This window comes from Lactuca serriola, chromosome 9, assembly GCF_051521515.1.
Source record: "Lactuca serriola cultivar US96UC23 chromosome 9, Lser_US96UC23_V15, whole genome shotgun sequence".
NCBI lineage: Eukaryota > Viridiplantae > Streptophyta > Magnoliopsida > Asterales > Asteraceae > Lactuca > Lactuca serriola.
The window spans coordinates 19,444,577-19,500,291 of NC_136416.1; the positions used below are offsets into that span (position 1 = coordinate 19,444,577).

Here is a 55,715-nt window from a genome sequence, read left to right on the forward strand (position 1 = left end):
TATGGAGTACAAGGTAGTATATCTTAATGACTTAACGTAGGGGCCAAGTTCAAGAGGGGTTTGTAATTGAGTAATGGCTGGAACAACATTAGCATTTAGCAATTATATTGCAGGTTGAATTTTAGTGGGTCACTATAAGTTTTTATCTCAAACCCAAAAGTTCAATCCAACACCCAACCTTAAGCCCATTGTATAGAGGTAAATCAGTTATTCAGCAGCCCAAGCCGCCGAAAACTGATTAGCCAGCAACAAGCAACCCAAGGAAGGTAACCACAATTGAAATAAATAAATAAATAAAATAATAATACTCAGGCCCCCATCTTTTGTTTTATCCCAAACCCTTTAAGCTCTTAAATAATTATATAATTGTTGTGATTACACAGGTACATGATAATGTATATAAACAATCTATGATTATATGTTAACTGTCCGCTTAATAGGTTTCTTTGTCACTAAATTCAAATCATCATTCATATGCTTTAGTTAGTATGCATAAATCATGTAGAATTCTAGAGGTTGTTTCTATTTATAAGTTTGAAAACGTGTACATTCATATTCTCTGTTCGTAAAGTTAGCTCAAGCTCTCACATATTTTTGTTTGTCCAGTAAATTTTTAATGGTCAGTAGTTGGTTTATCTACATGGTAATGTCTAATTTATCTACTTTTTAATGACAGAATTATAAATAATAATTAAAAAAAAAAAAAAACAACAACAACAACAAAACAGGTACCCGGTACCCAGAACCGGTTATGGTTACCACATTTTTAGGAGCCACCGGTTCCGGTTCCAGACAATTAGGGAGGGTACCCGCCTCACCCCCTATTTATGACACCATACTTCCAAGTTCCATCCATAGTGAAAAAATGAGTGATTCATTGTATTTTGTTTAAGGCCATGTTTGCTGTTATTATAGGACAGCTTGTATAGCATTTTTCATGCATTGGATTTAGACCAAGTGTCTGAAACAAAATTTGCAATTTTTCTTCCACCAAAAGGGGTGGATCAAGGTGAACCATGGATGTTTTGGATTCAGTTATTTAGGTTGAAAAATCAACTAAGAACATAATCTGCATCCAAAACAACTTAACCCAATTAACTTTTGAGTTGATCTATCCAGGTCTCATTCAGATAAGGTTTCTTTTTCCTTTTTCAATACTCAAAACAAACCTTAACAAACTGTAAGGGGTAATAAATAAATATTGAGAAAACCACGAATATGTAAAAACCCGAATAACTTAAAGAATGTCTCAGGCAACCTAATACTCCGTACTCTTTTATCCATTATACCTTCTCCTTTTGTCTATCAGAACTCAAAAAGCAGCAACAGCAAAAGCAAAGGCAGGCAGGCATTTATTTGTCAAATTCCCATAAAACACCATTTCCATCCTCTGCAATAAGTAATGGACACATACTTTAGTATTATAAACTATAACAAGTAGTAGTTGAACTTGAACAGAATTGAAAGTGAGTACCTTTAACTTTCTTGTTAATCCAGATTTCAGTCAGCATCCCAGCTCCAATTCCACCAACAATGCAGGACCCATAAATTGCAATGTTAGCTAACATGGATCTACGAGGAAGGAAATAGTAGTCTGGAATGTGGCGCATCTTTTTTGGAATCCGTTTTTTCACAACAGGTCCAGCATCAGCCTCATTCTTATTACCTGAATCACCAATGCTTTTCCAGTCCAACGAATCCTTAGGGCCTTCAGTCCCCATAGTACCTCAATAATAGGCTGTCAAATTTCCACTCAATCATGTTATAGTCACCACCAATTTGGAAAGGACCAATAATAAGAACTTAACAGGCTAACTGCAAGTGAGATATTTCATTCTTTAAGATTCACTGCTCAAAGTCTCATTTACAGCATACATAATCTTAAACTTGCAACTCATTGACGCAATATCACAAACACTTGGAGTGCTCTCTATTCCTTGGTTAAGAATTTACCAAATATCCTGCGTTTTAACGCTTATTTCAAGATTGAACGAAGAGATTGAAGCAAACAATAATAAATCATTTCCAAACGGGTAACACACTGACACGAAGAATAACAATTGGATAGCATCGTCTTACAAAATTCATTCCAACCTATTTGAGGTTCTAATTTTCAACAAGATTATAATACAATTAAAATTCAGCATTTACGGATTAGGATGAGATTAACAAAACCTAAAATAGTTCATGGCTAACGCATATAAGCTGCACCAGCACGAGAAAGAAGCCGATTAAAATACAATTACCACTATTTAAAAAGTCAATTAAAACCCGTAAAAATTCGAACATACCAGTTGAGAATATCACCACCGTGTCAAGGAAGAGGAGTCGCCGGTGTAAAAGCCGATCGAGGAAGAAAAGCGATTGAAACGCTTGCCTGCGCAGTATGCACAGAGCCACAGACGGGTCAAATTGTTTTCCAAGCCGCGAATAATTGTTTGATGTTTTGGGGGTCGGACGGGTACGGGTCAAAAAAAAAGAAAGTCGTGTTCGCCTTATGCAGTAAACTATTTCCGATAGGCTAAGAGCCCTTTAGTTATTATTATTTTTATTAAATGCAATATTTGTTATGATCATAATTTAATATTTTAGCAATACTAAATAGACAAATGTACGTATTTATTGGTACACTTTACACATTTTTTTATCATTTCAACGTATTTGATGATTGCCTCGTTTCTTTTTCAGTTACTATTTTTTATTCTACCGTATTACTGAGTTAAAAACAAAACGTAACACAAACCAACCCACATTTAAGTAATCCCACCCACTTGATGAATAGAAGCCAATTACGAGTGACGTTTTTATTAATTAAGATCACTGAACACTGGAAACCAGTTTCATAATCTACACATCTATATTGTGACAGACATTAAACAAACAAATACTCAACAGGATAATACTCGAGACTCATAGCCCCCTCACCTATCCTATCACTCACAAAACCGTCACAAAACACTCTCAGAAAACAAACTCCTCTTCACTGGTTCCTCCCCCACCTTCACTTGGTGGTGCTCGATCCTTCATTCCTTGCAACGCTTCTGCTGTTGCATCATCAATGTTCAACAAATACTGTAAACGCGACAGTTTTTCGGGTGCCGGATCACTCTTGAGATATATCAGAAACAGATCCGCCAACTCTTCAGTCACCTCCCATGATAATGGTGATGCTGGCACTGCCTTGTCACATGCTAACAAGTCATTCAGAGAAGAAACCTGCATTTTGTCATTGGTACCCAAACATATTTATCAATCAAACTCAGCAATCCAAATTATCAAAGATAATGAATTTTACACTTACCACCCCTGAGCTGTTCCTCTGTCGAAGCAACGAAACAGCCTGGACCAAAGAATTTGACAACCGGGTCCGTGCAAGTTCATGAACAACACCACGGGCTTTCTCAACATTAATTCCAAGATCTTCCGGAATCTTCTCGTAAACTTCCACTTCATCAAACTCTCCTGTCCCCGAAGAAAATATATCATCTACAGTCTTCTTGAAAAGATTCTGTCTTAAATTCAACGACACCATCACATCCAACTCAATCCCCGACCCTTTCAGTTCCCGTATCTCCCGTATGCTAAGCCGCCCCTGGCCCACAGCAGTTTCAAGTGCAGCCGCCATTTTCGTGCTCGTGATATTCTTAATAATCTTCTGAGCATATTCACTAGGCAATCCCACTTGTTTCTGTAACTCGTTTAGCTGCGCGACACGCGCTTTGGTCAGCTGCCCATCTGCTAATATCACCTCTGCTTGCTGCCCGAACGCCTGCTCCGCTAAGCTTCTATGCACTTCCACAATCTCTTTATCGGTCAGCCCGAGAATCCCGCCCAACTGTTTCAAAAATACATATTCGGAATCGTCTTTTTTTGTAGTGATTTGGGCACCGAACGGGACCCGGGTCACTTCTCCGGTCAGACAATAGAGTAAATAAGTCTTGTAGAGGTCGGTTCGGTCACGGTCGGGCAGGTCGTCTTTGAGGGTTATTTCGGTTTGACCCGCTTTTCCCATGTTGACTTTGTTAGATTTGACTTTTCTGAGGGTCTGTAATGGCTCCCATTCTTCATCTTCTGTTTCATCTACGGGTTTAAATTCTGCCATAACTGTCTCTTCTTCTTCACCTTCTGTGGTGCTTTCGGGTGATTCTCCTTTGATATCTGACACAAGTTCGGTTACAACCAAATTGTTAAAAGCTATCATTTTCTTGAGTTCTCTTGCAGCCTCTGTTCGACCACCTGCTGCTCGTGATCTTTGTATGTAACTTACGAAAATTTTCCGAACCTACATTTAAAAATAATATTTTAGAAAATTGAAAAAGAAAAATAAACAAGGGCAAATCCATAAAAAAAGGTAAAAAACACTCACTGCTTTGCCAGCAATAGACATGGCCACATCCCTAGTTAACCGTAAACCATATGCAGCCTTTCTAACAGCCTGTTTCACATCAGCATCATACCCGTCAACCCCTGCAGCTATAGCCTCCTTCACAACCTGAAATACAGAATTTTTATTAATTTATAACAAATTGAAACATGGCTACATAAATTGGTAAGAAAGTGGTATATTAATTACCTTTTCAAATAAAGTGCCACATATTTCTTCGTGGATCTTTTCAACCGTTTGTTTAGGAATGCAAAGCATAACTTGCAACCTCTCGAGTGATTTAACCTCAGCATCACTAAGCTCTCCATCCTTCACAGATTGTTGAAGATTTTGACGGTATATTTCTAAGAAAAGAGACGTAAAAATAAGAACATTACAAACCATTATACTCATGTTTTGAAATAAAAAAAACTTTTAAGCAACATACGTTCATGGATCTCAATGGCTTTTTCAGTATCAAAGTGCAATTCCTCACAAAGATTTTGAAGGAATGCTGCTTTACTCTCTGCAGCTTCCAAAGCACCCCCGGTTACAGATTCCGCAAGGCGTTTACGGTATACTTTTGAGGTAACATCTATTGCAATTGATTCTGCTTCCTTTTTACCCAAACCAAATATATTCCTCAATTGCCCCAATGCAACAAGCTATACAAGTATTGAACATAACAAAACAAGAAACATTAATATAGAGCCTCATATCATCTACGCAAAAGTCAAAAGTTTGATTTTACCAATATAAATGGAATCCAAAAAGGGAAAGTTTTATTTTTGTACCTTGGTGTTTTCCATACGACCAGTTGATAGAGAATCAGCAATGTATGCTCTGTAGAGGAGTTTTAGATCGTCCATTTTTCTATCACCATCATACTCACCACCTATACAAAAAGTAATAATATTGGTATTAAATACTAGAATAAGAAAATGAAGAAAATAAATTGTGATGAGTGAGAGTGAGAGTATACAGTACCTATTAAAGAAATTGGGCCCACCCCACGAGCAAAACGGTTAGCATCAGGGTGATTCTTTAATGAGACAAGTGAGTTATTGAATGCCAAAATCTTATCAAGTTCATCAACAATGAGCTTGGCATCCCTTCTGAAAAATATAATATATTTTACAAGTCATGAAAAGTGTTTTTGTATAAAAATATGTTTGACCTATTGTTGATAAAATATAAACAAAATTATATGAAATGGTCAAAATATGATATTGATATAAAAATAATAATAATAATAATAATAATAATAATAATAATAATAAAAATAAAAAAAAAAAAAGGTATGTTCTAATAAGGCGTCAAGATCACGTACGCTGTTCTTGTCCTGGACTTGAGTACATTCACACTTGTTGTAATGTTTGCTTCAACAAGCTTTCTACTATGCTCCCTAAACATATCTTCAGCTAGCTGCAATAAATCCAAACCAATAACTAAAAAACTACAATTACTTATAGAATATTAAGTTGTTTATGCTCTTTGAAATGTGTACCTCATCTGAAAGCCGACACTGTAGTTGTGCATCTCTCAGACTAATAAGATCTTCCGCATTAACATCTGATTCATGTATCAAAAGCACATATAAAAAGTTAAAAACCAACACCAAACTGTGCTTTTCCAGTTGAAAAGAAAAATCACCCCTAGTTTTGTCCTCATTAAGTCCATTAGTATAAAAGAAACAGGTAATTACCTTGGGTAATTAATTTTAGCTTGGAAGCATACAAGCGTTGTGCATTGTCACGTATAGCAACCTCAACCTGTGATTCAGTAACTTTGAACACACGTTTCCAAGGTAAAAGAAAGCCAGAAGCTTCTCCAAATACAAGTGTTGAAACATAAATCAGCTTCTGAAATGCCTGCACTGGAGACCACAACAATGATCAAGCTCTGTATCTCATTTACTCTACTAATTTCAATTTATTTTTTTTTTAACAAAAAAGGAAAAGAAACCTACCCGACGCTGTTCTGCATCTGCTTCACGATCACCGGTTTCTAACCTTTGCCTGAAGATACGCCTACCAATCTATTCAACAAACACACACACACACACACACACACACAAAGTCAATGTAGAGAAACATGTGTGGATGTAAAGAATTTTTCACCTATTAAGGCATCAATAAATCATATTGTAATTGTAGCAATACCTCCATATGCATGCTAGCTGCATCAGGATCATCAATGCCCAAGGAATTTTTGAATTTTATAATAATATCAGCTTCATTGCCCTTTAGATCTTCACCTCCAGAAGGAAGTACAGAAGTAACATATCTGGGAATAAATAGAATGAGAGAATGTTAACAAGTTTTCATGAATAGGATAGCAGAAATTAACATGGAAAAAGTGCAAAAATAAAGACTTTTTTTTTATTTTTGGTTTGAATATGAACGAGATATGATTATTAGACAGTTGCTACCCACCGGCAATATATGTCACAAAGCTCTGCATTGAAAGCTTCATTCTGTTTGCTAACACCATATCTGAAAGAAACAATTATAAAGAAAATATAAGCATCAACAATAAAAATATTCATTAGCAGGACTTGTTATGGAACGCAAATAACTCAGTTGAGTTCATATCAATTTTGAAGCAGCCTACTGATCGCCAAAGAGCAGCTTTTTGTTTGCCCATAAATGGCAATAAATTGCCCTTCGAAATATCTATGTTAATTGAACATTTTTTGTCATAGTTTAATCGTTTGGAATATAGTTACATAGAGAGGATAAAATCATGAGTCTAGAAGAATACAGAACTTGGTATAGGTTAAATGAAATAAACCTGCTAGCAATGCTTTCAATATCTTCTTTCTTCAGTGCACCAGGATCTGAACCAGCCACGTAATTGTGCAAACTCAAGGCAGCAATCTCCGGCACTGAAGAATTCAACGCGTATACAGCACCGGCGCCGGCAGCTCCCAAAACAACAGCCCCACCCAAACTAGCATTCCGGGTCCCACCAATACGTAACCCCAGTCCATACCCAGCAGCAACGGCGCCTGCAACTACAACGACAGAGCTAGCTAACCTAACAGCCGGCGACATAGAATCCACAAGTGATTGGAATGCCGACAGCTCCTTCTTCCCTCCAAACACATCGCTTACCGGAGTGGTGGTGGATGGTTGGTCAACTGATGATGACGATGCGGAGCAACGGACAGCAGGGGCGCGGCAGCTGTATCTATGCCGACGATGATTGAAGGTAAGAAACTTTGTTGTGATTTTTAGAGGTCTATGATTAAGAAATGGAGTGAACAAGATGGTGGGGTGAGGAGAAGATGATTGTTGTGTTAGAAGAATTGAAGGGTTCATGTTGTGGATTTCAGACTACCCTTTCCCCCCTTCGGTGAAGCTCCGGCGGGTTGAGGCGACGGGAGGAGGTGAGTGAAGATGGTGGGAAAAAGGATAGGGAAGAGATAGTGTGGAGAGGGCGGAGAAGAAGATAAAAGGGGGCAGGCAGGGTTTTGTAAATTACTCCGTATTCCAGAATTACCCCCTGAAGTTTTAATTTTAACACTGGTACACCCTTGACACTAATTCTTGTATCATTGCCTAGAAATAGATTTGTTGTTAATGTTTTGCATCCTTTTTACGAAATATAGATATTTACATTTACATAGGCTTAATAAAGCTTTACCAACAGAATAGTTAGTTTTCCGTACAATGTTTGTAAAACTATTTATTATATACTGCGTATATAATTTAATTTAGAAACCCCCTTATGAAAAGTATCCGGGTTGGATCCGAATATAACCTCATTTCCTACTTTAATCCCTCCACCGCTCCACTTTACTTCCACCGCCATTCATGTTCACCTCTCCATCTGCTCTATTTCTCAGTCATCACTACTTTCGTCTTATTTTCCTCCTCGGTCTACTACTCTCTCCTACTGACAATTCTTGTTGACCACAACAGATTTGCATCACCGTGTATGAACTCTAAAAGCAATGTTTGTGGATTGATTATTGAAGAAGAAGAACGGTGAAGGTAAGAAATTGTCTGCCAAGAATCGGTTCCAAATGAAATCGACTATAAAACTCCCACTTCTATTCCCCGAATCAATTCCCTACATCATTCATTGTTGCACCAACGACAACGAATCTGATGTTGATTTGGGGTCACCGCCCCCTTCTTCCAATATTCTTTAGGCACGAAGTTGCACTCCACCAACTGCTTTGGTTTTTTTGTGAGCTCTTTCATATCTTTGTCTAGGTTTTCGTTATGCAACCAGGAACAACAACGGTCATGAATCCTACGTACAAACAACAATGGATGATGATGAATCAACATAGAGTATCGCCACCGCTGCAATAGTTCCATCAACAACAACTGGTGAAATTTTGTTTCAAACTCATGAGAATTTATAACACTTGGCGATGATGGATAGGGTATTAGGACCTTTACCAGAGCATATGGTTCAAAGAGCCAAGTAAGAACATACCTTTTTGGTGAAACTTCTTCTTTCGGGATAATTATCAAAATATGATTTTGTTCTTTCCATGGGTTATTTCAGCCTGGTGGTTGTCGAGGCCAACAAAAATAAATACCCTAAATATTACACACTAAAATAGTGTATAGTAGTAACCACATAGATTTGTTCAATTTTATAACTCTATGATAATCTTGTTGTACAAAACACTTGTAAAACTAAAATAAAACAAATTTGGGGAATTTTGATATTTTGAGATGTTTAAAAGAAAACTAGAGTTATATTAAAATTTAAAAACACAATTCAACAAAAGCAAGGGTTGATGTAAAATCAATAAGAGAAAAATGGTTGACTTTGGACCTTCATTACTTGACCATTTGGTTAAATAATCATGAGAATACCAAGGTGCAATATTTGTGTTTATAACTTAACTTGAATATAGCAATTTATAAGCATAACGTGCCTTAATTCTTCTTTCGTATTAAAACAACTAGAGAAGCTCATAGCACATTTCCTAAATCAAAGTAAAAAAAACTAATGAAACATGTAATTTTGTAAAAATCAATTAGCATTATGCTTTAAGAGTCACCAAATCTAAAGAGTAATTCATTGTTTTCATTACCACTATGGAAAAAATAGTTCCTTAGTCTAAATGAAATGAAAACAAACATTTAAACTAGTTGTTGTTTGTTAAATTGAAGACCCATTGCTTATCCAAGAATTTAACTAACAAAAATAACATTTGTATATCAATATTCATGACTAAGGATATATAAACATGAAAGAAGTTTTAATGGAAAACATAATCATATATATTAAACACAAGTTCATGGTATTCTTCAAAATAACCAAGTCATTCAAGCAATTACATCCAAGTCAACCAATATTAACTTATCCTAACATGGCTAAGCTTAAACAAAAAGGAAAGAGTTTAGAAATACCACACATTACTCCAAGAAAACAAGATGAAAAATCATAGTCTTCAAGTGTTCTTCATGTGACTTCAAAGCTCCAAAAACTCCAGAGAAAGTCGCTAAAAATATGATCTAAGAATACCCCAAAAGCTCCTACCAAACTACCCTTAAATAGCCATAAAATATGAAAATCTGAAAATGCCCATGCATGAACCACACGACCGAGTGCGTTGCGGTGTAAAAACTCATGCGGCCTCGTGAAATGTGTTGATCCATAATGGTTTTTGTTGTCCCTTTTCCTTTTTAGTCTTCTTTGTCCTTTAGCTTTGACTTCTTTAACTGATCCAAAAAAGCTTAATTGAAATACCAAGTAGCCCAAGACAAGTAAATATAAGTCCAAAGACTCCATAGCCCAAATATAATCCAAAAAATCCATCAATGTCTTAGCCCATAAATTCCATCTTTTTTTCATCAAACCCATTTGAATCCATCTTCCAAATCACCAAGTCCAAAGTTTCTCCCATTTAATATTCAAAGTAAGCTCCAATAACATTAGTCTTCAATCCAACTATCTTTGATAAGCCCCAATAATCCTGATCATTCGCTTGAACTCCGTTTATCTTTCAAATCTCTATCCACGCTCTATTCCATTCCTCTAAATAGGGCAAATGTCATATTAGTCCATCGAACTTTTCGTGTTTTTTTAAAGGTCACTAAACTTTTTTTTTTTGCACATTAAAGGAATATACTTTCATTTGACCGTTTTAATATACCCTTATGTAACCTTTTACCGGGTTGAAAGGTAATGTACATGCCATGAGGGAAAATGTCGGTGACACTTCATTTAATGAAATGGCCATGTGTGGTATGTAAAATAAATCGTTTGCTTTATACAATCCCCTCCCCCTCATTGAAGAAACCCCTCCTCATTGAGAGAACCCTCGTCCCACAACCATAGTAACTGAAGATCGATGGCTATATTCCTCTCAATCAAAGTTCATTTCTAAGGTGTGTTCATCAACAAACCTTTTTGCTATTCTAATGGTGTTCATCATGTGTTCGACAACGTCGATATTGCTGGTATGTCATATAATGAGTTTGTGGGTTTTCTTGAATGATTCATACAAGAGAAGTGTGAAAAACTTTATTATTGTCAACATGATTTACAAATTCTAGAAGGTTTAACCTTGATTTCGAATGAACTTGAATATCAAGAATTTATAGACATTGTTTATCAATATGGAGTACAAGTTCCTATTTACATGGAGCATTTTGGTACTATTGTGCACGTAAGTAATGCAAATGAAAATGAAATTGAGGATAATTGTTATGTGAAGTCAAACATGTCAATCGAAGGGGAAGAAGGTATTGACCTTATTGACTTCATGAGTCCACAAGAAAGCAACATGGAATGAGTAACATATGAAGGAGCAAGTCAGGAAAATGGAAATGAGGAGGTCACGGAAGGTGATCCAAAAGATGATGAAGATGATAATGTCCCAAATGTGAAAGGAAAACAGATGTTTAATGAAGATATACATTGGAAGAAGCAATTACCAATTATAGGTATGAGGTTCACCAACCCTCAACAATTAAAATTTATGATTTGTAATTATGCTGTAGCAAATGGGTATCAGTTGTACTTTGAAAAAAAATGACAATAAAAGGTTATTGGTTAAGTGTAGTATTGGTCAATGCACATTTATGTTGTAAGCATCATGGATGAGTGAGGAGCAGTCATTCCAAACCAATTCCCTTATCATTGACCATAATTGTGCAAGAAATTTTAAGTTAGGGTCAATTGTTAATTACAGATGGATTGGTAGTCATTTCACTAGGGAAATTATTGAGAATCATAAATTCAATGTTAGGATGTTAAAAGGAGGAAGTAAATACTAAATTTGGCATAGAGGTTAGTATGGGACAATGTAAGAGAGCTAAGCAACATGCAGTGTCTCTTTGATAGTTTGTTTTGTTTACTTCTTTTTATAGTTTATTTTAGCATATTTCATTCATAATTTAGATAATTTCCATGCATATTTTCCTTTTTGTTATTTTATGACTATTTCGGGTACTTTCAAACCTTGTGAGCATGGGTAGTGGAGATGATGCATGGAGTGAGCTTGATGGCTATTTGAAGGCTTGGAGAGAAATAAAATTTAAATTTGCAAGATGTGGGAGTTTATTCAAGCGTGCGTAGATTATTAACCGGGCGAGTTTGGAGGATTTGGAGAGGCCCAATTGGGCTTAAAATGAAGAAAAACTTGAAGAAAATGGTCTAGGAGGTGATTGGATTCGATATGGGCTAGTGGGATATGTTTTGGAGGCCCAAAAACCCAAAGAAGCCCTTGTCAGGCACCACCCGCGCAACCCACCCGCACAGCAGCACGCGGGTCGCGCAAGGCCCTGCAAGGGCATTTTCGGGAATTCATGTTTTAAGCTATATGGGGAAGGTTGGTGCACATCTTTTGCATACTCTTGGACATCCGATTTTTGGAGATTCTCTCTGGAGTTTTGAAGACTTTTGAAGGCCAAGAACATCATCTTTTTACCTCTTGATTCTTGCTTAATGTTTGGTACAATCTTCTCTAACTTTGTTTCTTTGAGTTTAGTCATTCTTGGCTAAACTAATCTTGGTTGACTTTTTGTTGAATCCTTTGAAATTTTGTTGGATGTTGAAGAATCCATGAACTTGTTCTTAAATCTTTATGGAAATGTTTTGTGTTTTATCATATTATCACTACTAGTATGTTTTTATTGATGAGTTTAAATGTGTTTGTGGTGATTAGTTGGCTAATTTCTTGATTAAGTAAAGGATCCTCAAATTATCAAGTAACAAATGATTTTTGTGTTGTTTTTGCTTCACACAATCATAAAAACATTTTCTCCAACATGGTAGTGGAAGCAATTGACTCCTCTTGGATTTGGTGACTTTTTGGTTCTTAATGCTAGTTGACTTTCACTAATTACATGCTATTTGGAATTAGTGACTTTGACTAAGGAAATTGTTATGAGCTTCTCTAGCAATTTCAACAGTTAAGAAAAGTCTAGGTAATCTCAAGCTCCTTGGATTGCTATAGCCAAATTAAGGATTTAAATCAAAGTATCACACCATTGGGTTCTAATGATATGTTCATCAAAAGTCAAAGTGAGGAAACTTTAAGTCAACCATCTCTCCCTTATTGATTTTACACCAAACCCTTATTTTTGTTGAAATTGTATATTTAAATCATAGTTAATTCTAGTTTGTTTCAAGTATTTCAACACACCAAAACCCCCCATTTTATTTTTATTGTTATTTTACAAGTATTTTTACAAAGAGATTTTTCATAGAGTTATAAATTGAACCAATCTCCGTGGATTCGACCCCTTTTGGTACTATTTTAGTGTGTAATATTTAGGGTTATTATTTTTGTTGGCCTCGACAACCACCAAATTTTTGGCGCCGTTGTCGGGGATTGGTTTTGATTTAATCAGTTTGTTTCTCTATGCCTACATCTCATTGTGCAGGTACTCGAATTTAAAACCCCGAAATTAAAAAAAAAGTATGATTTGGAAATGAACACTCCTTGCATAGAAGACCAACTTTCTGAGCTAACTCAGTTAGTTATGATGATTGAAAGTGACCAAAGTGTGCAGTCCACACCTCTTCTTTGCGATTTTTTTTGCCCAAAATGGACATCATTCTGACACGTGTCCATATTTACAAGGAGAATGGGAAGAAGTGCAAGATAAGGGAAGCTACTACCAGTCAAACCAATGGAGTTATGATTAGCCTCAACATGATCAATGGTGGGACAACAACCAAGTTTGGGAAAATAACCATTACCAAAACCCATACCAAACATGGGGAAATAACCAATACCAACCAACTCCACTGTTCCAAGAACCCTATCCTTACCCTCTTCAACAAACTGAAACGCCAAACATGTCCTTAGAGGACATTGTGAAAAGCATTTCCACTTCTACCCAAATTTTCCAGGAAACAACTGAAGCTAGCCTCAAAAGCTTAGAACAACAATTAACACAAATTGCTCAATCATTGAGTATAGTGGAAGCTCAACACAAATTACCATCTGAAGAGAGCCCATGTCATAACGCATGTTGCATTCCTTTGAAAGATGAGAAAACTTTTGATGACCCAAGAGTGTTATATGAAGAAGAGGAAGAAGAAGTAGAAGTGGAAGAAGTTGTCAAAGAGGAAGAAGAAATTAAGAATGTTGTCAATGAAACTGTAAAGGAAGTAATAGGGGTTAACGAAAGAGAGGTTGAGCCACCCACTACCATTGAGAAACTAACTCTAGTGGTAGAACAACCACAAGATTCGGAAACGATAAATCTGTCGGACCCTTTAAAGGATACATATCCCGAGAAAGGAGACACCCAACCAGTCACCCACTCAACCACCATGTCAAAGAGGGAAGAGTTGGTCACCTTGTGGAACAAGTACAAGAGAGAATATGGTTGGATGATTGCTATTATCAAAGGTCTAAGTCCGGTATGGTTCTCTCGTAAAAAGAAAGTCAAATACAAGAAAAAAGTCCCAATGGAGGTGTGGAAATTAAAAAATGCAGACATAGGGCAAATTTGCAAGGTTAATGGACATCGATTGAATCCGTTCAATGAACGTTTTGATTCAAATGTCCAAGATGTCATCCATTTGGATGCCCCAAAGTGTTAAAGTGAAGTTTGGAGGCGTCTCGCCAAAGACGTTAAAGAAGGGCATTTTTGGAAAGCATTGTGCTTTCGTGTTTTTAAATTCGAAGAAAGAAGTTTGAAGATGTTTTTGGGATCCTCAAGGAGTTGTTTTTGAAGAAACCAAGAGTTTCTAGGTGTTTGGGGCCTTCCAAAGCAAGAACGGGTGAAAAACGAAGAAAAATGAAGCAAGAATGAAGATTAGGATCAGGAGGTTGCGCGGCCTGCGTGCTGTTGCGCGGCCAGGTGTGATGAAACGACATTGGCCCAAGACTTAACTGCAAGGTCTGCGCGACCCACGTGCTACACTGCGCGACCCGCGCACTGTGCTGGGCAACTTGGGCTATTTTTGGCTATTATTTGACCAGGTGTTGACCAAAGGTTTTAATGAGTTGACCTTTTTACTTTTCTTGACCAACATTGACCGAAATTGACCCTTGTTGACCCATAGATTAAAATGTTCAGCTTCCCTTATTCTTCATTTAATCATCTTGACCTCCCACTCCATTCCTCTCATATAACCTTCCAGCACCCACCTCGCCGGAAAATTCAAGATTGTTGGAGTTCTATCGGTCGTAATTTCACGAAACCATCACCACAGACATCTCCCGTCATTCAACCCTTCGATTTAGGTCATTTCCACCCTTTCCTTAAGCATTGAGGACAATGCTTGTTCTTAAGCTTGGGGTGGGGCATTTCCCTTATCTTTTACTTTTTCATGCATTTTTAACTAGGTTGCATAACATTTTAGTTTTAAGCTAATTTTCATTCATTTTTTTCTTATTTATATAAAATTCCGAAAAGATTTTATTTTCTTCCTTTTCACCTTTTATATTTTTGCATAACATTTAGCTTAGGGCATTAACATCCATCCATTTTTGTTGTCTGTTTATTCTCACCCCCTTGGATGCCATGGAATAGGTTCATAGTTGTCACACCCCCGAACCAGACGGCGGAAACGTCCGGGGGCTGTTGTGACTCAATTGAATACCATCACAATGAACATATGTGAAACATAACATCATTCATCACCAACATTTGAATATTACAACTGATAGGGTTTACATCCATTACATTGTCTCAAAACATTACATTCACAAAAGTAGATTGTTTGATTCGTATGTCAATAAACTGCAAACCATCACTGAATATGATTTCCTTTGTATCACTGGTTCCCTGAGAATACAAGTATTTTGAAAAACGTCAACATATGAAATGTTGGTGAGTTCATAAGCGGTATTTGAAGAAAACAATGTTCGTATCGTTTGAAAACCACCAGAAAATCCGATATTTTCTGAAAAGAAAAGCTTTTGAAAATGTTTGTGAAGATCCATAGGTATGCTTGTTTGTTTCTATACTTAAAAAAAATGTTCATTAGAGTTGTATGCATTTCGTATTGGTGTGTATTGAAAAACCCTAGGAAAACCCGATGTTTTCCTAATTCCTTGAATTCCATGAAGTCACATCGAAACCATTGCATAGCGTGTAGTGTCAGTCCCAGGCGACGTTGGATTATTTTTGAGCATGATTAATTGCTACAAACACGCATTACACAAACGACCAGTTTATAGCTATACTAACGATCCCGTAGGCGTCGTCTGTACTAATCACGTTATCCAACCGCCCTGACTATGTGTAGTCCCACATCCGAAGAGAAAGAGGGCATGACGACCTCGATGACTCCATTAACCGGTTGGGGATAAAAAAATGTACGAGGGGTCCCAGACCCGCCTCGCATGAAATGTAGACTTTACTAGCAATACCAAAGGACCCTTGGGGACTAGTAGTATACAAGCCATTGAAAGTCCTTCTACGTTGTGCCAGGTCGGTAAAACCCAACACTTCGTAGGATAAAGGTCTTCGGGCCTTAAGATCAGGTCATTGGGCTAGCTAGGCCCAACAAACAAGATTTTACACTTTTGGGGCCCAAAGATGGTGCGTAGACGTCTGTGCACACTCGTATGTATATTGAATTCCCAAACGTTACTTGTATGAATCGTAGTGTCGTAGTATCGTAGTGTCGTAGTGTCATAGTATCGTAGTGTCGTAGTGTCATAGTATCGTAGTGTCGTAGTGTCGTCGTGTTAGTAGTTTCAGGTTTTTATTGGTTCGAGACCGAACCAATTCGTTTCACAACGATTTTTGGTATTATAGTATATTGTATTTCGTCGACAGTCGCGGTGCCATTATTTGATCAAATTGCGTGTATTGAATTAGCCTTGAAAGTTTTCTGTTTTCAGCCCCTCATTGTTTGTAAAATTTACCTTTTCAACCCTTTAATTGAATACTTTCCGGTTTGGTCCTTAAATCAATTTTCTTGACATTTTAACACCAAAAATTATTGAAATTAATATTTTTCAGCATATTTTTCATAGAAAACAGTTTAAGTCCCTGAAAATGCAGTTTTCTCGGTTATAACCCTTCTTTTTCGCAACTTTGACAATTTTGGCCCAAATTGTAAAATTTTTGCAACTTTGGTCCTTTTTAAATTTAAAAAGCATTTTAAACCTTTGAAAAGGACTTGGGACACTTATAGTCCACTGTTTTACAGAAAAATACAGTTTTGGCCCTCCAAAACAGAAAATCTCGCATAATGGGCCTCATTGGGCCGAAAATGTCATTTTTAGCCCATTAAGCTTGAAATTTATGTTCTTAATCCTCCAAATGAGTATATTTCCAGAAATTGTTTTATTGAAACTGTTTTGACACACCTCATCCATCAGAATTCGTGATATGTCAATTTGGGCCCTTAATTTTGTATTTTTCACATTTTAGGTCCAAAAATTTGTGTTTTTAGCCCAAAGAAATTGTTACTAAACCATTTAGCCATTTTTCTAGAAATACTTTGTATGTAGAAATATATTTGATGCTAAAATCATTTAACATAAGGTATATCTCGGTTTTGAGGGGTTTTATGGCTAGATCCAACATTATAACACACAAAAGCACACATATAAGCATGGAAATCATACAAAGCATACAAAACACATATAGATCTACACTTTCACTTGTATTCCCCCCCACAAAACTCATAAAAATAGAAAATAGGGGGTATGAAGCTCACCTTGTTTGAAGCTTTCGGTTTTTGAGGGAAAGATGGAAGAAAATGAAGTGATTTTTCGGCCTTAGCACCTTTCCTTGGTAGATCTCGAGCTTGAGGTGTTTCTAGGATGTAAGATCATGATTTTTGCATGGATTAGGAAAAGATTTTGATAACAAAAAGAATCTAAGTCATAGATCCAAGCATAATCTTACCTTAGATGATGATTAACTTGAAAGGTCCACTTGAAAGCTTCTAAATTTCGAGATTTTTGAGTGGAGAGGGAGGAGTGTTCTTGAGTGTTCTTGAGAGAGTTTGAGAGATTTTTGTGGTGTGTGTGTGTGCTTGTGGCCGAGAGTGAGAGAGAGAAGAGAAGAAGTGATCTTTGAGATGATGTATGCATGGATATATGTGATATGTTGCATGGATATCCAAGAGATAAAAATGAGGTGGCATGGTAAAGTCAACTCTCCTCTTGGGCTTGATTTGGGCCGAAAACATGGAGGAAAAAAAGAAATTTGGGCCTTTTGCTCCTAAGCCCAATATTAGAGCTAATCTTGGGTATGTTTTGAGCCTAAAAGAATGTAGTATGATTTTTCCATTTTTGTTGGACTAGTTTAGGTTATTCATGTATCAAGGCTTTTAATTCATTTCATTCTAGGCCCAACATGGCCCAAAATGTTTGAAATAAATTAATGTGGGTCCAATTAGAGCCCAATTAGGGTTCTAAGCCCATGATAGTCTAATTGGAAGCTTATTGGTCCATCTGGATCCAATAAGGGAGTCCTAGTCCAAAATGGACTTAAACAAGGACTTCTAGGGTCTCCAATTGTTTGATGACTATTTGTAGTACTTGTATGATGCATTGGATTTATGTTCTTGAAGTCGGAATCATAGGTGTTACACATGTTCTTAAGTTTTTGATTCACATTAGCTTGAATGTATAGATTACATGACACAAAATTTCCAGTTGTGACAATAGTTATTGTATCATTATTGGTCTAGGATCTTGTTGTTATCTCACCCATCGAACCGGGACCATTATCTGCAGTTTGGGATCTCATACTTGGGATCATATGCTGGTGGCTTAAAGGGGTAAGTGATCATGGACAGGTAGTTTTCATGAAGAATTATGTACAATACTAATGAATGTAGGATATACTATAGCAATGGATGTCTTAGCCTTGCGGTCACTACTGCCGAGAGGATCACACTTGATCATGTTTGAACCGTTAGGATGAAGCACTAGTGCTTGTTCCCGAGTAGAATCCATATCCGGTCTCTTTACATCACCATATCTTTTTGCGATTTTCTTAGGATTTTAGAGAAGTCTTTTAGTCCGCATGTGGACATTTTCATTATTTTTGAAAAAAAAAATCACAAATTTGAAGAGGAGCTTACATTATATCTTTATGCTCCACACATGGTCATTTTCTCGCTTAGACCATTCGGATTATATTACTACCATTTCGGTTCCACTTACACACTTTAGGAACCAAATTTTGAGTCAAAGGGTTGTTATTACATTACCTTCAAGTATGTCAAAAAAACAAAAAAAAAACAAAAAAAAAAAAACAAAAACAAAAAAGGGGGCAGGCAAATTCCCAGCTGCAGAAATCTGAGAAGGGTGACCGGTTCAATTATTGAACTAAATTTTCCAACATTTTGGTCACCCGACGTTTGATATTCCTTTATTTAGGTATGTTTTATTGTATATAGATCGAGTTGTTTTTCGCAAATTGGTGATGTTAGGGAGACTGTCGAGTCGGATACTACGGGAGGTTTGGGTGAACACCAAGTGAGCCGATTCCTACAACGGTGCCCGAGCGATTAAACCTAGTTACACATGAGAGAAACCGGAAAACGTGAGATCAGAGTGTACATTTAAAGAAGAGCTCCACCCGATCCCATCCAGCTGCTTTCTCCCTACTACAAATATTCTTCATTGTATGTATGTTCCATTGAGGCTGCGACTGCTCATCCCTCCTTACTCACCTAAAGGAGTTGTCCTGGCTGTGCTTTATGGTTCCATTGTCATCAGATGAAAAATTCGTGAGGTAATAGCAAGATCAATTCTGACCATGTTGACTAACGGTGATCAGGTTCTGCGGCTCTATCCATTCTTTTTATTTTCTCTAGGACAGTTCATCCCAAGTTCATTTTAGTCTTGTCTTACTTGAGGACAAGTAAGGTTTAAGCTTGGGGTGATTTGATAGTTTGTTTTGTTTACTTCTTTTTATAGTTTATTTTAGCATATTTCATTCATAATTTAGATAATTTCCATGCATATTTTCCTTTTTGTTATTTTATGACTATTTCGGGTACTTTCGAACCTTGTGAGCATGATTGCAGGTTTTCGGGTCTAGCGGAGCGGGAGTGTTCGGGACGTATGGAAATTGATGGGAGTTGGTAGACAACAAGGATCTTAGGCTTGATGGGTAGTGGAGATGATGCATGGAGTGAGCTTGATGGCTATTTGAAGGCTTGGAGAGAAATAAACTTTAAATTTGCAAGATGTGGGAGTTTATTCAAGCGTGCGTAGATTATTAACCGGGCGAGTTTGGAGGATTTGGAGAGGCCCAATTGGGCTTAAAATGAAGAAAAACTTGAAGAAAATGGGCTAGGAGGTGTTTGGATTCGATATGGGCTAGTGGGATATGTTTTGGAGGCCCAAAAACTCAAAGAAGCCCTTGTCAGGCACCACCCGCGCAACCCACCCGCACAGCAGCACGCGGGCCGCGCAAGGCCCTGCAGGGGCATTTTCAGGAATTCATGTTTTAAGCTATATGGGGAAGGTTGGTGCACATCTTTTGCATACTCTTGGACATCCGATTTTTGGAGATTCTCTCTGGAGTTTTGAAGACTTTTGAAGGCCAAGAACATCATCTTTTTACCTCTTGATTCTTGCTGAATGTTTGGTACAATCTTCTCTAACTTTGTTTCTTTGAGTTTAGTCATTCTTGGCTAAACTAATCTTGGTTGACTTTTTGTTGAATCCTTTGAACTTTTGTTGGATGTTGAAGAATCCATGAACTTGTTCTTAAATCTTTATGGAAATGTTTTGTGTTTTATCATATTATCACTGCTAGTATGTTTTTATTCATGAGTTTAAATGTGTTTGTGGTGATTAGTTGACTAATTTCTTGATTAAGTAAAGGATCCTCAAATTAGCAAGTAACAAATGATTTTTGTGTTGTTTTTGCTTCACACAATCATAAAAACATTTTCTCCAACATGGTAGTGGAAGCAATTGACTCCTCTTGGATTTGGTGACTTTTTGGTTCTTAATGCTAGTTGACTTTCACTAATTACATGCTATTTGGAATTAGTGACTTTGACTAAGGAAATTGTTATGAGTTTCTCTAGCCATTTCAACAATTAAGAAAAGTCTAGGTAATCTCAAGCTCCTTGGATTGCTATAGCCAAATTAAGGATTTAAATCAAAGTATTGCACCATTGGATTCTAATGATATGTTCATCAAAAGTCAAAGTGAGGAAACTTTAAGTCAACCATCTCTCCCTTATTGATTTTACACCAAACCCTTATTTTTGTTGAAATTGTCTATTTAAATCATAGTTAATTCTAGTTTGTTTCAAGTATTTCAAAACACCAGAACCCCCATTTTATTTTTATTGTTATTTTACAAGTATTTTTACAAAGAGATTTTTCATAGAGTTATAAATTGAACCAATCTCCGTGGATTCGACCCTTTTACCATTATACACTATTTTAGTGTGTAATATTTAGGGTTATTATTTTTGTTGGCCTCGACAACCACCACTCTTGTTGAAGGTACCATAGTGGAAGATTATGCAAAGTTGTGGTCCTATAGTGAAGAGATAAAAAAAAAGTCTAATCCAGGGTCAACAGTCAAGTTGTCTGTGAACTCTATGCCAGATGGGAAAACTTACTTTAACAGTTTATATATATATATATATATATGTGTGTGTGTGTGTGTGTGTGTGTGTTTTCATGCACTAAAGGAGGGTTGGAGAAGTGGTTGTATAAGGATAATAAACTTAGATGGGTGTTTTCTAAAAGGAATGTACTGGTCAGTTATTATGTGTTGTTGGTAGGGATGGTAACAATCATATATACCCAATAGCTTGGGATGTAGTTTGTGTTGAAAATAAAGACAACTGGAAATGGTTCTTAGAAAACTTGCAAGAAGATCTGCATCTTGATGGTGGGTTTGGTAATACATTGATGTCAGATCAACATAAGGTATGTTTATACTTTATAATGTCATACCCAATTTCTTTCAAATGTGATATACTTCTGAATATTATGATGATGTAAATGCAGGGGATAATTGAAGCAGTTAAAGATTTACTTCCAGAGATAGAACATAGGCAATGTGCCAGGCATGTTCTTTCCAATTTCAAGAAGAAATTCCTTGGGGCTAAATATGAGAAATTAGTTTGGAAGGCTTGTAAGGCCTTAACTGAACCTTTTTTCAATTCTGCAATGAAAAAGATTCAAATGATTAGCCCTGTTGCTTATTTACATCTTATGGGAAGGAATCCAAACTCATGGTCAAGAGCATTTTTTCAAAAAGGAAGGGGGTGTGATGCATTTGAGAATGGGTTGTCTTAAAGCTTTAACAATGTTATATTGGATGCTAGGAAAAAGCTAATTATTACAATGTTGGAGGATATTGGACAATATATAATGCAGATGATGTGTAGTTTAAGGCAGAAAGGAAGTGGATGGGGACAATTTGATGTATGTCCAAACATAAGGCTTGCCATAAATGAATTGAAGATCCAACAAAGGTACTTTAATATTCACCATAAATGAATTGAATATCCAACCAATGTACTTTATTAGCCCTGCTAATTGTGATTATTTGTAGGTACTAGCAAGTGCTTCCTAGTGGCCTGAATACATTTGAAACAAGAAACTTAGGAGAGTCTTATGGAGTTGATTTGGAAAAGAAAACATGTACTTGTAGGATTTGGCAAATGAATGGGTATGGGTGTGTACACTCAGTGGCAGCCATTAGTTATGTAAATAGAGATGTAGAGGCATTTGTTGATCCTGTATATCGCGCCTGCATATATATAAACACCTACAAGTACTCAATAGGAAGCATGAATAGGAGTGTAATGTGGCCCCCAACAGACTACATACCACATTTTCCACCTTTGAAAAGGAAGATGCCAGGGAGACCCATTATTAAGAGAAAGAGGGACAATACTGAGGTCAGTGGATCACACAGAGTATCCAAGGCAGGGAAAAAGATGGTATGTGGTGTTTGTAAAAAATCAGGCCACAATAAGTCAACCTGTGATGCAGTGTCAAAGGCCCAAAAAAGTCAGGTCAAAAAAAGGAAGGCAGAAGGTGAAGGTGAAACTAGTGCATTAAAGAAAGGGAAGGGTCAAGGGCAAAGGGGGAAAAAAGGAAAGGGTGAAGGTGATACTGGAAGTGGAATTGGTTTCAAAATGGGAGAAGGTGAATATGGGTCAACAAGTGGTGTGACTAAGAATAATGGTAAAGAAGTAGGTACATTGAAATTAAGGAAAAAGTTAGAGAGGATACTAAAGAAAAAGTTGGCAAAAAGGTTGCAGACAAAAACGGTGAAGGTGATATATCAAGCAAACCAATGGACTTGGATTAAAGGTGTTTTGTTTTTGGAGTATGTTAGTTACAATGTAAGGACTTTATTAAATATGTCTTGTTGTTATGGTCTTGTTTAGTTTATTAACGTGTCTTTAAAACACCAGGTTATGGCATTAATGAATGCATGGGTGTATGATGTTTGTTATTCGTTTGAAACATGAATGTTAGTTTTTTTTTAGTTTAAAACATAACATGAATGTTTTTTTATAATTGTACTTCCAAGGTAATTCGACATAACAAAGTACTTTCATATAACAATGTACTTCCACATAACAATGTGGTAGCATATAAAAAAAATGGGCAAATGTCATAAACAATTAACATAAGAGCAAGCCGATTAATAATGATAGAAAAAACAAAACTTGAACAAAAGGATAACAACAAATTATGGTACATTTCATTACAAAGCACAACATCATATGCAAAGAAAAACAATGGTTATAATAGGAACTACATTTCATTCATCCATTACAACTGAGGTTATTGTCTTACCAAAAGCCCCCAAAATTTTGGTTCTAAAAAACAATACATCGTCAATGGACACCACTAGTCAAAATAACCAACAACACAACCTAATACATACATATAATACTAGCAGATGAAGAAATTAGACAAAAAGAAACAACCTTCGACAACCCTAATAACCCAAAAGAGACTAATCGACATCGTGCTAGCTATGAACTAAACTACACCCACCAAAATCCCCATCCACTGCAGTCGACGCAAACACGAACCCCGATCAACGACATCACGGCAACTCCAACAACACCCATCATGCTCACTATCCCTTTCAAGTAGCGTATCTCCTCCCTAAAATCGCCAAGCTGTTGTCGCACCTCATCTCTCAATTCCTCCATCTGCACTTGGATTTCCATGGCGTGAAGTTCGGAATCAATTGGTAAGTCTAGTTTTGAATCTCTAAAACCACCATAAGAGAAGCTTTGTTCTGAGGCCATCTCCTTAACTTATAGGTGGGAAAAAAACGAAGTGGGTGGTATTATGTGAAGGTTACGGATTAAGGTAACAAAGTGGTGGGGAAGGCGGATTTAGGGGAAGACGGATTTATAAGGGGGACCATTAACGATGACTTGACAATTCTTGAGGACAAAGATTACAATAGTAATATTCCACGGTGGTGCCACATGTCACGAAAATATGGGATAAACCTTTTATAATCGGTAAAAGGATGTAATTAACGGTCAAATGAAAGTATATTAATTTAATGTGCAAAAAAATAGTTTAGTGGCCTTTATAAAAAAATTCGAAAAATTTGATGGGCTAATATGACATTTGCCTCCTCTAAATATCTGCAATAAAGCTCAAAAACTAGAAAGCACCTGATATAGATATAAAATAACGAAATAGAAAGACTAACTAAAAATAAAATAAAATATGCTAAAATAAACTATAAAAAGAAGTAAATAAAATAAAACTATCACGACTATGGTTCTGAAAAATACTTCAAAGGATCAAGATTAAAGTGGCAAGAAGGTGCGGTTTTTAAGGAGAATGCTAGAGCAGTGAGGAAGCTAGATTGTCTGAAGGGTTCCTTCTTTCTTTTAAAATATTTAACAAAATAAAGTAAGCATTAGAGGATTTTAATATTGGATTAGGTGTCTAAGTCAATAACTAAATTAGTATATACTTAAACTATTAGCGAAGTACTTTTTGGCCGCCCTCAAACCTGGTAATTGGATAGGATGACTTTTAGAGAGAGATATTGATTTATTATATGGTTAATAAATAACAATAAATGATTTATTGATATAATATAAGAATATTATATTAATTAGAAATAGTATTATTTAATTAATAATTAATAAAGAATTAATTAAAATTAATTTTGAGATTAATTATATTAATTTAAAGTGCAATGACCTAAGCTGTAATTATTCAATAGTCAAACAAAATGGTTCCAGAACCTTCCCCATAAGAGGTGGATGGTTTTGAGGAATATTTTAGGATCTCTAGAATATTCCTTGAAGAAAATGAATTTACCATTTTGCATCTTTTACCTTTTACCAATTTATCGTTTATCATTTGTGTTGTGAGTTGTAAGTAAAGTTTTTAAGTTTTTATAGTTTTTGAACGAAAAACTAATAATTTGAGATATTTTTAATGTTTTAAAATAATTAATTAAAATTATGTTTTATTTTGTGGGATCTTAGGATCCCGATCCCCATCTTACAAGTCCAAAAACGATCATAACTAAGATCCAAAAACCTTGAATTGAACTATTAGGTCATATGTATACATGCATTTCTATATACAGACATTCATTCATTTGTAATTAGAATGGTTTTTTTACAGTTAAATGCATGTTATTTGAATTTATTTTTTTGAGTTTTATAAATAAGTAATATGTTAAATATAAAATATGATTACAAAAATTATGTTGTTATGTTAAATGCATGGTATTTTCTCAAAACAGTTTGTCCAAGTTTTATAAATAATTCAACATTTGTATATGGTTTATTTTATTATTAATTTTTTTGCAAATGAAAAAAATGAATTTACCATTTTACGTCTTTTATCCTTTACCAATTTATAATTTATCATTTTATGATGTGAATAAAATTTTGAAGTGTTTATAGTTTTTGAACAAAAAACTGATAATTTGAGATATTTTTAATGTTTTAAAATAATTAGTTAAAATTATGTTTTATTTTGTGGGATCTTAGAATCTCGATCCCGATCTTGCAAGCCTGAAAACGATCATACCTAGAATCCGAAAACCTTGTATTGAACTATTAGATCATATGTATACATGCATTTCTGGATATAGACATTCATTCCTTTGTAATTAGAGTGTTTATTTGAATTTATTTTCTGAGTTTTATAAATAAGGAATCTGTTAAATATGATTACAAAAATTATGTTGTTATGTTAAATGCATGCTATTATCTCAAAACAGTTTGTCCATGTTTTATAAATAATTCAACATTTCTCCATGTTTGTTTGTCTTCCAACTTGGCATAATAATAATCCATTAACTTTCAAATAAAAAACTTGGGTGTAAACTATAGCAGAATTCTTATAAAATTCGAATCCAGAAAGTTCTTGGATTTGAGAAAATTAAAAGTTTGGGTCCAATAGGGTAGAAATCTAACTTACGACATATTAAGGTCGAATTGCCAATCCATATGGATCAAATCTATCATGTTAACAAATAAAGGGACAATAAGTGTATACTGTTTAAAGTAGGCGTCATCACTGGAAACCAGTGGTCTGTTCATTCACTCGCAGACTTCTATCATCTCCAATGGCGACCTCTTCTCTCCGGTTTGCATTCTCCCCTCTTATTCATAGCCAAAACTCCTCCAAACTCTTGTTCTCAATCCCTAATTATCAAACCAAATCGATCAGAATCCTCGGTTTCTCCACGTCATCTCCTTCATCAGACACCACTCTCGAAACCCTAGCTCCTCCACCGCCGCCGAGCCATTCCGTCAATAACCTCAACCCATATAAATGGGAGCCTTACCGGAAGAAGAAGGTGGTGATGCGCGTCGGATACGTCGGCACCGATTACAGAGGTAACAACATTCAGTTCACCTTTACTCTCGATTTTGATTTTCCAATTTCCGTTTCGTTATTAAGTTTGGACTCGATTGCTCGGTTTTTCAACGGTGGTAAGTGTATGTGTGTGTTTCTGTTAGTGGGGATTTTGTTTTTGGTACCTTACATCTGATACGGATTTTGATTGCAGGATTGCAGATGCAAAAAGATGACTCCATATCCAGTAAATATTCTTCCTAATACTTGGTTTTCTTCTATCTTGTTAATTTTACAATTCAGGACCTCATACTTTTTGACTATGTCGCCACCCTATCCGTTTTTCATAATCATATGAAAAGTACCCCCTTCGTCTAAAAGACCGTCAAAAGCTTAAAGCTTTTAAGAAGAGGATCTTATAAGAAATAATAGTTATTTAATAAACATAAAAGGATACGTTATTGTATTTTAGTTTTTTTAAACACTCACTTAACACAAAAAATTTCTATTAATAACATATTATGCTTTTATGTTCATATCAAAATCAAAGTTATCATTTTACTTAACACAAAAATTTCTATTAATAACATATCATGCTTTTTATGTTCATATCAAAATCAAAGTTATCATTTTATTTTATTTTAACCAAGTATTCTATATAAGTTATTGATAATAATTGAGATATAACATTTCCCTTAACCCTTCCTTCTTCCAATAGTTATTTTAACCACAATAGGATGTGATATAATGATGGTTGGCTTTTATTTATTTGTCTAAATGCAGCGCAACATTTACCCTAATAAATAAAAATGATTTTGCCACATGTCATTTTCTCCTTCATTTTGATACTTGTCATTTTCTAGATTTTTTTAAATTATTTAATATCTACTTGTCATTTTTATAGTTTTTTTTTTCTTTTTTATTCAATTCTCATCTATTAAATGTCACCTCATATTAATTAATTCTATAAATATATTAATTAATGTACATAATAACTTTCTATTTTTGAATTCCTCTTTCTATTAATATATTAATTAATGTATATGTATATTAATGTAGATGATACATTCCATTTGTGAATTCATATTAATTAATTTTATTAGTATATAGATTAATTTAGACCAAATTACATAAATAGTCCATACGGTTTATCTAAATGTTACAAACTCAATTGTTACTTATTTTTTTTTTATGAATATGGTTTTTGTGGTTACGAAAACTTTCTTTTAATAAACCCGTGTAATATACGGGTTTCACACCTAGTGTACATTTAAAATAAAATAATTAAAACAAAAATAATGCGATTAGCGGCTTTATGTCTCAGACTTTTTATTAGATGCATGAAAAGGTCTAATTATCATTGGTAGCAAAAGTTTGGAGCTCTTAGATACTTGTTGGTTGATTTGAGTTAGATCTAATTAACATGATCTAACTTCTTACCAAACTTAGTAATACCAAACTTAGTAAGAAGCAATATCAGAGTTATATAATACCAAATCAAAAGATTTAAATTGTTGTATCAAACGGTTTGAATCTAACAGAATAAGACCCAACATTTTATCATACTCAATAAAAGAATATCAAATAACCACTTAAACTATCAATCTAACTGTTTAAGACCCAACATTTTACCAAACTCAATAAAAGAATATCAAATAACCATTTTGACACTAAATTTGAATATAAACTAGATTTGCAAATTTATAACTTATTATAATATTGAAAGTAAACTATTTATCAATACTATATATTAATCATTTATTTTGATTAGTTATATAATTTGAAAATATAAACTTGTTATGACGTTTGATATTGATGATAGCTCCATAATTGGAATAAATAAAATTGAGTAGACTTTGGTACTAGAAAAAGATGAGTATTTAAAAGCATAATTAGAATAAATTTGGTGGTTATCATTCTTTGTCAAAAATATAAATTTAATACTATATACTACTATGGTTCTATCTTTTTGGGAAAGCGTATATTCACATGCTTTCCCAAAACCTATTAGATTCAAATAACGAGTAGTGTATGGAAATAGTGTGTGTGTGGGTGTGACAGACTGACAAACCCGATCTAGGTGTGTGAATTACGACACGGAGGATGATGATGTTGCATCCGGCAACCGAATTGCTTCCGCCACCCTCATCGCCGACGATCTCTTCAATTTCATCTTCTGATTTCGACACCGAATCAACTGGGTCGTTTTTCCATGACCGTAGCACCACCTTAGGAACTCTAATGGGCGTGACGTCGGCGTTTCCCACCATCACATTCAGAACCCCCTCCCAGCGTCGAGACCGCACGCCCACTATTACTCTCGGATCAACTCCTAACAGTAGAAGCTTCGTAGGACGACGGAGGAGGAACAATGACACGACGGCGGACTTGGTGGCGGAAAGGCGTCGGAAGAGGGTGAAAAGGAGGAACTGGTGGTGGTTGTGCAGCGGCGTGGCTACAAAGCCTTCTTCACTTGGGGAGTTTCTGGAAGTTGAACGGAGGTTTGGGGTGGAGGCACTCTTCGATGGCGATGCTCTGATGGATTTGAATTTGGATGATAATCGCAACAATGATGGCCGGATGTTATTTGCTAATGGGAGAGTCTTACCACCACCAACACATTCCTCCGATGTTGATGAACGGAGTGCCTCTTCTCTTTGTAGGTTTCCCGTTTTTCTGACCGGAATCTGCCGCGGTGGTGGTTAACGTCGGGAACTTGGAAATTGGGATACCAATTTCGTCCAATTGTATGCAGCAAATCTGACATTGTAACCATCTAAATTGTTGAAATAAAATGACTGAACACATATAATCTTGGCTTTCTGAAAAGTAGTTGGTTGCTCTTTACTCATAAGTGCTCTTTAGCTAAGTTTTATTACCATTTGTATGATATAGCTGTGGAGAAAGAGCTGGAAACAGCCATTTATAAAGCAGGTGGGATTCGTGACAGTAACTTGGGGGATTTGCAAAAGATAGCATGGGCTAGAAGTAGCCGAACCGATAAAGGAGTAAGTTTATTGACTTATTCTTATCTTTTGTCTTCTTTTATTAATTAATTAATACACTACAATTTGTTTTTGGTGATTTCAGGTTCATTCTTTATCAACCATGATATCCCTTAAAATGGAAATCCCTGAATACGCCTGGACTGGTGACCCCAATGGGGTGGCACTTGCAAATCTTGTCAATACATATCTTCCCAAAAATATCAGAGTTTTCAGCATTCTACCTTCACAAAGGTCAGAAATATATGATTCTACCTTTGTAAAAACTAAAAAGTTAGGACTTAAGGGGCTTTCTGGTGACTATGTTTTCAGGAGTTTTGATGCTAGAAGGGAATGTAATATCCGGAAATATAGTTACCTCCTTCCCGTTGAAGTCATTGGGGTCACTAGTAACTTAAGCACATCAGAAATCGAACATCACTTATCAGACTTCAATAATATACTTAATTCTTTTGAGGTATACTTTTACTTTTTCAACCACTCCTGTGTTTACACAATTTGGTATGATATTTAATGGATTCCCAACTGGGTTATTGCAGGGAGAACATCCTTTCCATAACTATACAATCCGAAAAAATTATAGAAAAAAGTATTCCTCAAAACGATCTCCTAACAGTGGGCGTATCGCCGATAGAAGGGCAAAATCGTCAATTGAGCCACCCGAAGCCATTCTTGAGAAAAACGATGAGGAGGAATCATCCGATGGAGAAGAAGCTCTTGAGACAGATGAAACGATTGATGAATCAGATGCAAATGGGGATACTTTGAAGGATGTACCTATTCCCATTCTTGCTAAATGGCTACATGAACCTGATGATAAAGATAGAATAAGCGCTTCCCATTTCAGAAGAATTTTCCAATGTTCATGTGGAAAATTGGAACAATTATTCGGAGCAAGATATGTTGAGATCTCGATTTGTGGGGAATCATTCATGCTGCATCAAGTAAGTGAATCGTTTCTCATGTAAAACAAATTTAAATAAAAAATAATTAACATTGTTAGTTATATTCAGATCCGCAAAATGGTGGGGACAGCTGTTGCAGTGAAGCGTGGGCTGCTTCGAAAAGACGTAATTACCCTTTCACTGAACAAATTCTCACGTATTGTGGTACCCATTGCTCCATCTGAAGTATTGTTTTTAAGATCGAACAATTTTTCGATGAGAACGCGTATTGGTACGAGGCCTGAGATTGTGACTTTGGTTGAATCTGAAGAAATACTCAAGGATGTTGATGATTTCTACAAATCAATCATGTTGCCTCAAGTTTCAGAATTCTTGGATTCTTCTAGACCTCCATGGAAGGAATGGGTTGAGTTGTTAGATAGAAACACTGGAATCCCTGATTCCCAGTTGGATGAAGTCAAGAATGCTTGGATTGCATGGAAAGGACAATTCCGAAGTCGAGACACGATTGCACCATTATAGTATATCCACGAACTTTGAATCTTCTTTTTGCAAAAAGAAAAAAAAAATATGGTTATGATTTTCTGATTTATAGTATCAAAAATTCAAAATAGTCATATTTGCAAGCACATAAGGAATTGTAAGAAAAAAATGATCATTGAGATGAGGAGGGCATTTGCGTCTTTTGTGGACAAACGAGAAACTGAGAGGGAGTCCTTGTTTTGCCTTTTTTAGATGGGACAAAATTGCAACTTTTATTATCATTATTTGAAGAGTAAACTTTAAAAATCGTTTATGTGGTTTGTCATTCTCTTTGTTTTTGGTCACCAAATGTATCTTTTGTAATAAATGACCCTTATAATAGGGTTTTGTGTTGGATCAAGTCCCTCAACTTAACAATATCGAATAGAATTTGGTAAGTACCTTGCCAATTTATCATTTTACTCTCATCCCTATCTTTTATTATCTTTTTTTTTAATTGTTGTTGGGTAGTTATTATTAACCACATCACTTCCATCACCTATCTCTGTAAAACTTGATTTACAAAATATCTCAAGGGTTTAAGTTGGAATGAGTACGTCTAACAGGCCAAATTTTTTCCTTTGTTGGAATGAGTACTCAGGTATACCAATTTTTTTTCCTTTTTTTTCACTTCTATCATTTTTGAAAAGCTACTGAGACTAGCTTTTTAGGAGTTTTTTTAAAAAATTTCAAATACACCCTTTAACTAATTATAGAAACACATACTCTCACATGTCCTTTTATGTAATTTTATATATTTCAGCTAACTTTCAGCTAATTTTACCAAACGTCATTTTTTATCAGCTAGCTTTTCAGCTATCAACTTGTTTTTTTATTTGACAGCTAGCTTTTCAGCTATCAGCCAGCTTTTTAGCTAGTATGCCAAACATAGCCTTAAACTCACATTTATGCACACGGTGATCTGATATATAAAATCTTGGCTACCAAATGTTCAAATAAACATTTTTTGAGTTTAAATATCTGTTAACAAAGAAATTCGTTACCTAAATTTAACAAAAAATAAAATAGTTAATTGATAGACAATAATATACTATTATAACACACAATTATATATGAATCCCAATATTACACATATTACATATAAGTGTGCACACAATTATATATGTATATAAGATTTCCAAAAGTTTTATTTAAGTAGTATATATCGATTATGCTACCTAATTTTATGACCTTTTGTTGTTGATTTCGTAGCTCAAAATATATTAAAAAACCTTCAGGAATGATAATTGATGAAGCATGCCTGATACGTTTTTTAAAACCGTGTCGTTATATATGATTAATGAAAACTTCCTTTACAAATTCATAAAACTATTTTACAATCCAAATGTAAACCAGATGATATAGAAAAGCTTTTCAACAAAAAGACTTATAAAACAACTATTGGCTACTGCTTTGTTACACAGAGATAAATGAACTCAAAATAAATAAATAAATAAATAAATAAACAAAACGATCCATTTCTACAATCTTAGTCCTCCAACTTCGTTTCTTTATACACCATTTATTTATTCTTTTCCTGACAAAACGATCCATCCTGCATATTCAAACAAATTAAATTAGTTTCTTTTTTCCATTATAAATCCTTCTTTCAAAAATGAGATTATGATATTTCTGATTTTTTGGTCAGAAGTAGCCCCTATACATTAATTTTATACATATTACGCCCAGAAATATAAAATTTTGACTATGCCCCCCCTCCTCCCCCAAATCAAATGTTGAAGCTCCGCCCTCCCTGAACTACTTTTGTTGTCTGTTGACCTTTAGTATTTATTTATTTTGCATGTTTCTAAGTTTGAGATCTATTCGAATCTGAAAATTATGATTTATTAATTCTTTCTTATATATCCTCCTGTTCTGTTTTAATTTTGTGTGTAGAGACTAGAGGATAGCAGAGATGTCCCAAAATTTGATGTACTCGCTAGTGATCATAGTTATGGTTTTGACAGCACAAAGTTTGCTGCCAGATGGGCAGCATCAACTAGCGATGATGTGTAGTAGTGCTGGAGGCTATCCTCTTTATATTTTGAGGCACAGACATGCATGTATCACACCATCTATGGACTATGTATGATCTTGCTTGCACTTGAATTATAATTTGATATGTATGTTTTTAGTTGATATTATGGTGATTTGACACTATTTTCAGGAATACTTATGTTTTTATCTCTTGGATTGGGCAGGGTGTTTGCTATAAAACCTTGGTAAATAATCTGCATTTATCTTTAATTAGTTTTTTCATTTTGTTCCTATTTTCATTATGTCTAGAATCTGAAATGGGACTATGGGAGTAACATTTTCATATATAGTTTTTGTGACTCCACACATCTTATACTTGTTTTTTGAATTTAATGCTTGGGCTATTTTTAGTATAAATACTGTTGCAGTAGTTACTTGTTCTTTTGGTTATAAGAGTTTAAAAAATCTATTTTGGACTTGATTTAAATGAAAATTTTAAGTTAAATAATCATTTGACAATCTTGGAGTTGAAATCATAGATATGATTAAAGCATTATGAAGTATAATGTGCAAGTTTAAAGGTAGTGTTTGGCATGTAGTAGGGGTGACAATTGTTGACACAACATGACAAAAATACACGACACGAAACGAAATTGGGACGAAATTGAAATTCGAATTCGTGTTCGTGTCAAGTGTAAAAAACACGATGTCGTGTCGTGTTCGTGTTCGTGTTCAAAATTTGACACAATATTTACACGATTTAACATTTATTTGTCGTGTTCTTCGTGTTTCTCGTGTTCTATGTGATTAAATATTAATTAAATACACTAATTGTTATATTATGTGATTTTTGTCGTGTCGTGTCGTGTCGTGTTTGTCGTTTTTTAATTGGTTCGTTTTCGTGTTAGTTAGGAAAAACACGACATCGCGTTGTGTTCGTGTTACATAAAACATTGTCGTGTCGTGTCAGACAAAAACATGACACGATGACCCGATTTGCCACCCCTAGCATGTAGTAACCAAAGGGATTCTAGCCCAAATGGTATAAGGTGTTGTCCTTTTTCTTTGAGGTCGAGAGTTCAAGTCTTGTCTGATACATAGGTGAATTCAAGACTAGTTTAAGATTAGATTAGATTTATCGTTTCAAGAAAAATAAAACATTATATGGTGGAAAGAAAAAATCATGTTTTGATTGGTATAATGAATGGAATTAAGCATTCATTGTGAATGAATGTGATTTGATGTGGATACTTATCACATACGATTATCCTTTGTGTGAAGTGTGAACCGGATTTTTACATTGCTTAGGAAATCTTTTCTTTTGGAATTTCCAATAGGTGTAGCAAAGCTAAGATAGGGTGAAGTTCTTGGTTACATAACCTTAAACCACCTAAAAGTTCTCGGTTGGAGGATTTTAAGTGCGGGTGAGAACCTTCAAGACGCTATGCAAAGCCATGAAAACCCACCCCATAGAAGTTCTCACCCGCGCTTAAAACCCTCTAACCCGACAAGTTGCATGAATCGTTCTTGGTTTTGAGTAACTTTTCTTCAGGGGTTATTGGATTAAGCCTTAGTTCATATACTTCATAAGAGCAATTTATGGCATATATCTTCCCCTTGAAAACATGTAAATCAATGAATTCTTGATCGAAGATGAGATGATTCCATGCTACTTTGCTTTTACCCGCTATAGAAAACCATATTTGAGTGATGTAACTCTTTCCCACAACAAACACCCACCCTGACATTAACGGTAAAAAGAAAAAAAGAATGGAAATGAAGGTCCATGCCTTGTGATAGGATTCACAAGCCAAAAGTGACGGGGAATTCGACCAAATAAGATCAGGTAACCACGAGTTAATCTGACTAAAGTCTTGCCAGAAGAATGGGGAAGCCTTATTTTAATCGTCTTTGTTCTATCAGATGAGTCGTCAAACTAGCACCAATCATCCCTAAAAACACCAATCCATATCAACATCGGTGGTCTTGATTCCATAAACTTGTTCTTATTAGAGAGTACGAGTAATCTTCATGACTTGCAAACTCTACTGAATGGAACAAAATCAACAACACCTATTTGCATAATGATTAAAAAAAGCACATCATAGGGAAGCTATGACCACAGTCCATCATGATTCTGCCCTGTCTTTGTCTTCGTATTACTCTTACTCTTACCCATTCCCCACATTAGAAAAAAAAGGAAAATAAAAATATTTTGTAAACTAGATGAAGGTCATCCACGCCATTGGCACGAGTTTTAATGTGCAGTAGTTTAAAGAAAATGTTTTTATACATTGAATGAGAAGCTGGTACACTGATGGATTGAATAAATCTGCACGTTTCAAATGATATTTAATAAACTTGATGTTACAAATGATATTCAATAAACTTGCATCTTTACAAATAACATAAAAAATAATTGTTATAAAGTACATTGCTATAAACGATCATAAAATCAAACATTTTTCCAAAAACCATCTTAAAATGTCATAAAAACCAATTTATAAAGCATGCTACTATAAATGAGCATAAAATCAAACATTTTTCCAGTATCCATCTTTAAATGTGATAAAACTATAGTTTTACAAAGTACATTGCTATAAATGATCATAAAATCAAACATTTATCCAGAATCCATCTTTAAATGTCATAGAAACTAATTTTTATAAAGTGCACTACTATAAATGACCATAAAAGCAAACATTTTTTCAGAAACCATCTTAAAATGTCATAAAAATTAATTTTTATAAAGTATATTGCTATAAATGAGCATAAAATCAAACATTTTTCAGAATCCATCTTTAACTGTCATAAAAACTATTTTTTTTATAAAGCACACTTCTATAAATGAGCATAAAATAAAACATTTTTTCGGAAACCATCTTAAAATGTCATAAAAACCCATTTTTATAAAGTACATTGCTATAAATGAGCATAAAATCAAACATTTTTCCAGAAACCATCTTAAAATGTCATAAAAACTTATTATTATAAAGTACAATGCTATAAATGAGCATAAAATCAAACATTTTTCCAGAAACAGTCTTAAAATGTCATAAAAACTAATTTATAAAGTGTGTTGCTATAAATAAGCATAAAATCAATTTTTTTTTCAAGAATCCATCTTTAAGTGTCATAAAAACTTGTTTTTATAAAGTACATTGCTTTAAAAGGCTTTGAACACCCTATTTGAGGTGGTATTCGTCCGATCAACTTAGTGTTGGGAGGTGGAATTGCTTCGAATCAACAATGTTATCCATCTTTAAATGTCATACACACACGTGTATATATATATATATATATATATATATATATATATATATACACACACACACACACACACACACACACACACACTAGATGTGTGCCCGCAGAAAGCAGCGACGATAAATAGTTTTTTTGGCGGATAGTTTTCTTACAGGAAAATAATTATTAGATTTTGTTATTAGTTATTATGTAATAAGAAAAATTACCACTTTTAATTAAAATATTTATGTTTAGAACTTATATGTATATTGTATGTTTATACATTTGATGTAAATTAATTATTATTTGTATTTAGTTTAAGAAATGTAAATTAACTTATATTGATTATTTTAATATTTTAAAATTGTTATTTTGCTCCAAATTAATTTTTTTTCAATAACATTCGTTAATTCAAGTCTTCAAAATTTTGGTAAGTATTAATAGTTTTGTTATGCATAACTGATTTGTACACAATTGTTATTTTGCTCCAAATTAATTTTTAATAACTTTCCTTAATTAAAGTCTTCAAAATTTTACGAAGTATTAATGGTTTTGTTATGCATAATTGATTTGTACACAAAGCTTTGTATCTTTTACTTTTTAAAATTCAAGATATGACTAATATGCTTTATATATAGTATAAGATATAAGATGTATATAGTGCATGTGTATATCAATGCATGTTTGTGTGGTTGGGAGTGTACAGTGTATGATTTATGTTTGTTTCACAAAAATTAATAAAAAAGAGAGTATACCAATTAAATAATAATAAATAAAAATATACAGAAAACTAATTTAGAGAATATGCATGTTATATGAACAGTGGACATAATCTCACATATAATTGCTTTATAAACTCCTTTTTTATGTGTTCATAGTGGGAAACAAAGCTTCTCATATATCAAACATTTTCTAGTATATTTGTCATGGTTTTGATATATGAAACTAACTCTAATTTGGGAGAGAGAGGATTGGAGGGGTTCTCCAACCTTCATCACAGGTAAGGCCCAACCAAGACAGGTCTCGCAACACAACATATGGGTGGGGAAGATACCTCTAGTACATTGGCTTTTTCCAAAAAATATTCTTCCCTAGCTTGCAGCTCTTTCTGTTTCTTCTTGAAATCCTTCAAAAATAACCATAAAAAACCAACATGCGTTATTGAAAAGAAGCCACGATACTTCATAAATAAACATATAAACAACGCCTATAACCAATATTAGCTTCTAATTACTTTGGCAATACCCTTATCTCTTTTTTCACATCCTCAACACTTCGTCTTCAGCCTTTTATAGATCAACAATGTTGTCCTTAATGGTACCAAACATCACAGGAACCACATCCAAAATACCACGAGTGATCTCAGATGAAACAAACTTGCAAATCCTCTTATCCATAGGCCCAACACCATATCCTGAACCTGAACCGGAACCAAAAACTCCCCCACAGGTGCTAATAACCATATTGAAAAGCAATCCATACAATGATTTGAACATACCTAAAGAATCTTCATTCTACAGGTTGCTTAGAATCCACACGACTTTCCTTGACTCGAGTACAAATCTTATGCTTTTAGTAGTATAGGCTCAATACTACCTTCTACACCTATCCATACTTTCCTCAAGAATGATCCTGAATCCTCTAAGTCACCTTCTCAAACCGGTATTCCCAAAACTGACTAAATAATGCACCATTCCCACTAAAGCACCTCCTAAGCTCTCCTATGATCCCCACCTCACCCTGCCATCAGCTGCCGAACAACTTCTTCTAATGTCAAGTAACTACTTCATGAATAGAATTACATGCAACGAAATTTAAATAGTCTTTAGATTAAAAGATCCAACCCTACAATAGTTAGACTCAGACGAGAGTTGCACGATATGGCTGAATCAATCATTCTAAAAATATTTAACCTTTGCAGCATGTAACTTGACATATTCACTTAATAGTTAACTAACATCAATAAGAGTCCCATAAAGCACAGAGGAAGTAGCATTCATGCAGTAACACTCAAAATCCACAAAACATCAACATGCATCCTTTCTAATAGGCATTCTAGCATGCAACCCTGAACATGTCCTTATGCTAACTTCTAGCATGCAAATCATATAACATAACAACATATATGGGTATTCTAGGAATCACTTACTTGAGCTCAGCTGATTGAACGCATCACAACCCTTTATTTGTAAAAGTCTTTTTAGAATTTTTTTTTATAAAAAGATTACCGATTCCTCAGTTTGAGTTCTGGCACACTCGAGAGTGTGCCCGAATCCCTCTAACCAAGGCTCTGATATCAACTTGTTATCGTCCCAAAAATACCATGTAAATAATTCATTTTTAATCAATCCAACATTCATTATTTTTGTTCCAAAAGATATTAAAAGTAATAGTATTCTCAAAACATCAGAGTAAAAATCACAAATAACCAATGCGGAATAAACTTTGGGGGATGCAATGCGATCATTTCGGGCCTTTCTTTCTGGAATTGGAAGTACCTGAAAAATGTTTAAACCACAAACCGTAAACACAAAGCTTAGTGAGTTTCCAAACTACCGCATACCATACAACGGGCCTAACCCGACATACAAATGCGCCCAACCCAACATATACATGGGCCCAACCGAACAAATCAATAGGCCTAACCCAACATACAAATGGGCCTAGCCTAACGTGCATACCAATGGGTCCAACCCAACATATCAATGAGCCTAACCTAACATACACATGCAAGAATTACAAAGACAACTAGCATCTTACACAATATAATGAGAAGACTCGCATGACTCACTAGATCACCTAAGCCACAACTCAATGCCCTGCAACAGAGGCTACAACACTCTTATCAAAGCATAAATGGTCTAACCTTAGTCTACACACTAGATCCATAAATATTGACCTAAAGTCAACCTAGGTCAACAAGTCAACGGTAAAAGGTGAATCCTCAAGGACAACAACCCAAAAATCATCTCAAAAAATCGCAACGTCATGACCTTAAATTGTCCACGTAGTGGAATCATAAAGAAAAAACAGTCGAGTCCTTACCCAGTCGCCACGTCGTGACATCCTAAAGGTCACGCCGTGGGGACTAGTCTGAACAACTTAACATATTAAGTTGTTTTCCAACAATTCCAAGAGCTCCAAAGCTCATATCTGGTCCTCCCCACGGTCTTGATGGATAAATTTTCCAGCATTATCCATTAATACATCTCGATAAGTTAAGATCTCAAACCCTAAGTCCTTAAAGGCAACTCAAGACATGAAAACACCTAATAAGCACTTAATCACTAAAGTTACTCCTCCAAAATTTCTAGAAGGGTTTCCTAAACATAATGGACCATAAAAATCATAACTTTATGGACATGCATGTCCAATGCATGTCCCTTCTATTTTAGGTAAAAAAAAACATGGCAAATGTGTACTCAAAGCTTGTGCATGGGACCAAAACTCCAAGGATCCTCAGATCTGTAACATATAACACTAAGATAACCACAAGGATCCATAAAGTGACAACTTTATGGGATTCACCCTTCCAAACTTCCGAACCATGAAGATTAAGGGACAAAAGGCCTAGATATAGAAGCAAGTAACAAAAAGATTAGATCTTGGGCACTTACAAAGGTCTAGAGAATGCACAAGAGAATGATGATGAGGCTTGCTGATAGCTTATTTTATTTCCTTATTTTTATTAGTTTATTTTAGATTTTTAGCTCTTTTTTATTAGTATTGCATTGTATATTCTTTAATTTCTTTATCATGGATTGTATCGGGGACTTGTTATGTTGCATGAGGAATTTTGCAGGGTTTTGGAGCTTTTTGTGATTGTGGATTAGAGTGAAGACGGCTTAGTGGGCTCCCGAGGCATTGTTGGGCTTGGTGGAATCAAAGAAGAAGAATTGAGTTTTTAAAGTTGATGGCTTAGATTATTTGGGCTTGTGAAGATGGATCATAAATTTCTAGTTTTGGGTTTGGAGCATCCATTTGGTAGCTAAATGATGATTGGTGGATTCAAATTACATGGACAAGGGGGGGACCAAAGGAATATTTAGTAGTGGAAGGGTGGAGTGGTGGAATGAAGGACCAATAGCATTACAGCAACATTTGTGCGGGTGGGATTTTCGTCGCGCGGGTACCCGCGCAACTGCCCAGTTTGGACATTTTGGTCATTTGGCTTGCCATTAACTCTGGGGGATCAGATCTAGAGGCACATTGACGATTTTTCACCATTGGAGACCTACAAGAGGAGATTTTGGAAGCTAGAAACCATTTCCTTTCATCTTTCCAAATCTTAGGTAGTTTCTTTATGCAATTAGATTATTGTTCTTGTTACTTTGTTGCCATGAGTGGCTAATACTCTATTTGGTTGACTTTGGTTGAAAACCAATAAATGTTTGTGGGTTTTGAAGGATTTATGTTGATTATCAATTTATTCCATGTTTATGATTCTAGTTTGCAATTATTATGCTTATTTGATGCTTTGATCATGAGCTTAGTAATTGAATGAGCAATTGTTGATTTGTTTCTTTGATTTTGCATTGGATCATTGAATTTATCTAGAACAAAAGCTTTATGATGGTAGAAATCATCTCTAGCTTATGAATCATAACTCCTTTATGGATGTGTAAGCATTTGACATCCTCTAGGAATTGGGGATTCCTTCATTCTTAAGGCTAATTGATTTCTTGGGATCAATTGCTTCAATTGACCATTGATCTTAATTAAGAAGGTGTGTTGTGGGCTTCCTCAACCTCCATACTACCTATGAGGAATCTTGGCATCTCATGCTTCATGATTGCTATAACCAATTTGGGATGAAGGATAAGCTTTGTATTATATCCTAATGATAAACACATAAATGTTCATTGTGTTGAATTGTCATAGTTAACCAATTATTCCCAACCTTTGAGCATCTCACTATCTTTCTTAATTGCAGGTTTTTAGTGATTCAAGTGTTTTAGTTTTCAAGTAATCAAACACCCCCCCCCTTTTAGTTCAATTGTAGTTAGTTAGTTTATTTACAATAGTTCTTTTAGATTGCATTGGTGATTGAATACAACCATTTTCCCGAGGATCGATACCCCTTTTTACCATTATATTACTTTTTATTTGCAAACAAAGGGTGTAATTTGCTTGGTGGGCTTGACATCCCACCACTTGCTTATTGGATCAACACATTAGAACACTTTCTTCTTCTTCTTCAAGCCATTAGAGGTACCAAAATGAACCAAAACTCTCAAAGGGAGGCTAGGGTTTTGAGGTAGAGGGTTGGAGGCTGAAGAGGATGACCTAATCCTCTGGAAATGTTACTTAAATATGGGAGGAAACAATTATGGGCTTGGGCCAGAACAGCTGCCACGTCGTGGCCCACCTACTACCACGTCGTGACACTCATTAAAAAAACTCGCGTTCCATTTATTCCATGCCACATCGTAGGCATCCTTGCACCATGTCATGGCACAAAGTTTTATCCCAAAACTCCATCTTTGGTCCATGATAAATAGCAAGCTAAACCAATATGTAACATAGGTGTTACACCCGCACCCTCTCTTGGGCGCTTAACGCCCACTATAAGACGCGTCATGTCTTACCTAATTCAACAACTTAGTTTTTACTTAATCCATTAAGTCCAAGATTTCAACTCTCATATCTGAATCCAAGTGATGTCTTAATGGATAAATCCATAATTTCTAAAAAGTCAAAGATTGTATTTTTCTTCAAGCATGGAGTGAAGAGAGCATATTCATGTACTCAAAACTCTACATAAAGGTCAGATCTAATGCCAAACATGATTCTATGATCATGGAGTTATCCAAACTCCATACATAAAGCCATCAAAAGGGACCAAAACATCAAATAATAGACTAAAACTCCAAATACTCATAGATCTAAAGGTGAAAATTAATAAAGTTTGAATCTTTAAGACATACCAAGGTCCAGAAGATGAATGAAGGTTGATGTCTTTAGTTGTAAAGCTTTAATGCCCAATCTTTCAAGTACACCTCACTCTAAAGCCATAAAAACACAACAATATGGATGAAATGAGAGAGGAGGAGCTTAAAACTATGAAAGTGAGGCTAGGCTTCAAGGTCAATCTAAGGTTAATAGAGGATGAGAAATGAAAAACCCTAAAAACACGTTCAACCCATGGGCTTGGGCGCCTCGTGCCCTCTTAAAGGCGCCCTGATTTCTCCGAGTAAAAAGCATAGATTTTCAAATTCCAGCGAGTTAAGCTGAGTAAAGCCTATATAAATTAGGTACCGGGAATACGAATGTTACAATTCTCCCCTACTTGAATTAGATTTCGTCCTTGAAATCCATCTTGACTAAATTGTATAGGAAAACATAACGCAATCCTTTCTGACTTCTCTGACCCACTCAATAATTCGATGCATCCACAACTGTGACAATAGTCAATTTCGGGTTAGGTCAAAGTCAAACAAAGTCAACGAGTAAAACCGGTCGACTTAATTAAACCTTGTAATTACTGTACAACTCACTATTACGTTATGTAATTACTGTACAACTCACTATTTTAATGAGAAAGCATCATTTGGAAATTCGTGTGTTTAATTTTCCTTAGCCTTGATAGTGCTAAACAATGAACCAAAGCGATAAAACACTATTTCACACTCATCGGGAGTGTGTAGGACACTAAAACATGGCTTAACGGGGTTTACAGACCTTGCGTTGCGAAGCCGGATACTTAAAAAGGTCATAAATGGAACCTCTATTAAATCTCTTTCACTCTATCTCTCCATATTAGAAATCTCTCCCAAATCGCTCCAAGTATGTCAAATCTCTCCCAAATCTCTCCAAGAATATGGAATCTCTCCCAAATCTCTCTCCGTATGTGAAATCTCTCCAAGTATGTCAAATCTCTCCCAAATCTCTCCAAGAATATGGAATCTCTCCCAAATCTCTCTCAAAAGTTTATGTAACTTTTCGTAATCATTTGGGCCATCCCGACCCTTAACCGGGTCAAAAAAACGGCTTGAAACGGGGTAAAAACGAGTAAAATAGGCTTAAGGACCCGAAACCTAGTCTATAGGGCCGAACCCTCTTAGAGCTGAAAGTCCTCTTAAGGATCGAACTGCTGAGAAGTAAACCCCAGGTCCGAACCCGAAGCCTCAGGACCGAACCCGAAGCCTTCGGGCCCGAACCTCACACAAGGAACTGAAGCCACCTCGGACCGAAGCTACCTTCGGCCTAATTCGCCTCTTACCCTCTTTCGCTTCATTTCGCCTTCGGCCCATGACCAGAAGGGACCGAACCTCGGCCAGGACCGAGATGTCTCGCAGGAAGCCCAATTTTTCACGGTTTTCGACTACGACTTCATTTTAGCTTCGTTTTTCATCGTTTTAACACGGGGTTTTCACCCGAAACTTTATTTTAACATTTAGGGACCCATATCTACTAATTTCCCACGTTTTTTGGGATAAAACCTTATCCATGAAGAGTGGGTGAAGTACAAAGGTTGAGTGTTGACTTTTCTTTGTATTATGACACAAGCAACCACCATACCCACTCCATGACTAACCCACACTCCTCCCCACCATCCCTAATCACTTCCTTGTACCATTCCATCAATCATCAACCCCTCCCACATTCTAAGAGTTGGAACAAATCAGCCTCTCTCCTCATTTTCACTCACTTGCTCTCATTTCACCAAAAATCAAACATAAATTTTCTCTCAAACTTTTTCTCTCTATTTCGAGACTCCAAGGCTAATAATCAAGCTTTATTCTACTCTTGGTAAGTATAATTCATCCTCCTTGTGATTATTACACTTCATTCTACTCCAATCATCGATTGCTTACACAAACTCCATCACTTTGATGTTACATTCTCGAAAATCTTCAAGGCATCTTCAAGTGTTCTTGAGTTGAACACTTCCCTTCTCCAACATTCATCTACTGAAATCACATAAGGTGAGTTCATACCCCTACATTTTCATGTTTTCTTAAGTTTTAGGGGGGGGGGGATACAAGTTAAATCATCAAGAAATCAACTAAACTTTTCCAACAGCTTTCATCAGAAAAGTTAGACTTCAATCATGGACTGTTTTGGACAACCTAAACATTTTAGTTTTACAAACTGTAGAAGGTGCAAGTAGTTCAAGTCCTTAGCTTTAAAATTTCTACTTGCACATCTCCATACGATTTTTCTACAATTTATGGCGATTTTTACAAAACTGTCTATCATTTCAAACATCAATCCGGACCAATCTGTGATTATGGACTTGTTCACACAAGTTAGAGGTCACTAAAAATCATGAGAAAAATTACAGAGAAACTAGACTCATTTTACAAACTCTCATAATTTACGGATTCTGATTTGGACCTGTGATGATTTTTCTACAAATTTTCTAAGAACAGTGATAGAAAATGTTATCAACAGAAAATTGTTATCGATTTCAATTCACCTTGTAACATGTTGAGCAAGGTGTATATCTTTGTGTGATTATATGTTATTTCAATGTATGCCATTTTTGTCTTAGTATATAGACATACATCAGTTAACAAATGGAGTTTGCTAGATAAAGCATAGAAGTAACAATTTGTTATAATCAAAGTACGTCCATTTCATACAAACATTTGAATAAACTATGTTAAGTATAGTTTACGTACATTACCACTACTACCCTTGTTTTGATAAATTATAATAGGTATAGTTTATGATATATCACATAACACACTCATACAAAAAGGGTATAGTTATACAAAAAGAGATTTTCATTACATTACGCGTGAATTCGTTAATGACTTTTGTGAGACATTCGCTTCACTTTACCAATAAGTCCTGTATTGTAACCAGAGTCTCCTGGAGGGAGAGCGTGATAGTTGTATATAGATCTATATTGGGATTAACAAACCCACACCTAGGCTGCTTGCAACAGCTAGACTGGCAAGTCTGAGGTGACAAATATCATAACATTTCCGACGCCCGAAGAACGTCGTTCTAGGCCACCTAGGTCATAGCATGGTTATAATAACTCACATTAAGTATTAACAAACATAGAATTTACGGGGATTTTACCGAAATCTAACGAGTTTATGTCAATTTAAACTTGCATTGTTTTACTATAAATATGACAAATTATTTGTACATTCCGGTCTTTGGGTTTTAAGACTACATTTACACATTAATGAAAATATTGGATTTTCTGGAACGGACACTACTTTTAAAAAGAAAAGGATTTCATAATTGCATACAAAAACTTATAAACTCACCAACCTTTGTGTTGACACTTTTTCAAACCACTTGTATTCTCAGGAAATCACTAAACAGGTAACCAAGTGCTTTTGAGGATGGGACGTTAAGGCGTCAAACATTTCACATTTTGTCAACATATTGTAATTGATTTGGAAACATGTAATTCATACAATGATGTAACTCTTTCAATTATATATATGTTGGTTGTGTTTGCTTAAATCACTATTGCAATTGTTGTTATGATACTATACATGAAGTCCTCTACCCCCGGACGTTTCCGCCATCCTTGGTTTGGGGGTGTGACAACAACAGGTGTTCACGAGTCCACTTGAAATTGAGACTATGTTGCCATCACAAATCCAACCCAAGTATTAACTCAACCCGCTACAAATACTTCTCTCTTAACTGATAAACCAAACAAAATTTTAGCTTAGCTACATAATTCCGGAAATTTTCTATGAAAAAATAATTAAATTTGTTGTCATAAATTGTCTTTATATATGTAACGATCCTTAAATTCTTCCTCTTCAAATTGTAACAATATAAAGTAAGTCTTTGAAAGCTTTCTTCAGGGGCCTCTCTCAATATATTTAGAGCATACATTTTAACACTCCATGTTTTCCAGTATGAAAATATGTACACTAAGACAACCATTTAAAGTCTATTGGATTTGTTTTCCGTAAAACATGTTACATGTAATATTAACTAATATGCCCTTCAAGAAGTGACCGATACCTTTTTGTTGGCTTGGCGATGATGAGGAATGAGCTGTGTGTTTGAGCAAGTGTGGATATTTGATACTTTAACCACTTGAAGTGAATCGATATCTTTATCTCTTGTATTCAGTAACCGCCACTTATAATTTTTGCAAAGCAAACAACTTCATACCTTTCTTTTGTAGATTTGCTCACTGTAATTTAAAAGCCCTCAGTAACACATTTGAATCATACTTTAAACTTAAGTTCTTATTTGCTTTTGAAGAGTTGATAAAGCTTCACATAAGAAGAATAATTGTGGACTACAACACCTTTACGTTTTAGTTGAGCTAATTCATGTAATGGTAAAGGTTTAGGCATCCCCAACAAGTGGTTTGTGTTTCTTCAAAATCGGAAAAATAATAAAGATACTTTTCCTTTTGGGATTTTTGGGGTTTTTGGGGGCTTAGTTTTCTCCTCTTCAGATTCAGTCTCACCCTTAGAAAACTCAATAAAATTATATAAATGTTTAACTGGCTCTCCATGTGGAATTATATTGCCATCACCAAGCAACGACATTATTTTTGCCTGATCATTTTTAGATTCATCAACATCAAATTACGGAGTAACATCGGCTGCAACTTTACCTTTATATCTAAAATCATCCATTTTATTAATGTGTAACCTGGACTTGGAAGCAACCAAACGTAATTAACCCACTCAGAGCCGTTCCACACATATTTTGGGTCCAGGACGAGGGAAAAAAAATGGGCCTTTAAAAAACACAAATGTCATCATGTTTTTTATAATAAATCAATAATTAAAAGAAAAATATTTGTATTATCTTCTAAATATAATAATTTCCATAAAAAATTTGGACCCCTTTATAAGATGGGCCCTGGACGGCCGCCCCTATCGCCCACCCTCTGGGACGGGTCTGAACCCACTGAAGTTGAGATCACTACTTATATCTACATCAAATCATGTATAGTCTGAAACAATATACTACATAGATCCCTCGATACGCTTCTATTGACTCCACTAGAAACCTACACTCCAAAAAAATCCTTATATAAACTCATTTTTTTAGTATCCGAAAACTACCAAATTAGGGTTTCAACAATGGAGGAATAAAGACAAAGATACATGGTGCTTGTGGAAGAATAAAGAATACACAAATAGCCTAATTTTACCAATCTGGAACACCATTTCAGGACGACGGTACATTTTGAAATATAGTTTGTAAAATTTTCAATCCGGAACATATGTCTGTCAAACTTCAGACATAACTAGGGACCATTACTATCTCTAGAATAAACATAGTTGCTGGGAATACCATATTCCAGAATATATTGTCATTTTACAAATTTTATAAAAAATTGATTATTGTCAAATAACTAAATTTCTCTTGAATTAAATGTCCTTAAACTAAAATTTACCCTCGTTCCTCCTCAAAACCTTCCCGTGTGTCTTTCGAAGCTGCACGGAGACTCATCAATGGTTGACGAGGCGGGGAGTTCATCGACGGCTTCATTGAAAGATGACAAGCCTGTGATTGTTAGGGTTAAACGGAAAAGCTATCAGTCGCCACTCGAAGCTTTTTGTGAGTTCAGTTCAAGTTTCGCATTGTGTGGATATGTTTATAGAGTCGACTTACATAACGATTGAAGTTCTAAGGGCCAATTTTTATAATTACACTTATTTTCTGGTTTATTAGGGCTTGAAGTCAATGAAAGACCAGTGAAACGACCATTGTTGGATTTTGAGAAACTATCTATCAACAATGCAACGTCCCAAGGTATGTGTTTGTCTGTATCTTCTTCATATGAACAGTCTTGTTGCGTTGATCGTATAATCAATACTTGAACTGCTAAGATCTTAAAGCTGTTTTGCTTTAGTTTTGATATTATTTTGTGAAAATTTTCTTGGTGGACAATGATGAGATTAATAAACTTGGGACTCTAATTATGAAGTGTTTGGATGAGTTATGAACAAAGTCTAGTTACAATGATGATTCTAAGCAATATTTACCGTTTTGTTATACTGCAGTTGAGGAAGTGAAGCCCAAAAAGTTTTTTGTTCAACATGTGGATACTGTGAGCAGCTCTGATGTTACTGTTGATGTTCTTCAGTCATTTGTGGCTAGTAAGGTGATCTTTAAATACTTATCATCTTCTTCATGTCCTTGTTTCTCATCCATTATATAAATCTTTTTGTTGGTTGTTCTTATTGTATTAGCCTACTTCTGCTGATGCACTTGTTTCTAAAGCAAAAGTTGAGGACCAAAGGCGTAGTAATAAGACTGAAAATGTAAGATCTATATCTATTATAGCCAATTCGTATTTGGTTGCTTAGGTTAGATGCTAAAGTGTTGGTTGTCGTGTTCTTTCTCTTGCAGAAACAGAAGCAGTTGCTGGTAAAAGCTAAAGAAACACAAGAGGTATATTTTGAATTATATTTTACTAATACATATTTTTTATATTTTGTAAGTTGTATATTAAATGCTGAATCCCTCTTAATCTTTGTGCACCAGATTTTGGCAAAGAATGCACGCTTTGAGCAAATATGGAAGAGTCGAAAGGGGAAAGACACTGCTGCTTCTGATGATGCATTGCGTGACATGTGTCATCTTTATGATGTTGTACGTGTGGATGCTGGGGAGACTAGTGGGGTCCACGAGGAAGAGTGAGTTTTTTTTAGTGTTGTCTGGATAAACGGTGTTTAAAAGATATTTGATAAAATTATGATAGGAAATGGAAGGAAAATATAAATTTGATCAAATTAAGACAAAAATATTATCCCCTTGTCATTATGCAGAGATGAGGAGGATGAAAGGCTATTGCACAGTTTCTTGCCTCTGCTACGGGAGTTCATTCCAAGTGCTGCAGATGATATTGAATCTGAAATCGACTATCAAATGATAAAAAAAGGTCTTGCCTTTTGTTTTTGATCTTATATTGATCATTATAGAAAACTCAATTTTCTTTTTCTTTTTTGTTAATAATTCTGTGTTATTGAAATCAATGATAATTAAACAGCATCCAGGGATGAGTATGTATATGATTTGTATGCTGTGAAGGATGGAAACATGAGCATGATGGATGAAAACACATCATCTCCATTTCCATTGTAAGGATTCAATGCTTTCTTTTTGTGTGATTTCCATGAATTACCTTTTTGCCCTTGCCTCATATAAAACCCATTCCTGGATTTCCGTGTAGCGTCCAAGTCAATGAAGATGATGATTTCTACGATGGCCCGGATAATTCAGACTATGAAACCGATGATTCAAACGGTACATTTCATTACACACACATATGTAGTTTCAGACCCTTTTAAGCTTTGTACTGCTTTTGACATGCATTGGATTGAGACTGTAATTGGTGTACCCGGGACAGGGGCTTGGTCTCAATCTCTTGTTTGTGCAAAAGACATTAATGCCCTTTAGTCCCGTGTAGCAAATGCAGAGATGTGTGTTTATGTTGTGTTTGTTTGTTTTGGGAGTTCAGCTGAAGACAATCCCATGAATGATTATCCTGATGAAGAGGAAGAAGAAGCGAGTGAAAGTGGTGATGAAAATTCAGAGGATGAAGATGAAGAAGAAGAAGAAGAAAAAGAATCTTCAAAATCGGGAAGCATAGTAGGCGAAGGGTTGTCTGAAGATGAGAATGAGATGCTGACAAATTTTGATGAAGATGAAGATAAAGACGATGATGAGATGTATTGGTAATGAGTTTAGGGTTATGTGTTATTTTTGTATATGAAACATGTTGATCTTGCATAGTTTATGTAGACAATAGGTAGTTGGATATTTGGTACTTTTGTTGTTGATTTTTGGTGGTTCCTCCCATACTTTTCCTTTGCGTGGATATAATATAGATATATGTGGAGGCTGGTAAACAGCTTTAGATCGTTTTTTCCCTTAAAAGGAAGTCAACACTTTTAGCTTTGGTTTGCAAACATTTGAGTTATGGTTTTTTTTTTCTCAGACACAAGTTTGAACATCATAAACAATTTTTAACCAGGGGTTTTACTGATCACATAAACAAGTCTCAAGTGACCAGATTTGGTTTAAATTTGATATGTTTCCACTTTAAGCTGAGATTGATCATGAGGTTTGTATGTCAAATTTATGGGAAGTAGTCTCTAGTATATGATGAATCAATGTTTGTCAAGTTAGCTAATGGAAGAAGTCCCTGTAAAGTTTATTAGGCTTGCTAATGGAGATTAAATGTTATTCTGCGAAAAATATGATACAGGGTCATCTCGTCACCAGCCTAAACCTAAAGTCAAATCCCATTTTTAACACCATTTAACTCCAAGCCAACACCATTAGTTACACCAAAATGGTGTAAAAGAATGACATAGCATCAAATTTGATGGTCTCAACCAGTCAAACTTACAGACTCAGTCACTGGATCCAATTTCGCCGTCTGACTTTAACATGTTACAAGTTTAATTTTGGTTGCTTAAACATTTTGCCAGTCGGTTTGAGAATTGATGAAAACTGGGAAGACAATATTATTATGATCAATAAAACAAGTTCAAATATAGAATCACTTCCTATGCTCTTTTAAATAAAACAACTGGTATTTTGAGCCAAAAACAACCACAAATGCTATGTTAAATTCAAAAGAGAACTAAATGGTCCATGTCTCATGTTTTTTTCTTCCATACACATTACACACCAACAGAAACATTCCAGGTTCAATTCTCTAACCTAAAGTTGATGTCCAAACCAAAGTTTCTAGGATGCTCCACAAATCCAAGAAGGCTTGCATTATTTTCTTCATTTTCTAGTTGAATATGTTCCAATTGCACAAAAGATCAAACTCAATGTAATTCGCACTCTTTTTATGACTTTCTTGCAATCAGGCTTATAAAATTTAGGAGCATGTGTGTGTGTGTGTATGTCTTCATCGCATGAAGGGAAGCAACCATCTCATTTCTGAACCATTTCCATTTGCAAGGAAATATAATTTCTTCCATCCTTCCTCTGAGAATGCTTCACGACGTATCAGCCTTTGCCTGAGGTTTTACATAATTCATTCATGTCAGTTGCATGTTTTGATAGAAAAAAGATAAAATATTTCAAAAAAAAACAAGAAGGCAAGTATACCTGAGGTAATAGTGAGACACAACAGAAGCTTCATCGAGAGTGTAACGAGGAAACATAACACGTGCATTCGTAGGAACATCTGGTAAATCTTTCCTTAGCTTCCCAACTGCTGTTGAATGAGAGAAAGCACCTATCATCATGTTGTCATGCATCATGGAACGAAATGCATTCACCTAGGGACAAACATTACAACCTTCAACACAAACTAAAAAAAGAATATTACAATGATTCTAGAAGAAATTAGAATAACCAACTAACCGTTGCAACTTCTTTAGCATGAATTGGACGAGATGAGCGAACAGTCATTGGCTCCTCAAATTCAGTGAATGTGAACCAACTGTTATACTGCTCACAAGGTTGTTGTGGTAAGAAATAACACACAGAATATGAAACTTGCAAAGAGAAAAGAGGAAAAGTCAACTCACTTGGTCAATTGCAAAAAGAACAGGTATATCTTTTACAAGTGACAACTCTTCCCTCAAACGAACCACAACCCCAACAGAAGCATGTGTGGTAGTGATTCCCGTTTGAACCAAATCATATAAAGATGAACCTTCAGGCATTGCCATTGAATCAGCATCCTTCATCCTCCCAACACCAGCACCTTCACCAAGTGGAATGGGATCAAATATCTTACAAGGTAGCTTCATTAAAGATGATTCATTGTACTTCAAGAAATCCTGCAAACAAGAAATGGTGTACTTCATTAGAGACATTCGATTGCATGTTGATAGAAATTTGAATTCTTGCCTGCAAAATGTTGGCTGCTTGTACAGGTGTATCCCACAAACCAGTTTGAGGGTTTTTATAGAAAAGTCCTCCATGAGTCCAACTTCGACCTTCTGGAACATACAATACCAACCAACCTTCATCACGTGCCCAGTGAACAAGCATTGCAAGAGCAATACTCTTTCCACAGCTTACAGGCCCATCCAATACTATTTGCTTCTGAACACTTAAACCTGAGAGTGAAGATGAGAAACAGAAAATATAACTACTACAATCAGCTTCTGAAGAAATACAAGAAACAGCAAATGTGTCATAGAAGCAATAAGATAAAAGCTGTTACTAGATTGCAATGTTGGGTCAACAATACGCCTGTAATTATCCCGGAGATCCAAGAAGCTGTGTCGCACTAGCAATGCATCTCTCATTGACTCATCAAACTCTTTCTCCATTCCAACTGGTAATTTCTCCGGCAGCACCTCCTCCAGTTTCTTCCTACTGTAAGCCAAAAAAAGCGAAGTTCCGGTATGAATAATTATGGAATGCACCCACATCAAATTCAATTCCTAGCATTTGGGCAATTCAATCTCAATGTATGACGTACAGATTCTCGAAATGTATGAATAGAAGCGTACTACTCGATGGATAAAATTTTAGATTTGCAAATGTACTGGAGAAATAGAAGGTATAGATAATACCTAAACTTCATGTAAGTACAGGCGTCCTTTCTACTGAGTTCAGATAAAGAAGCAGCGGAAGTAAACAACGGCCGTCCGTTAGGGCCGATGTCAAGTGACTTATCGCGCTCATCTTCATCGAGGAGGCGCCTCCGGTTTCTTTCGTCCGAGATGAGATCATGAGCTGCATCATCGACGGAGGAACCAACAGCCTCTTCCTGTTTCGACTTTGTTTTCACATCGGCTTTGGATTTAGGCTGAGCTTTCTTATTGCCCGCCTTTGCACCCGACGATTTGGCTTTCTTTACCGCGAAGGTTCTGGAAGATGTCAACTGAGAAGATTTCGAATTCGATGCTGCAATGGAGGTAGGGATGAGAGTTGATTTCGCCTGTGCAGAGGCGACTGCTCGGAGAAGCGAACGCAACATTTCTGTTTCGACGGCGGCGGAGTCCGATGGATGTTTGCAAATACGCAAAGGGTGAAAACCAAGGGCAAAGATGTAATTTCGAAACTTGTGTCTATGACTGGGCCGGTTTGCTTTCAAAAAAGGCTGGGCATTTGTTGTACTGGAGTTTTTGTTGGTCATTGAAAAACCGTGTTTTTTAGTATTAACTGAAACTAATATTATTGTTTAAAAAAACACTTTTTTTGATTCAACCCTGCCCGAGAAAATAATAATAATAATAATTAAATAATTAAAGAAAAAAAAAAAAAACTCAATCTAGGGCTCCACTCCCATCGCCGGCCACATGCGGCCTCCTCCGCCCATCGCCGGCCACCCAAGGCCTCCTCTACATGCCTTTCTTCTAATTTCCTTTTGAAATTCGGGATGTACAATATGAAATTCGGGACAACAACATGATATATATTTGTCGATTAGAGGTATTAACGAATTTTGACAAAATAATTATCAAATATTAATTTAGTCTTTAACCGGTAGTCAAGTCCATTTTAAACTGTATAATGAATGGACTGGAGGATCGGTTTAGGTTCTTATCAGTCAAGTCTTTTTGAGGGCCTGTTTGTGAAACAATTTTGCCCATCTTTTATACCATACGATTTGAATTTGAAACCTTGGCTTAACTTGTACGATACAAATTAAACTGAATTCATAACATATAACAGGGGAAATCTCTAGATAAATCCTAGAATTTTAGTCCAATTTATGAAAAAATCCTAAATTAAATTTTGTTTATAGAAAAGCACAGAATATCAGCTAAAACTTCGAAAAAACCTTTTTCGGCCGGTTTCGCAAATTTATTTAGTATTCTGTTCTTTTTCGTTACTTTGCTCAAAATTTTGGGATTTTTCCGGAAATTACCTGATAACCAAAACATTGAAACTTTTCTGAAAATTATCATGGAATTAATGGATATTATTATTAATAAATCATTTATAAACATAACATATATTTTTATTTATAAAAAAGAAAATACACTTGTTGCTAATTTCTAGAAATAAATTGGTGGTCTAAGTACTCCTTTATTGCTTATTAACCACATTGAACTCTCTACATTCCTCATATACATCATTGTGTGTATGATGGTGAGATGCACACGCTGAGTGTTCCTCTAATGTTGGTTGCTTGTGGACAGTAGAAGTATAGTATTGTTTGGAAGAACCATAGTGACACGTTTTAGATTGGGATGATTCTCGATCATAATTGACGGTCATATGTGAATATGGAAATATTTCCATAAATGGAGTTAATTATTAAAATCTACATGTGAGTTAGAAACTTTAATACAAGAAAGTGTTCAAGGAGTGTATCTTGAACTTAAAACTTCATTACTTTGGAATTGTTTTTTAGTAACAAAGCCCCAATGAAACATTATGTAATATTGTTGGTCAGGTCACTATGACTTTGAAGCCTTGACATTACAGAAGATCATTGCATGTATGGTTGAACTCTAACACATTCTAGTAGTGACAAAATTTTGGAATGTGCATCATTGGAATACTGTCCAGTTGACATGTTCACAAAGGAAAGACCATATAGAGACATAGTATGCATGTTTATAGCATGACATAACTGATGTTTAATTCAAGTGTTTAGTTAATTACTGGAAACATTATACAATGAATAAAGTCCAACTAATATGGTGATTAAATAATAATGGTTTTATTTATATTAAATAGTTTTGAGACCATAGTTAATTAGGTTATTACTGTGTTTCACTTTGCATGTTTTACTTCCTGAATAATTTGATTATTCGAAATTCCTCAGTCACTCGTACTTTTGGAAGTAAGTAGCGAATTAAGACTGTCATGGACTGGATTGTAGATTGTCTATGGGGATTAGAAATTGCAATGGTTGCTACAATGTTCATGAATACTTAGAAAATGGGGATTTTGAGTATTGGATAAACCCGCACTCAGAGAATTACTTCATGAATTTTATAACGAGTAATTTTGAGACGATAATATCTTATATTCATGAAACTGAGATATATGAGTTGTTGTTTACAAGTCAGTTGTGCATTGATAATGCTTAAACGCATCAGTAACTTGATGTTATAAAACATATTGTTGTGCATGATTTGATGCGTAAATAATGCAAGCATATAAGTCAAAGTTTATTTGTTTCTTTTGCCCAAACGGTAAAAGCGATATCTTTGGTCCCCTTGATGATTTGATGATGACATCTAAAGTGTTTGGTCAAGCCTCGACTGAATTGATGTGTTCAATTGGTAGTTTAATTTCGGTCATCATAAATCATAAATCGGGAAACAAAACTCTAGCAATGAGATTTATCACAAACCATGTCTCATGTCTATACGATATCTTGTAGAACAGAGAATATTTGATCACTTATCTTAGGACACGTAATTGACTGGGTCAGAGTTCGACAAAAGCTTTTAAGAGCTACAATTTGCTAATCAGTTTTAGAAGTTATACTGAAAACTATAGTTATTAGATTTATCCAAGTGGGAGACTGTTGAATTATGTGTCTAAACCCATAACTATAATTGTGTATACTTAAATTGATAGTAGCACAGTCCTTTTTGATTGCCATTAAGACTAGCAACTGGACAAGATGATATTTAGAGAGAGCGAGT

The 55,715-nt window shown here is 35.3% G+C and overlaps 6 protein-coding genes across 7 annotated transcripts; 3 read left to right on the forward strand and 3 right to left on the reverse strand.

Moving 5' to 3' along the window:
* Positions 1 to 1,070: 1,070 nt before the first annotated feature.
* On the reverse strand, positions 1,071 to 2,461 carry LOC145074235 (krueppel-like factor). 2 transcript variants are annotated; one of them, XM_079020649.1, is made up of 3 exons: positions 2,292 to 2,461; positions 1,475 to 1,815; positions 1,071 to 1,390 (listed from the first exon to the last, which is right to left on the reverse strand). In XM_079020649.1, the coding sequence occupies exons 2-3, from the start codon at positions 1,719 to 1,721 to the stop codon at positions 1,353 to 1,355; spliced, it is 285 nt and encodes a 94-aa protein (XP_078876775.1). In that variant the 5' UTR covers positions 1,722 to 1,815; positions 2,292 to 2,461; the 3' UTR covers positions 1,071 to 1,352. The 2 variants fall into 2 exon arrangements, with proteins under 2 accessions (XP_078876775.1, XP_078876774.1); XM_079020648.1 differs by having other exon boundaries at positions 1,475 to 1,738; positions 2,292 to 2,456.
* A 314-nt stretch (positions 2,462 to 2,775) lies between these two features.
* TIC110 (translocon at the inner envelope membrane of chloroplasts 110) lies at positions 2,776 to 7,821 on the reverse strand. The gene is made up of 14 exons (XM_079020647.1): positions 7,157 to 7,821; positions 6,799 to 6,858; positions 6,526 to 6,649; positions 6,333 to 6,401; positions 6,069 to 6,234; positions 5,871 to 5,935; positions 5,694 to 5,788; positions 5,351 to 5,478; positions 5,158 to 5,258; positions 4,812 to 5,028; positions 4,574 to 4,728; positions 4,367 to 4,492; positions 3,302 to 4,282; positions 2,776 to 3,216 (listed from the first exon to the last, which is right to left on the reverse strand). The coding sequence occupies exons 1-14, from the start codon at positions 7,684 to 7,686 to the stop codon at positions 2,962 to 2,964; spliced, it is 3,072 nt and encodes a 1,023-aa protein (XP_078876773.1). The 5' UTR covers positions 7,687 to 7,821; the 3' UTR covers positions 2,776 to 2,961.
* An 18,300-nt stretch (positions 7,822 to 26,121) lies between these two features.
* LOC145072343 (Pseudouridine synthase family protein) lies at positions 26,122 to 31,424 on the forward strand. The gene is made up of 7 exons (XM_079018751.1): positions 26,122 to 26,611; positions 26,785 to 26,817; positions 29,466 to 29,578; positions 29,661 to 29,809; positions 29,888 to 30,032; positions 30,115 to 30,519; positions 30,589 to 31,424. Exons 1-7 carry the CDS (start codon positions 26,338 to 26,340, stop codon positions 31,000 to 31,002), a joined length of 1,533 nt encoding a protein of 510 aa, XP_078874877.1. The 5' UTR covers positions 26,122 to 26,337; the 3' UTR covers positions 31,003 to 31,424.
* LOC145072344 (uncharacterized protein At3g17950-like) lies at positions 28,468 to 29,399 on the forward strand. The gene has a single exon (XM_079018752.1). The coding sequence runs from the start codon at positions 28,674 to 28,676 to the stop codon at positions 29,274 to 29,276; it is 603 nt and encodes a 200-aa protein (XP_078874878.1). The 5' UTR covers positions 28,468 to 28,673; the 3' UTR covers positions 29,277 to 29,399.
* A 16,132-nt stretch (positions 31,425 to 47,556) lies between the features above and the next one.
* Positions 47,557 to 50,061, forward strand: RDM4 (RNA-directed DNA methylation 4). Its single transcript, XM_079022469.1, has 10 exons — positions 47,557 to 47,736; positions 47,851 to 47,931; positions 48,183 to 48,283; positions 48,372 to 48,443; positions 48,532 to 48,573; positions 48,667 to 48,818; positions 48,951 to 49,063; positions 49,172 to 49,262; positions 49,355 to 49,428; positions 49,643 to 50,061. The coding sequence occupies exons 1-10, from the start codon at positions 47,631 to 47,633 to the stop codon at positions 49,861 to 49,863; spliced, it is 1,053 nt and encodes a 350-aa protein (XP_078878595.1). The 5' UTR covers positions 47,557 to 47,630; the 3' UTR covers positions 49,864 to 50,061.
* A 664-nt stretch (positions 50,062 to 50,725) lies between these two features.
* Positions 50,726 to 53,242, reverse strand: LOC145075416 (mitochondrial 28S ribosomal protein S29-like protein). The gene is made up of 7 exons (XM_079021672.1): positions 52,677 to 53,242; positions 52,322 to 52,476; positions 52,003 to 52,214; positions 51,678 to 51,932; positions 51,511 to 51,597; positions 51,253 to 51,425; positions 50,726 to 51,161 (listed from the first exon to the last, which is right to left on the reverse strand). Exons 1-7 carry the CDS (start codon positions 53,240 to 53,242, stop codon positions 51,050 to 51,052), a joined length of 1,560 nt encoding a protein of 519 aa, XP_078877798.1. The 3' UTR covers positions 50,726 to 51,049.
* Between the last annotated feature and the right edge of the window lie 2,473 nt (positions 53,243 to 55,715).

Bases quoted from the DNA above. Each gene is read 5' to 3' on its own strand.
- LOC145074235 (XM_079020649.1), bottom strand. From the start codon at position 1,721: ATGGGGACTGAAGGCCCTAAGGATTCGTTGGACTGGAAAAGCATTGGT. The intron at 1,391-1,474 runs GTACTCACTTTC...TACTTATTGCAG, and splicing joins GATTAACAAGAAAGTTAAAG to AGGATGGAAATGGTGTTTTA.
- TIC110 (XM_079020647.1), bottom strand. From the start codon at position 7,686: ATGAACCCTTCAATTCTTCTAACACAACAATCATCTTCTCCTCACCCC. The intron at 5,259-5,350 runs GTACTGTATACT...CTTTTTGTATAG, and splicing joins GGGCCCAATTTCTTTAATAG to GTGGTGAGTATGATGGTGAT. The intron at 4,283-4,366 runs GTGAGTGTTTTT...TTTTAAATGTAG, and splicing joins TGTCTATTGCTGGCAAAGCA to GTTCGGAAAATTTTCGTAAG.
- LOC145072343 (XM_079018751.1), top strand. From the start codon at position 26,338: ATGGCGACCTCTTCTCTCCGGTTTGCATTCTCCCCTCTTATTCATAGC. The intron at 29,810-29,887 runs GTCAGAAATATA...CTATGTTTTCAG, and splicing joins AGCATTCTACCTTCACAAAG to GAGTTTTGATGCTAGAAGGG. The intron at 30,520-30,588 runs GTAAGTGAATCG...AGTTATATTCAG, and splicing joins AATCATTCATGCTGCATCAA to ATCCGCAAAATGGTGGGGAC.
- LOC145072344 (XM_079018752.1), top strand. From the start codon at position 28,674: ATGATGATGTTGCATCCGGCAACCGAATTGCTTCCGCCACCCTCATCG.
- RDM4 (XM_079022469.1), top strand. From the start codon at position 47,631: ATGGTTGACGAGGCGGGGAGTTCATCGACGGCTTCATTGAAAGATGAC. The intron at 47,932-48,182 runs GTATGTGTTTGT...GTTATACTGCAG, and splicing joins CAACAATGCAACGTCCCAAG to TTGAGGAAGTGAAGCCCAAA. The intron at 48,444-48,531 runs GTAAGATCTATA...TTTCTCTTGCAG, and splicing joins GTAGTAATAAGACTGAAAAT to AAACAGAAGCAGTTGCTGGT.
- LOC145075416 (XM_079021672.1), bottom strand. From the start codon at position 53,242: ATGACCAACAAAAACTCCAGTACAACAAATGCCCAGCCTTTTTTGAAA. The intron at 52,477-52,676 runs GTATTATCTATA...TTTGGCTTACAG, and splicing joins TGTACTTACATGAAGTTTAG to TAGGAAGAAACTGGAGGAGG. The intron at 52,215-52,321 runs GTAACAGCTTTT...CTTCACTCTCAG, and splicing joins TGACCCAACATTGCAATCTA to GTTTAAGTGTTCAGAAGCAA.